The 72,089-nt window shown below is 36.9% G+C and overlaps 1 protein-coding gene across 1 annotated transcript; it reads right to left on the reverse strand.

Annotated features, from left to right (window-relative positions):
• Positions 1-24,156: 24,156 nt before the first annotated feature.
• LOC145979637 (uncharacterized) lies at positions 24,157-36,759 on the reverse strand. Its single transcript, XM_083112602.1, has 4 exons — positions 36,701-36,759; positions 34,542-34,738; positions 29,517-29,627; positions 24,157-24,327 (listed from the first exon to the last, which is right to left on the reverse strand). The coding sequence occupies exons 2-4, from the start codon at positions 34,620-34,622 to the stop codon at positions 24,157-24,159; spliced, it is 363 nt and encodes a 120-aa protein (XP_082968728.1). The 5' UTR covers positions 34,623-34,738; positions 36,701-36,759.
• Between the last annotated feature and the right edge of the window lie 35,330 nt (positions 36,760-72,089).

Here is a 72,089-nt window from a genome sequence, read left to right on the forward strand (position 1 = left end):
AACATTATATAGGTGCATCAATATATTTATATATCTTAGCGCGACTTGTTTATTGAAAAGGAAATTGTATTTGTTTTTGTCCAGTATGCATAATCGGTATTGTAAAGAATTCTTAAAACTAAAAGTATACATACAAGGCTTATGTCCTATTTTTTTTCAATCATTTTCGATTTCGAAGGAATCTCCATGTTGGTTTCATATTCTAATTAAAACACTTCAATTGCAGCAACCCTAATAATATTTTTAAAACTATTTTTCGATTGGTTTGCGTCATGTCGGCTTTTGCATGAACAAAGAAATTGAACCTTGATAATAACGTAACAAATAACAAGTTTGCAAATATTTTCTTATAATTTATGTATCATTGTATAATTTCAAATTTTCTTCACACGAAATAAAGTGTGTTGATTGATTACAATTATTTTTCTAGTAATTTAAAGTTGTTTTGCTATCTGTGCATTAATCGTGTCGATGGGGATGAGTGGAATATTAATGAGATGACAAACATAATCACTAAAATACCTGAGCCGTTGCCCTGATTCAAAGCAGAATACATAACTTTGTAAGAGACCTTGCTTCCAATATCAAGTTAGAGTGGCCCCATCTTCGCCCCATAAAGGTGGTGTTCATTTTGTTCATTGGGATGAACCATCAAAGATAAAGTTTTCCACCATTTATATTACTGTACGCAATTACTGTTAGTTCGAAAGGTAGGTGGACATGCAAAAAATACAACGTTTGTGTTATTGCTTTATATTGTCATCCTCGTGATTAGCCAAAAAAATGGTTCAAAATAGAATCTAAATAACAAAAATACAAATAAAAATGCATGTTAGTTAGATTGATTGATTGATTGATTGATTGATTTAGTTTATTTTACTTCGCGTTTTGTGCCTCTTGGCTAATTTGCGAAGATGGGGATGAGTGATGAAATGATGAAATGGATGAAAATGAACATTCACAAACAACCATACCCGACCGGGATTCGAACCCGGGAGCATGTTAGTTAGAAAATAAAACTTACTCAAGAATTCAGATTGCACTTTGGATAATCCATCAAGCCAAGAAAGGTTGGCAGAAATTGTCTCTCAAAGTATCACTGAACTGAAGAAGGTAATTTGACATTTTGTTATGCCTATGAACGAAGGTGTCATTTAAGGCTACCTATATTTCATAACAATAGTATTTTAATTTAGATATGTGTAATGAAAGATAACAATTTTAAAAAAGTAGAGATTGTTTTCCTTATGTAGTAGATTATGTTTTGTGTTTTAACGTGTTACTTTCCTTGCAGCTTTTTTTCCCCTTCTCCTGCTGTTGTTGGGAACATGAAGACTCCAAAGCCTACACTGAAACATCTAAGGAATAAATGTATACCCACTTATTAAATGTTATTGCAATATATATTTCATAAAAGGGTTCAATACATCAAGCAAGCAGGATCACAAGGACGGGTGCTTGGGTACTTTTGTGGTTTAGATATGGAATAAAGCTTATTATCCTTAGTTAGGGCTTTGGTAGTGTTGAGTAATCCCCAACACTCTGTCTAGTAACCCCAGACAATGTAAGGCTTCTGGCAATGCCACTGTTACAGTAATCCCTAATCCAAGACAGTGCCAGCATAGGTTAAGTATAGGCTAAATACCTCTCATCTCATCTGCAATCATGGCGATTTTCTTTACATATTAAAGTTTCGACAAGATTTGTTAATTCGGCCATTTATATTGTCTTCGCATTTTCTTCGTTGTCTTGGCACAGTTATTCATTTTGCACAACTGTCGTGCAAATTGAGCATATGTCATTGTATGCATGGGGTAGGATTTACGTATGTGTTGAACTAGGCTAGGTTGCTAGTAGACCTGATCTACTTTTTATCCTCCCTTTTTCTAAGATAGAGAGTTACCAAATTGATTAAAACTCAAGAAAATTGTAAATGTGGCAATAATAATCCTGATGCTCAACATTTAATTCTAGAATGTCCAATTTTTTCAGATCAACAAATCATACTTTACAAAGGTTAAAGTTTAAAAATTCCATTTCCAATATCACTCTCATCCATTTTAACAGATTTATTCCCTTCATTAATATGGTTGCTGTATGCATATTCTCGGAAATGTAAACTCGAAATATAAAGTGATTTTCATATATACATATATATATATATATATATATATATATATATATATATATATATATATTTAAAAAAGAAGAAGAAGAAACAGCAAAATGACAAAAAGGGAATTATTTATAATAATTGTTTTATATTTGTGATTATGATTAATTTGTGAGACTAACTATCAACTTTAGAAAAAACATTAAAACAAATACAAAACAATAACGATGTCTAAAGTCGACAAGATAATGAAGACAGGGACAAAAAAAGAAGAAGAAATAGATTGTTACCAGTAGCTCTCAAATTCATATTCATGCTCATCAGCCTCGAACACCTGCCTTTAGTTATTCATGACATTATCATAGTTCGTGTTAATACAATCAAATAATCTGAATATTTAATCTGAAGTTTGTTAAATTATTTAAAATGAATAGACATATCTTTCCACATCCAGAAAGTATTTATTTATTTATTTACATTTTACTTGGGATTACCGCTAAGCAGTTTTCCCCATATCTATATATGTACTGTACATAAACTTACATTTTTTAGAACATTATTATTAAAAGACACTATCAACAATTTTTCTCTACTAAATAGTTAAGCTACATTTTCTAAAAAAAGATAACAATATATATCCAACTGTAAGGTTAGGTTCACAAATCAAAGATTCCAAACACTGAGGAAAAGGAATTTCACAGTTTATAAAAGTTTTATAGAATGTCTCTCTTTCTTGTGTGTATCTATTACACTCAAATATGATATGTTGTATATCTTCCTTGTTGCCACATGTACAGTTTGAGTTTGTACAATCCGGATCTTTTGTGAATGACTTTTAGTAGTTGTATGTCCTGACCTAATACGATTTAGTAATACTATCACATTCCGTGAATCTTGAACTTTTGTAAACCAAGGCCTCATTCTATTGAAATTAGCTATCCTCTGATAAAAGCTGCCTGCATTTTGAAATTCACATTTGCACCATTCCTTCCAGTTTTCCTTCAACTTTTTCTTCTTTTTCAAGTTTTTACACAGTTTATAATGTATTTAAATAATAAATCATAATTGGACTGAATTGAATATAATACACTTTTGGAATCCGTTAATATTAATATTTTTTCTTGTAATTTATATGTATAAATTAGTGCTTGGTAAATTGCATAAGCTTCAGCTGTAAAAATGGAAAAATCTTACGGTAAATGTATCCTAATTGATTCCTTCTTCTGTACATCATAAACAGCACATCCTACATTTTGACTACTTTTTGAACCGTCTGTATATATAAAGTAATAATCTTTTAACCTTTCCATGTAATCATATTTTATATATTGTTCAGGAAAATAAATATCTCTATATTCACAAACGGGAAAATCTAGAGTATATATGGGTTTACTCCTTACTATCAATAATTTTTGATGATCCTCATAGTACTCATTATATAATTGCACCCATCCTATATCTTGGCAGTTATTAATTTTGCCTGTATCATATAATTCAACCAAGTCGAATAGAATGTCGTTAAACGGATGATTAACTTCTGACATTGTTTTAACAGATATTTAATAGCCATTTCTCTTTTCCTATAACTTAAGTTCCATTTGCATGCTTCCATGTATACAGCAACATTGGGAGTACTCTTCATCAGTCCTAGACACTTTCGAAGAACTTTCCTCTGCATTACTTCCAAAGGTCGAAATACACGTTCCGAAACTGTATTAAAGACTATAATCCCGTATTCTATTGTTGGTTTGTAATAGTTTTTATAAAAATTCATCATGGTACTAGGATTACTTCTCCATTTTGTTGTAGCCATAGAACGAAATACATTGTAAATTACTTCTGCCTTTTTCACTAACATTTTTACATGAGGTTTCCATGTTAATTTAGTATTAAATATAACTCCTAAATATTTTACTGAATTTTCTATGGGAATGTGCAACTTTTTTGTGTATTGATTCACATTTTTCGGAGCTCCTTTTTTACTAAATATAATCAACTTTGATTTTTCTGACGATATTTTCATAGACCTATTCTCAAGAAATTTCTTTATCTCTATTATTTTCGCTTCCATGTTGATGATTCCTTTATCTACTTGCTTGACACTCTCATATATACATAAATCATCTGCATATTGTATAAATCCAAATGGGCCAGGAGGACATATTCTTTGAACATCCATTAAATATATATTAAAAAGTAAAGGACTTAAAGGGCTTCCCTGTGGACGTCCCCTTGTTATCCATCTAGGACCCTCAACTTTATTGTGAAAGTAAAAATATAAAGAACGATTTTTTAATAGATTCCAAATAATTTTTAGATTCATATAAGGTATTTTCAGATTTTGTAGAATGTTTAATAATTTATTTATATTTACATTATCATATGCCCCTTTAATATCTAAGAAAGCAGCAATAAGACTACTTTTCCTTTTCATTGTATCATAAATTTTTGATGATAACATTGCCAAGGCATCTGTACACCCCATACCCTTCCTAAATCCTACTTGAAGCCTCGAAAATAATCCCTGTCCATCTATATGCCAACTTATTCTCTTCAGAATTTATTTTTCAAAAATTTTCCCCAGTACTGAAGACAAAGCTATCGGTCTATATGATTCTCCTTTATGTGGACTTTTACCAGGTTTCTATATTGGTAAAATCATTTGAGTGTACCACGATTGCGGTACATTTCCTGAATTCATTATATAATTGTAGATGTTACAAAGATATATTATACCACATTTCGGTAAATTTTGAATCATCGAGTTTGTTATTCCATCGTTTCCTGGAGTTGTGTCCTTGGCTCTAATTATTATGTCTCTTATTTCATCGATCATAATATTGGTATATAATCCTTGTGAATGTCTATCTTTAGGACTGAAAGAGAAAATTTTATCAGGGGCATCTGCAGGTTCGTGTTTATTATTACATGTTACCTTCATAATAAATTCATCTTTCCAGGTTTCTTTGAGTGGTATTAATGGAGGGGTACGTGGTTTACGGATTGATTTAAATTTAGCCCGCACGGTATTGATACTCTCTTTGTTATTTATGTCTTCACAATACTTTGCCCACGATTGTCTTCTTGCACTGATATAACATTTCTTGGCCTGAGCTATTGCTTTCTTATAATTAATCCAAGTTTCCTGATTTGGCATTGTTTTATAAACTTTAGTAGCTTCAATTCTCTGTATTTCAAAATTTGGCAATCTTTATTCCTCCAGTGTACTACTGGATACTTTTTTACAACTCCCTCTTTTGCCCTTGTACATGATCTGTCCATAACAATACTAACAGAATCTACAAAATAATCATATGTACTCTTATCAATATTATTTAAATCTGAATTTTTAAATAGGATTGTAAGTAACTTTGAATATTTATTCCAATCAGCTTCGTTAACTTTCCATTTTCTGAGCGGAATAGGGAAAGATCTCACTGAATTAGTACCAGTATAAAAAAACATGGATAATGGTCACTGGTTCTTTGATCACTGTCTTTTTCCCACTGAAATTGACCACATATATCATCTGACATTAACGTTAAATCTATAGCTGTTGGCCGAGTACCTAATCTTCCTATATACGTAGCAGACCCATCATTAATTACAGTAAAGTTATACAAATCCATACATTCTACTAACACTTTCCCCAACTTATCTTCATCCTGATCTCCCCATATTGTGTGATGGCAATTGAAATCCCCTGCTATAATAAAAGGCTTTTCTATGCATTGAAACATTTGCGATAATGTATTTGTCGTTAATTTCTGTGACTCTGCACCTGTAGGAATATATATAGATATAATGCTAACTTTTTGATTCCTAAAAGCAATTTTAATTCCTACGACTTCAATTTTGTATGTGTCGTATATAGACAATGTGCAATCAAAAGATATAGGTTCAAATGGAATACTTTCATGAATCATAATTGCAACTCCTTTACTATCATCTTTAATCTTTTCATAAATTATGTGATAATGATTTACTTTAAAATAATTTATGTTTGATGGGTTCACAGAGATTTCTGATAAACATAAAAGTTCAGGTCTATATTCATCTATTAATTTCACCAGATTCTGCTTTCTTGCTTTCAGTGGTCTTACATTCCAGTGTACCCCCACGAATGTTTTCCATTATTTTTTTTCCACACCCTATGGTGTCTCTCCAAAAATTTCCAAATCCTCAATAATTTTCTGCACCTGGCCATTTATTTGTGAGCATTCTGTTAGTATTTCTTTTATGCTTAATAAGTCAGAATTTTTAGTTACTGTCGCCATAAGTTTCGCCATTAATTGTAACAAATTATACATAAGATCCTTCTGAGATGTTATGTGAGGAAAGTACACGATTTTTTTTCTGTTCTTCATTGTTGAAGATTCCGATGTTCATCTCCTGCATGCTTCTATTTGTACTATCCACATCTTCCTCATTATTTCTTGTCTTAATTACAGTTCCTGTAGACTTTCCATTTAATTGTTTTTGATTACTTTGTAATTTCTTTAGAGAACCTTTACTTGATTCTCCTTGAGAATTTCCATTATAATTCTTTGTTTGTGAATAGGAATTTAGTCTGAATTTTTTTCCAAATTTATTTTCAAATTTTGAGTAGTCTCTATGATGTTCTGGAGGAACTCTTCTTTTCCATGAAACATTTTCCAAGTATGTATCTGATTTTCTTTCACCCCAATCACTTAAGGCTTCAAATCTGTTTTGTATTGTTATGCTATTTCCTACAACACCAGTCTTTCTTGTGTTAACTTCACTTACTTGACTTTTGTTTATATGTTTTTTTATTTGATCAGCATATGAGTTGCCTTGAACAACATAATTGCTTGGAACATTACCTGTTATTACTTTCTCTCTTGCTTCTTGCCGTTATAAATTATCATATGCCATAACTCTCATGATTTCTCTTTCCATATCCCATTTTACACATGACTTATCAGTAGCAACATGTTCTCCTCCGCAATTTAAACACTTCGGAGTTTCATTACAATTTTCATGTTCCTCTCTTCCACATCTAGAACACTTAGCTTTATCCTTGCATATGGCTGCTGAATGTGCGAACCTGTAACATTTCTTACATTGCATCACATTTCTAACTTTAGGAGTAACATCGAAAATGGGACTAACCACTATAATCTGTTAAGGCATTTCTTGAGATCTAAACGTGATTGATATTAGCTTAGTAGGAACAAAATAATATGAACCATCATCTCTTCGAATTCTCTTTTTCATTCTTTCCACTGATATTACTGTCGGGTCTTCAATACTTTCCTTAATTTCCTCCTCTTCAAATTCAGTGGGTACACCATATATCAATCCTTCCTTCACCAATAAGGATTCTGGAATGAACACATCAATATTATTTTCTTTATGAAAATGCATATTTTTCATGAAATTGTTAGCTTCATTCCTGGTGTAAAAATAAATCTTTGCTCTATATAAGCCACTTGGTTGGATATATCTGACCCTTATATCTTTCTTTCGCAATTCATTGCCTATTTTCATAGAGTTAAATTTCTTTTCTGCACCTTTTGTACTAGTCATTATTAATAAATATGGCCCATTATGTGTATCATAGTACATTTTACAGTTGTCTACATTATTTTCTCTTCGAACTTCTCCAAACGTGTTTACTTTATCTCTATTATCTAACCTGTCTATCCTTACCGCTTTTGCTGGAACTTGATCATCTTCAGGAGATCTGACTCTTTTAGCTTGTTTTCTAGATGTTTCTTCTATAATGTTATCTTCTATAACAATTTCATTGTCTTCTACCAAGTTCGTTATGATTTCTATTTGATTATTAAGTTCCATATAACCTATGGCATCCGCCATGACGTTAACAAGAACTGCCTTACGCAAATCACATTAATGAGTATATTTCCTTTTACCGTAGTTCTAAACTTCAACTTAAATAAGTATATGGGTTTAACTCAATTCCAGTCACAAATTTCTCTCTTTATCAACAGAACTCACTGAATTAACAACTATTAATATTACCACAATATTACACAAACAGCTCAGTTTCCCATCAACCACAGGCTATCCTCATTCTCTCATCCAGAAAGTAAAATGAAAAATTTTGATAATGCCTCCAGAATGTAAAATCACAGATTAATAAGATCGCTTACTTCCTATCTCTCCTTTGTAATCTGTGCGTATGCCAAACCGGGCATGTGGAGCCACCCTACGACTGTTTCGAAACGTAAAGCGTTGTCATAGCAACCTCTCCGCCAATCATATCTTACTCTTGACAGTGACAGTTGAATGCGTCTCAGCGCAATGATCCGCTCACCCCACCCTTTCATTCCTGCTTTTATTTTCTGCTAATAATTCGGGACATATCTCGTAAGGTCGAATTAATTATTTTATTTAAGTGCATAAAAATGTTCTGTAAGGATAAATACCATTGTTCAGTTAATGCATATTATGTATGAATGATTTCTACATCTAAGTTACGAGATATACAGAATTAGTAGCCCAGAAGCAGAACATAGGAAAATAATTTCAAGTTCCTGAAATTCCAGCACGTAAATCATTCTGTTGTGCATGAAAAATGGTCCGTGTATTATCTGTGGTAATAAGTATTTTTATTTCGTATTCTCCCTATTATGCGTTAATTTTCTGACATTTTGGGCAAATCGCGATTTTATCTACGGCGATTACTTTGTTCGTAGATTAATGCGTTTTACCCCTCCCTCGTCGTTGTTTATTTAGCGTCGCATTTTTCCAATTTTAGGCTAATCGCGACGATGATATGAAAAATTTATGACGCAAAGCAAGCTCTAACAGGGATTAGAAACCCAGGACCCCTGCATTAACTGAACAATGGTATTTATCCTTGTAGAACATTTATGTGCACTTAAATAAAATAAATACTACGACCTTACGAGATATGTCCGAATTATTAGCAGAAAATAAAAGCAGGAATGGAAGGGTGGGGTGAGCGGATCATTACTCTACACAAAGTGTTCTAAAGGGCGCTCGAGCCATGTTGCAACATTTCCCAAATTGTCTCTTTCTCTTCATAACAATTGCTGCACAGTTTAACGTGGGTGACAATCTGCAGGATACAGCACACTTAATATCAGTAACTGTTTCTGGTGCCGTCACTGTAATTTTCTCTCTTGTGTAGGCCTACCATATTCAATCGCAAGATGTAGACACTTCTGATTTACCAACGTAGAAAATTCCATTCATCTGTCTATGGCCTCATAAAACGAAAGACAAATGCATCCACTTTCTCTGCAATTGATATCAGTGGAGTACCCTGAGAGGGGGGAGATTTGATGCTGAAAATGCCAGGGATACAAAAGACAGGATTCGAAGGTTTTGTCTCAGGAAATAAGAATAAATCATAAAACGTATATTAAAAACTAGTGATGGAACATTAGCGCTATTCATCTAACGAAACCATTACAAATCGGCTGGCGGCTTGTAGGTATGAAATACTGGAATAAAAGATATATACATATAGTCAGTACTTGCTTTCCAAACTTAACCACCATCCTAAGAAAATTGGGGACCTACAAGTGAGTAGCGTAACCCAGTCTGGGAAATCTCCTATAACAGTTGAGGGTTCGATGTGCTGACCCCACGTCACCCCATTACTGGTTGAAGATCTCCACACCTCTAGGTAGGGTTGTGGGAAGCAGACTGGCAGTCAGTTGATAGGCCAAGGCCCTTCCAGGGCTGTAGAGCAGTGGATCTCAACCTTTTTCAGTCGGGGACCCACCTTGAAGGATATTACACTTCATGGGACCATAAGATGGGAACCAGCGGAATTACTTTGTAGGGGTATGCACCTTGTCTATAATCATATATTTTTGCTCTTTTACAACAACACGGCCTGAATTTAAATGGTTAAAACAATATATCTAAGTAATTTAAGGTAATAGGTTTTTAAGACCCAGTTAACAAAGTTTCGAGCCCAATTTCCCGACCCACCAAATGTACCCTCAGGACCCAGGAGTGGGTCGCACCCTATATGTTGAGAAACTATTCTGTAGAACCATGGGTTATGTTATGCTGTAGATGAAAGTAAATATTTTACACTACAGTTAATTTCTATCACAACTTACATTCAGTGTTCTGTAGATGAAATAATATTTTGGAAAATACAACATAGAAACTAGTTCAGTGCCATCTACCATGAGAGAATAGAATAAAATAATAGCTATGAGTGACACAGCTCATTGGGGAAGTTATCAAACAGAATAATTTCTGGAATAAAATTGTAATTGTTTTAATTCTATCAGTCTATTTCTGTGTAAAAACTACTATGATGATGATAATGAATAGTTATGGGAAAATAGAGTAAGAACATGTCACACCTTACACAAGTTAACCTAGAATGCCTATATAGCAACCACCTCAACTCGAAGTTGTACCTATATGGAGACACATAGTGGTTCGGATCCCACTTTAAACTGTAGGTCCAGTCCCAATTGGTCTTACTGTGAATAAAGTTGACATAAAACACCAAATCAATCAATCAATCGAAGTTGTATGAAATTTCACTTTTCTGGTTTGCATGAGAGTAATATCAACCCATTTCTAAAAACGTGTGGATGCTTGTAAGATATATTATTAACTAATCACTGCATGCTTATTCATTTTAGTATTTGTCAAACATCCCTAATTTTTAATCTAGAATGGGAGTAGGAATATGTCATGCAAGCGAGTTTTGTTCGAAGTTACTTACTGCATATTGACTACAATTTCATCATATGGCATTACATATTTCATAGTTACACAAAAAACTGGACTCGAAATATGAATGTCTTAGAATACAAAACAAAGCAGTCATGGAGTATGTATGATCAAGCTAGATAAGCACATTCCCAGCCCCCCACTCCTAAACACACACACAATGGAATTATAAATACACCACTGAAAGTTCTTATCCTGCACAAATATGTATTTTATATATTCATATACTTAATACAGTACTGAAGATGATACAATCCATGCATTCAGAATAAATATTCCACATGAATTTTAAAGTTAATTAAAAAACAAAGAAATGTGCAAATTTCCAGCTGATGACAAAGAAACCAACAGTATTTTTTGAAATTTAGAGAGATTTCACACCAAAGTGACATGTGACATATGTCACTTGTAAATGAACCAATGAACAGCAACGTTTCACCCATAGTGGATGCCATATTGACAAAATCCCTGCTACTCATTATCAGCTTCTAAATAATGTCACACATGTTTCTAGTCAGTCTAAGAGAAAGTGAACATAAAGAATTAATAAATAATCATTCTTTCAAGCTTCACACTATCAGGTCGATCATTGTTGCATTTCTCATACCATCCCTTTTAACATTTAACTTGGCCTCGTATTGAACATAGGTGTCTCACTCATGATGATTTGCTGCAAGGGCTAGACCATCCAATGTGTCATGTCTAAATGTTAAGTGATTGGCTTATTCCTACCTAATGTGTAGATTATACTTTCCTCAAACTTTTGATTTTGCCAATTATTGACCAGGTTGGGAGATAATGACAGCACTTTAATAAATGTCATTACCTTTTTGAGAAGAGCGGGGCTCTTATGCTGTCTCTGAGGAAGTTCGTAGTTTTGTGTATATCCTTTGCAAGTCTTTATAACATTTCACTTTCAACCTTTCTCAAGGGGCTCTTCACACCCATTTTTTAACTCAGGTATGGGTTCGATACCTGGTGGAGACCCATAGTGTTTCGGATTCCACTTTAAACTGTAGGCTCAACCCAATTAGCCTTTCTGTGCATAAAGTAGACCTAAAAGAACAGTTCAAACTCAAGTAAGGATATTAGATAAGATGATTATTCCATCATACATTGAATGGCCCAATATGGCCATTATGCCTACAAGTCCCAAAATCTATTTCAAGCATCTTACTTCCAATTACATATACAAATTATATTGTTAGCATTAAACATATGGAATATAGATGAAAAGACTATAAGAAATCCTTAAAACTATACATCAATTAATTTCCACTGTATTGAATATTATCATAATATTGTTAATGAAATTCCATTAGACAAACCATTGATAGTCATACTGATAGGTTTCTTGATCGGACACTGACTATGGTAACATGTTATACTTCACCAAGAATGAATTTACATGTTGAAATACTCCAGAAGAAGAGAATAGTTTCAGAGTAAGTACATTACTCTTAATGATTTAGTACTCATGTTGTGGAAATGTAAAACATTATATTCTATTGCTAATAACAAATGTAAGGGAAAATAAACACATTGTTATTCAGGTATATATATTTATTGAATCACTAGTAATTAATATATTTTGCATAAGGTATGATAATCTCTTTGAGGTCCTACAGACTTTCACTGGAATAAAAGTTACTGAAATTATTAAAGCATCATTAACACACTCAACAAACATTTCCATAGTAGGTTCACATATGTACAGTCTCAAACAGAAAAATGTGTGCATTTTATTTCCTTTAATCAAACTGTTCAAATATTTTACAGGACTGTTTAGCTGAAAATCATATCTTTTTTATCCACCCTGATTGGAATATTTAGTGAAACATTAAATACATTTGTTTCTAACATCCTCAAGCAATGTATTGTGTTGTTAGGTGTTATGTACTTTAAGCAAAATTTATCTCTAAAGCATATATTTCTTTTAATGCAGAAAAAGGAAAATACAATTTCTTATGCATGATATGCATGATAACTGATGACAATGTTATTCCATAAGAAATGTACTTACTTGGTTCTACATCTGGGTATGCATCATGCACTAACTTATTTCTATTACAATTCAGAAATATTTTCTCTGAAAAATTGTCTCCACAAACTCTGTAACTTTTGTATGTTTTGTGCCTCAAGTCCTTTCGCCATATTTTCTCCAACCATGTCTCAGCTCTACGAGAAAAATAAAAGATGAAAAATTATTTTAGAAACATATAACTATGCAAGACAAAGCATTCTGCATTTTATGTCACTCAAAAAAGATAAATTCCATGATGCAAGAGTTGTTTGTGAGCTAAGGTCAAAGCGTATCAACACCAGTGGCGAAGCTCCTATGAGGCTTAGCCTAAAATGTTGAAATTAAAATGTTCTTGTACCCTGTAACAATCAAAGTTCTTTAAAACGAATTAAACTATGTAATCCGAACGTTTGGTTCCGCCGATCCTTCCATATATATCTCGTCAGGCAGGCCAGAAAGAGAGAGCGCGTTCGGGGAGGGGAGGGTAAGGGGAGGGGACTGCCGATTCGCTGGGTAAAAGCGGCTAGCCTCAGAACCAAACCTGTTGTGCTTCTAGTCTTCTTGTGCAAAGTGCGTCGTTCACGCGCTGCATTGTTGAATGTTAATTTACTTCAAGTGCATCCGCGCGTGTGTTTGTGTGTGTGTCACATAGTGTATTTATGTTATAAAAATATAATACTGTGAAATTGTGTTGGAAACACTAAGATGATTTGCAGTAAAATAAATGTAAGTGAACAAGACTTCGTGGCTCTCAGATGCTTAACCTACGAAATCTTGGACACACTGACTGTACAACTGGAAATACGTTTTGGAGATCTTGAAAAGATAAAATTTGTTGAATTGGTAGACCAAAATAGCTTTGGGGAATATAAACTACATTTTCCTTTGATGAAATTAAGTAACCTTCTGTCCACATATCCATTTTTCAACAAAGAACGATTAAAAAATGATTTAAAGAATATCTATGCTGATGAAGAAAAGCATTTAGTTAGCAATGATCTTCAAACAATCTACAAAGAAGTAACACAACTTATCAAGTTGGTCTTGATATTCCCAGCTTCCTCCGAAAGAAGTATGAGCACCCTCAAGAGAGTAAAAAAAATTATCTCTACAATAGGCATTGGAAAAAAAACTGGTTAAAGAACTTTCTATTGATCAAGGCTTCAAGGAAAGATTAATTGATACTTTTGCGACCAACAAGAATCGACGCATGAACCTGCTGTATATAAAAAAAATATAAGCAGATTTTTCAGCCTACCCAGTATTTACGCCTTAGCTTCGCCACTGGTCAACACAAAGAAAAGTTACTGAAAATGAATATGCATTAGATCACTATCTGTATCTGTTGAATAAAGTAGTGTCAAATGTATAAGGGTCAATTCTATGATAGCTCCTTCAACTATTGCGGAAAATCTTATGAGCTTGTCGCCATTCAATTGATATATTTTTACTCAATTTTCACATTATTTCTCATCGTAACTACTTCTTATGGCACCATACAGTGTGTGGCAATGCAAATAAAAAAAATATTATAGATATTGCACTAAACTTCCTAACATATGAAGCAAAGTTTTACCACATTATCTTTTAGAAAGAGTCCCTGAAGCTTACTGCCTAACCTACAACTGGCTAACAACGCAATTTTTCTCATTGAATGGATCATGGAATCTACTCCCGGAAGTGCTTTCAAGAAAAATGTTATGACACAACATATTTCTGAAGAAGATACCAGGACAGGAAATATGTCAACAAATCACAATCACCCATACCATCTAGTAGATCAAAGCCCACGACCAGCAACAAGAGCTATTACAGCAATAATATTAACTACAGGTATAATTAGATGATTCAATCAACATAATATATCATTATATTATTATTAATAATAGGAGTAACATCCATAATTCTGTAGGGTTGGATTAAAGCACATAGATTAAAATGCGATTTGAAACACAAAATCTTCCTCCCGTGGCACCAGTGAGAAAGGATTGTTTTTACAGTAACACATGTGCAAATGTTTGCAAATATTTTGCATATATTGCACATGTAGGTTAGTTACACTCATTTCGTTTCCAAAACTAGTAATTACATATGATTTGGTTCAATGTATGCTTTCGTAGTTAGGTTAGGCAGGCCAGGTTTGGTTCTCTTAGCATTATAAATAAATTCCCTAAATTCATTTTACTAAAGTTCGAATTTACTTCTACATTAATTCCCACTAGTCTACGATACTTACAGTCCCTTGTCAATGGAAAATACATTGTCCTTGGGAAGCGTGAAAGCTTGCGTAAGGTAATTTTTAAGTTGTTTTTTCAACATAAATATTTTTTTTTAAAAAATAAATCCAAAGAGTGCTAATTACTTCAAGAAAGGGTAAATTTCGTGTGACAATGATTGCTAAAATTCTACGATAATTAGTCTTCCTGCTAAGAGATTTTTTTAAAAAAATCATAGAACGATAGGAACCTTAGGTTTCATCGCTTTAATATTTACATGCTTTTTTTCATCTCCTGTACATGTTGACAAAGTTTTATATGCTAGAAGAAATACACTTCATGCAGAAGCGAATAGGAGCGCGATAACTTGCAACTTTCTGCATTATAACATGCACAAATTAGCTTTTCTGAACTTCAAACAAACTTCAAGTCATTCCTACTATTCTCGTTGGCTTCCTATCCTCCTGTGTAACTTATAAATAGCATTAAGTTACAAAATCGAACCTTTACCCTTTCAGACATTTTTTTAACGCATGGCCTTTTACTTAAATGAAGGAAAATACAGAATACGAAGACATGCTAGGAATTATTCTCCGTGGAAACTAACTTTATAGAAATTATTTTTACATAAAGAGCGAACAGAATTCATAAATAACTAACCTTTCAGGATATGACGGAACACGAAAAAAAGACAGCTCTGGATTCCTCTTCTGACAGTTTTTACAATAAAAATCTGCACAATAAGCCATTGTTTTTATTTTTTGTTAGTTAGTGTACGTCCATGACAGATCATATGGAACGATGTTACGTCATGTAGAAGTTCTTCTTCTTCTTATTATTTTTTTTGTCCCTGTCAGCATTATCTTGTCGACTTTGGAAATCGTTATTGTTTTATTTTATTTCTTTTAATATTTTCTTCTAAAGTTGGCAGTTAGTCTCACAAATTAATCGGAATCACAAATATATAACAATTATTATAAATAATTCACTTTCCCTTGTCCATTTTGCTGTTTCTTAAAAATCACTTTATATTTCAAGTCTACATGTTCGAGAATATGCATACAGCATCCATATTAATGAAGGGGATAAATCTGTTAAAATGGATGATAGTGATATTGGAAATGGAATTTTTAAACGTTGAAAACCTTTGTAGAGTATGATTTGTTGATCTGAATAGATTGGACATTCTAGAATTAAATGTTGAGCATCAGGATTATTATTGCCACATTTACAATTTTCTTGAGTTTTAATTTTTATTTTTGCTAAATGTGCTGGTGTACGTACGTGTCCTGTTCTTAATCTATTAATAAAAACTATGACTTGCCGTGGGAGTGTGTATGAATTGAACCAAGGGACTTTAGATTTAAATTCTGCAATCCATCTATATGTGTTGCCCACAAACTTAAATTGATTCTTTCACCATTCATTCCATTGTTCCATAAGTTTGATTTTTACTCGTGGTAATAAATCAGTATACATTAACCTATTGAAACTTATGAGTTGTAAATCTCTGGCCTGTTTAGCATATATGTCCACTCTATCATTTCCTACATTAATATTATGTGCTTTGACATAACTGCATTGTATGTCAATGTTTCTTTTGCAAGCAAATTGAATTTGTTGAATAATTAAAATAATAAGATATGATTGGTGACATAATTGGGATAGGATGTAGATAATGCTTGAAGAACACTCAGAGAATCTGTAAGGAGAAGAATTTTTTTAAAGTCTTCCGCTATTCCATATTGTAAGGCTTTGTATAGGGCGTAACTTACCGCAGTAAAAATAGATGAATCTATAGGTAATCTAAATTGTTGATAAATGTTTTTCTCTGGGATGTAATAGGCACATCCTACACTATTGTTATTCTTAGAACCATCGGTGTAAATCATTACATGCCTTGGCCATTTTTCTCTGTACAATGCATGTAAACCTAGATCTCTGAAGTGGATTGAACATTGAGTATATAATGGAATATCTAGTTGATAAATCAAAGGATGTAAGAGAGTGAAAGTATTACATCGAAGTTCTGGAAATAAGTAATGACAGTATACAAGGAAATATGAGATGGTATGAGGATTTATTACATCGGCTTCAGCCCATTGTTTTTGTATTTCAAACAATTTATTAAATGGATGAGGATGATTTTCCCATGATTTAAGGAGGAATTTTATTGTTAATTGAATCCGCCTGTGACTCAAAGAAGTCTCCTTACTCTTCATATAAACACTTACACTGGGGCTTGATTGCATAAGACCTAGACAAATTCTCAATGCTTTTCTTTGTAATATATCTATTTTGTCGAGTAGATTGGATTTTGCTACCCCGTAGCTGAAAGCTGCATAGTCGAAAAATGAGCGAAAACAATTTTTATAAAAGAGAAGTAAAATTTTTGGGTGGCCTCCCCATTTTGTTGTTGTCATGCTACGAATTATGTTTGAAAACTTTTGACCTTTGTTTAATAAATATATATAAATATAAAATGTGTGTATTCATGTAGAAGTATTGTCTTTAAAAATACGATTTTCTTATACATGTTTAAGAAGGGAAAGGCATTTAATAAAATACAAAATCACGTACAAGTGATCATCATTGATTAATAGATACATAAACTAAATTTTTAATGAGAAAATTAGGATTTAACATCGATGGTGGTGTCGACTGGTAGCTGGTTAATTCATGCACGAACAAATGAATTCCGAAATTAACCTTGTTCGGATTTTTGCACCAGTGCGGGAGGCCTGGTAAAATTTTGATAATGCCGCCAGATGTTTGTTACATACAGGTTAGTACATTGAAGTGAATAATTTTACAATTGGCGAGTCAACGTTTACATCATTAAGTTATGTTCATCTGGCAATTTAATTTATAATGAAGCTTTATGAAATCTCCTCAATATCAAACCTTTTTTAAATTTAAGTTATACATTTTTATACTGAGCTTAAGTCCACCTTATGCACAAAAAGGCTAATTAGGACTGGAGCTACAGTGTAAAGTGTGATCCGAACCTCTGTGTAACTCAACCGGGTTCTAAACCCGTGACCTCTTGATTTCAAAGCCGATGACGTTAACCCAGCGCCAGGACATTTTAGAAACATTCTACAAATACAACGTCTGGGTTAGTTAACCCATGCAAATCTGACACGAAATTTAAAAAATAAAAATATTTAAAATACGTCCTTGAAAAATATAAACAAAAAGCAATCATTTTACACTGTTGCCCATTCTCTTCCCCACTGAAACGGCAGCTCCACATTTATATACTGCAAGGATAGGTTTGTCTCTTACTCAAATCATTATATCTTTGCCAAAACAAGATACTGACCTTCTTGTGGAAAGATTGAGATGGAACAGTTGTAGTTCTTCATATTTATTTTTTAATAATTACATATTTCTGTTTCGGTAATTCTGAATGTTATTGTAATTGCCTATTTTACTGATATTTTTTTTTAAATGCTACGTCCTTTAGGTTAATATCATTATTGAACTTATTACTACTCTAAGTTTCGTGCCAAGTCTGAACATATCAGTTTATTGCTTTGTAGTGGGTGGCAAAGATGAAATAAGTAATCACTTTGCATTTCCTTAAAGTATTGTGTTGTGTTGTTGACCCCAGTTAATGAGACCACTATGGCAGTTTGTGTGATTAATTGAAATTGCTAGAATTTGTGCTGAACCACGGCCAGCTATATTAAGACCGGAATCCTGAAATATGGCAACGCTGTCTCGCCTGCCTAAATATCCACCTACGTACAGTGGGATCCATGAGTATTACCGTGCAAATTGTCCATCACCGTGTTCGTGCACTTTATTTGATGCAATAAGAGCTTCAAGAATTAAAAGAAAACTCAAAACAAGCTGTTGACAACTTCTGCACCAGCATACATAAAAATCCATACATAGGATATAAGAGAAAAATTAATCAAAATAGTCATGGACAATTTGCAGGGCAATACTCATGGATCCCTCTGTACAGTAGGATCCATGAGTATTATCGTGCAAATTGTCCATCACCATGTTGGTGCACCTTATTTGATCCAATAAGAGGTTCAAGAATTAAGAGAAAACTCAATACAAACTGTTGACAATTCTGCACCAGCATACAGAAGAGTCCATCGCTTTAAAACACATAGGAGATGTAAGAGAAAAATTAATGAAAATAGTCATGGACAATTTGCAGGGTAATACTCATGGATCCCACTGTACATACTATGGGCGAGAATAGAAAAATTGATGTTGACTCTTAAAGAAACACGGGAATCTGTATAAAATGTTTTTCTTTTTCCAAATCTGGCCAGAATATTGATATTACGATGTAAGTAGAAAACATAGGTAGCAATATAAATATAAATTTGCCCTTAAATTACTGGAAATTAGCAGAAAATACAAGGCCAACTTTGCATTTCATTTCAACTTTGCCCGTATATTATTTGCTATCATTTCGGAATGACATTCGAATTTAACAACTAAATACTTTAAATGATGGAAGATCTAACACATGGCTTTAAAGTTCTAAAAGTAAGATGTCCAAAGTAGTTGTGGGTGTGATAAACATATAGCCCATGTATGTACAAACCTAAAAAAATGCCGAGTGCTGGAGACTATGTACTCCCTGCGAGAAAGTGGATAATTTTGCATGGCTAAGAAATTAGAAGATATTACATTTCTGTTGTTTTTCTCTTGCGGAGATATGTTACAGTGAAGGAATTATTGATTTTGAGTTCTACTGTTTTTGTTAGGTTATGCAGTTTTATGCTCTTGGAGGTTTGTTTGAGTTTGTATTGTCTCCCGAATTCTTGATTTAATATTGTAGGTTAACCCTTGTACTTAATACAAGTAAAAGCTTAGCATGAGCTGCCTACACAGCTCTTCTCAGCGTGGAATTTGCTTCTTGCGTAAACATGTTTTAAGCATCTATGTCATGGTTATAGCTCTTCGACGTCGCTAATTTATTTTTCACATGTTAATTTAGAATATTAATGACATCAATATTGGATATTTATTATATCCGATGATTCAGCACATGTAAAACGTACGGAATGCTCCGTGAAATGCTGGTATGCCGCTCAAGAAATGTAATGTATGTTTTTAACAACTTAATAACATACTGTTTTACTTAGGAAACATAACATTCAATACACTAGCGAATACAATTTGAGCGAATGAAGTGATTACGGGATGAATAGGCTACATAAAGTGATTACTTTTTATACATTTGGACGTTCATTCTCTAATTTTTCTTCCGAGTAACATCGGACGGCTGATGTCACGGTTTACAGGGTTGTCAAATGGAAGGTTCCATCGGATTACAGATGGCCGTGGTTAAACGTGTAAAGAAAATACTTCAGAGTTGCTGGTAAGGAATGTATAGACCTAAACAATTAGGTAATAAGGAGTAAGATCACAGATCAAATTTTCAACAATTGAGAAAGTTTTTCTCACATTCAATATACATATATTTATTTACAATTGTGACTACAAAAACAAACATAGAGCTAGAAAACTTTAAAGATAACGAAATTACTAAAAATAATAAACGAGAAGCAAATTATGAATACTCCAACACATGCAGCTATCGACATCCAATTTCATTAGTGCTTCTATCTGTTCTGGTAACCGTAACTCATCATCTCTGAAATAAAACACATTAAATGTAATATTATATATATATATATATATATATATATATATATATATATATAATGGATATAATCAAGGAATGCCAAGAAGGCTAAGTACAAATCAAAGAAAGTAAAATGAGACACTCACCGGACAGTAGAAAAGTTCAAAATTTTTGCTAACTTAGCGAAAATTTTTCTCCTGTATACACACACACACCGGGTGGGGCACCTAAAAGTACCACCGAAAAATATTTGGTGAACAGCAATAAATATTGAAAAACTGCTTTCGCAGATATATAGCGTATAATGACCAAATATTTTGGGGATCGTTGAAAGGGTATCATGAAATTAGTGGACACAATACATTCAACTACGTAAGGAAGTACGATTTTCAACACAAACTTAGTTGTTTTTATAGAAACCCCATTTTATTTTCAGCTCATTTGAAAGTACGTAAGATATGGTTAAGAATGGCATTTGTTGCATTGTAATACGTCAAGTACGTAGTTCTTAAGTATTTGTAACCAAAAGTTGACGCTTGAAACAAACATTCTCATTGATTCGTGTGTCGTAATATACATATCCCCTTTTGACGCCATTCGTGTATCGTAACAAACATGTTACTCTTCTGCATACTATGCGTTGTGCTTAGGAAAGTTGTTACTTTCCAACAACTGTGGGCTACAATAAAATGTGTAGTTTGTACATCAGTAAGCTTTGGCAAATTATCTAAAAGGTTCTGATACATCTTTCTGAGTTAACAAATAATTGTTAATTAAAAATTATATATTTTAAGCATTCCGTCATCAGTTACATACATAAATGTTAGTACATTAACATCTTTCTAATTTTTAATTGGCGTTCATGTTTTAAGGTCATAATTTTTAGTACATTTAGACAATCAACTCTTCTCGTTTGGTTATGACAAATGTTTAAGTATTCAACTTTCAAACTTTGCAGCTTATAAAATTTCTCCTTCAAATTGATTTACCAAATAAAGCAAGGGTGTAACAAAGTGCATTAATTAAGAAGACGTTTGTGGTAGTGTATGTACGTCAGAACTGTTGCTGAGAAAATAGTATTTTCAGACTCCGAAGAAACCGGAGTGATACTTATCTATGGCAAGTGTAGGAAAAATGCAGCGCATACGTGCAGGCTGTATGCGCTACGGCTTATGCGCTCGGCTCTGCCGACAGGCATAGTGAAGGATCCGCCTTCACGCTCAACTTCAGGTTACAATTACTTGAGAACTACTTGACGTATTACAATGCAACAAACGCCATTCTTAATGATCTTTCCGTACTTTCAAATAAATAAAATGGGGTTTCCATTTAAAAAACGAACTAAGTTTACGTTGAAAATCGTACTTCCTTACGTAGTTGAACGTATTGTATTCACTAATTTCATGAGCCCCTCTCATACCTATATATCTGCGGAAACAGTTTTTCAATATTTATTGTTGTTCACTAAGTATTTCCGGCGGTACTTTTAGGTATATATATATATATATATATATATATATATATATATATATAATTTGTATATCAAGATAAATACATGTATGTAAGTATAAAGTTAAATTTCCAAATAAATCTAGTTACTTAACAAAAAACAAATAATAACTTCCATATACTACATGTGTACTAATCAGAAACTGGCATATATTCGCATTCTCAATAATAAGGATTAACATGTGCCAGTTTGTGAGGACATTCAACTATATATATGTGCGGCGTCTGGAGGTAAGAATGGATAATTGCGCAGCCCATCTATTGATGTAAACATTCCTTTCTGCATCCACTGTTTTAATCTCATTAGTAATATTAGCAAAAGTAATATGTGGATATACAATATGAAATTTTGCGATAGTACATATTGAAATGAATTAATCTTCTGCAATTTCAGTGGCGATGGCCATGTCCAAAGTGCAATCCAGTAGCAATTACTCTCCATGTAACTATTATTTTTAATTACTATTAGTAAAACAATCTGTTTCAATGCAACAATGGGCAATGTTCTTAACTTTCCATACAATTAGTAGCTTGTATAAAGTATTTACGAAATTAACCATGCTTTTTTATTAATTTTGCTAATTTTCTATACTTCTCCTCCACAGTATTAGTAGATTGCATATTTGGTAAATGTTTACATTGTGCTAGGAAACTCAATAAAGGAAATTTAAGTGCTACTTTATTTGATATTAAATACATAAGATGAATATATAAATCACTGTGTTTCTCGCACCCATCATGGTAACCGCATCACATAGCGCGCCTTGATTCTACATTCTGGCACACTCAACCTACGTCAAAACGAAAATTTCGTACTCACGGTTTATGGTACGGATATGCAGAAAAGTTGCACTGTCTTACGAGAATACGAAGCTGGCCTCAGTGATGTGCTTCTACGCGTAGACAACGATAGTCTACATTCTACACGTAGAAGACAAAATCTATGTAAACAACATGGTGGAAGTTGATAACTTGGCAAAGGGCGTCGTGAAATAAAAAGAAAATTATACTGCGTATCAGTTGCTGATGTGTGAGGAGAACTTTTCATACTCTTTCTTCCAAATTCGAACAATTTCTCACCTAGGAAAAACCTAATATAGGAAATATTCTAGTGATTTATGGGAAAAAGACCACTTTTGCCTCACGACTGCAATCTGTTGTTGTTTTTTCCATACTATTTATCTTCTTCCATAGTTGATAATAGAAAAGTAGATCAATTTTGTTGTAAATAGGATTCTTTTCATTTCGTCAGAAACCAATATAGTTGAAAATGTCTTTTTCCTTTCATGAAACCCTTGCAAATTCGTTTTAACGCACTTTAGATTGTCTACGTAGTCTATGTAAACTACAACCTAATGTAATCTACGCGTAGATTACGTGTAGACAAGGCATATAGACGTAAGCTTATAGTCTACGGCACATCACTGGCTGGCCTTTAAATTAGCAATCTTCAAGTTGATGACATGCCTTTATTTTAATAACTTGTAAATTCAATGTATTTCTAACCATGAAGAATCGTTCATATTATATATTTAAAATATTTGGAAGAGCAACTGTTTCAAATGAAATCATACAGAGATTTTTTTAAGACGGAGCAAATTATTTTCAGGCACAGTCGTGATAACCGTTACTGGTGATTGTGGTTATATTTCCTTACACAGGGGGTGATTTCATGCGGTACATTTTCCCCAATATCCCTGCTTGAAGCAGCTCAGCGTGTAATAATTTCGAGGTGCTTATCAAATTCCCTAAGGTTTTGAATGTGTGGTTACATATCTCAAGGTACGTTGCAATGTACAGCAGGTATTACATACAGATGCCATTTCAGTAGCACATGGCACAGTGGTTCGGATCCAACTTTAAACTGTAGGTCCAGTCCCGATTAGCCTTTCTGTGCATAAAGTGGACGTAAAACCAAACTCAACCAACCAAGTTAAATAGAGCAATTGATGTGTCATAACGAAAGCTCCAACTTGCCTTCTAGCCTGTCCATTTTCTCCACCACAATGTCCTGTATGTCTGCATACGCGGAGGAGTCCTCCAGCTTCCCTCCCAAACCCACTGGGAGAATGTCCGGGTCGATGTGCTTGTGGAGAGACCCAATGTCATGATAATGGAAGAACATCTACGAAGAGAAATATTCAAGTAAGTGTGGACACGAAATATACTGATAACAATGACGTTACAAAATTTATCAACTGCCTTATAAAGGGTATGCTATACACCAATATGATCTTCCGAGAAGTACTCGGATATCTGCTTCGCGACAGTTGTTAAATAGACAATAAAGAAAATAACATTTTTGTTTAAAAGCAGGTAAATATCTGGACTATTTCAGGACAAAAATGCCCTGGCATTAATCCGGTACGCTCATAACTCCCATCCTCTGTTAGAGCGGCGAAAGGATGGGTACAGCATACATTAGGACACTGCCAAGTTATCAAAATCTTGAAATTCTAAAAACAATGTAGCTAGTCGTTACTAAGTGACAATTTAAATCATTTTTTATTCAAAGAATATACGAGTAGCTAATAGCAATAATCTAAATACACTCTGTAAAAAAAAATAGCATCACTGTATTCTTATTACGGATGTTGACAATTTTGAGTTTCACATGCATGCATCTTTCCTGCACAACTTGAAATCAATTGATTGAAGCATTGGTCTGGTATCACTGCGTAGTGTGGTGTTATTCTTTTGTTGATTTAGTGTTTGGAGTGTCCGCTAGAGGGTGTTGCAATCAGTTACTGCTGCAAGGTTTTGTAATCAATTGTCAGGAATCTGTAAAACGATTGTTAGTAGTGCAACTTGTGACGTGTTTTATGTTGCAAACTACATGTTCATTATTGACAGTTTGTATACGTTATCATATTTGTGAAGTGTTCTGGTGGTGTGTAGTGTATTTGAGCGTGTTTTCTCGAAAAAAATGGGCAGCAAGTGTGACATTTCACCACGTAAGCAAGGAATGGTTCTTTCTTTGCATATGGATGGTCATTCTCAGAGAGAAATTGGTCGACAACTTCAAATGCATCAATCCACAGTTGGCGCTGCCTGCAAAAGCAACAAGAACATGGAAAATCATCACTGAGAAGTCAGTGTGGCAGAAAGAAAAAGACATCACCTCGACTGGATCGTATGATAAAGGACATGGCACGGAAGGACAGAGGAATGAGTTCACGCCAAATTGCACATAAACTTCAAAATGAGGTGGGAGTTAATCTTACTCATGCTACTGTAGTATCCCGACTAAATAAACAGGGTGTTCCTAAACACGTCCCACGTAAAAAACCCAGACTAACTGACGCACATGCAAAACCTAGACGTGAGTTTGTCACACGTTATGGCGCATGCAATGATACAGATTGGGAACATGTGATATTTTCTGATGAAAAACGATTTAAATTGCTGGGGAATGACAGCTCAGTTAAACTGTGGATGCGGAAGGGAGAAGAACTTGAAAAATCTTGTATTTTAGAAACTCAAAAGTTTTGTGGCAGTGTTATGATTTGGGCATGTTTCTCTGCTAAAGGGATTGGCAGGATGCATATTTGCAGAGGGACCCTTAAGGCTGATCAATATCTGGAAATCTTGAATCGGAAAGTTCTACAAACTGCAGGAGATCATTTTTCTGGACAGAATTTGGACTTCTTTATTTTTCAAGACGATAATGCAACCTGTCACCGTGCTCAGATGGTGATTAACTGAATATTGAAAGACTTTGGTGGCCGCCTAACTCTCCAGACACGAATCCTATAGAAAACCTGTGGGCTATGATGTGCAAAAAACTTGGTAATCAGACGTACAGGTCAAGAGAGGAACTTATGGCAGCCATTGTACATGTTTGGAATGAAATTGAGGTCGAATATTGTCAAAATCTCATTCATAGCATGCCTCGAAGGTTGGAAGCACTTAGGAAGGCCAGAGGTGGCCACACTAAGTGCTAGTCAATGTATTTACTTACTATCATTACAAATTGACATATCATGATGCATTTAAATCCTTTGTTCAATCTTTATACTTGTAAAAATTGTCTTTGTGCGAAAACGTTCCACAAGCTATATTTGCAATAATTTTGTTATTAGTTCTGTAAAGTGCATTATGTACGTAACTATGACCAATAATAAAAATATACAGGGTGGCTCAATAAGTCACTTAACACCCTCAGTACAAGGCCACTGCGGCATGGAATTTGAAATTGGCGATGACCAATCGTTATCTGGCCAAGGGGGAACCACATTGACGCCACCAACACGGTCGGCGGCCATCTTGATGTCCGCCATCTTGAATTCAACTTCAGAATTTTAAATGGGAAGGGGGTCGTGCGACATATCAAAATGGGCTAGAATTTCACGAGAAATGCAATGGTGAAGGTTTTTCGACGTATCTTTAACCAGTAAAAAGTTATGACTGAATTCTTGTACCAATTTGCTCCTTTTCGAGGTGTTAGAAAAATGCCTTAAAATTTGTTTAGCGCTTCGGTAATGCATCGAGATCAAAGTGACGTCTATGGAGAGACGTTCGCATGCCATTGCACATTATTTTAATCGGACACATCCATGAAGAGCTGTGCATTATGAATGGTTGTCGCGAACAATTTACAGTGTGACGCTTCCATTGAATTAAAAGTCCTTCACAGTGACAAGGCTAATGTTTATGTTCATAAGGAAGTTCATAAACAGAATATTTGATGATTTTTATCTGATAACCCATTTTCGACAGATCAAAGCTGAATGGTTAGTGTTGGTAAGTTAATGGTGTGGCGTGCTGTGTGGAACACTATTGGTTAGTCAATTTTCCATCAACGGAACCTTAAATGCCTAGGGCTACTTGGATTTGTTAAATAAACAGTTTTTTTCATCCTTGCTTATGGAAGAAGGTACTTTTTACAGAGTTTTTTCAATAGGGAAGAACACCAGAACACTTATGGGAACGTTATGAACCAGTTTTTGTCCAAAGTTAGTTATCAGATGACAAGGGTCACATATTCTGTTTATGAACTTCCTTATGAACATAAGCATTAGCCTTGTCACTGTGAAGGACTTTTAATTCAATGGAAGCGTCACACTGTAAATTGTTCGCGACAACCATTCATAATGCACAGCTCTTCATGGATGTATCCGATTAAAATAATGTGCAATGGCATGCGAACGTCTCTCCATAGACATCACTTTGATCTCGATGCATTACCGAAGCGCTAAACAAATTTTAAGGCATTTTTCTAACACCTCGAAAAGGAGCAAATTGGTACAAGAATTCAGTCATAACTTTTTACTGGTTAAAGATACGTCGAAAAAACCTTCACCGTTGCATTTCTCGTGAAATTCTAGCCCATTGTGATATGTCGCACGACCCCCTTCCCATTTAAAATTCTGAAGTTGAATTCAAGATGGCGGACATCAAGATGGCCGCCGACCGTGTGGGTGGCGTCAATGTGGTTCCCCCTTGGCCAGATAACGATTGGTCATCGCCAATTTCAAATTCCATGCCGCAGTGGCCTTGTACTGAGGGTGTTAAGTGACTTATTGAGCCACCCTGTATTGTGTAAATATAGCGTTTTATATAATTGTTAGGAAAACAAATCGACAAGTCGAATTAAATCAATAAAACAACTGATAATTCACGAGCGAAATGCTGACGACCAAAAGTAATGAAGTGATGCTATTTTTTTTTTTACAGAGTTTATTTGGCATCTCCTAGATTTTACAACATATCCCGCTTTCAAATTTTAAACGTTAGTGGACCTGACCTGATATAAGTAAAAAAAATATTATACAAGTTTGTGAGAGATAACCAAGTGCCATTTTGGTTAATTTACGCCTAATTCGCCAACTGGTTAAGAAAAGCTGGCATACATGTTACTGAGAACTGCAATGTCCTAATTTGTGGCTTATTTCTACTTGAAAGAACAAGGAAATTATAATATGGGTGCATGGGCATTTGATTCTAGTTCAGCCCTAACTACCCGACCATATGCAAGAATAAGATAATCCACCACTTCTAAGCAACGTCTTCCCAATGATGTAGAGGAATTTTCGTGATTAAGATCCAGTTTCAAACAGTAGGCCCCTTCTCTATTAGCCTAAACGTGAACTTAAAACACATTTTGCCAGATTCTTTTCCATTTTTAGGTTCTTGTGGCTTGAAATGTGCTATATGTTCAAAAATGGGAGCATCAACCTTTACTTTACGAAACCATCCCGACCTAGGTGCCCAGACACTTGCCTTCTTTTCAGCGTTGGTTGCTCTGGACTTTCAAAGAGAAAGATGTGGCATCAGAGAGGCTAATTTGCAGTTCGATGTCAAGGACACTGGTTGTACTGAAGCCTGAGCAACATTTCAACATTACAATCAATCAAATCACAAAGCACCCTGTCTTGAAATTGAGTAGAGGATGAGAATGGTGCTCCCGTCCAGGAAATGGAAATATATATGTTGTCTGTGACAACACATTATTTGAAGTAATAAACATTTTAAAAATCTTAACTTCTTACAAATATAAAACCTTAAACTCTCAGGTTAGTTACACAGCTCATTAGACATTGGTAGCGAATAGCACTGTAGGTCCACTTTCGAAGTTCAATTCTGCTTGTGCATCAAGTGGAGTTCATTAAATTTTGCACTGCATTACTGACATAATTTCTCGTATTTGACCAAAGAAATACATTTCTAAGAGATGCCATTGCCTCAACACTCTCAAAATAAACTGTTGCAGCAGAGCGCGTGTGCGTAAAGCGTTGTTGCGCATTAGCACCCCCTTGCCTAAGAAAATCCTTTTCTTTTCTAATAAATAGTAATACTTTTTTTGTTGAAAATTTCACATTCCGTTTGGAATGTTTTTAGTCGTTACATATTCTATAAGCTTTCACAGCAGCACTTCTCTTCCCTTCCAAATAAAGTTATACTGAGGCTTCAGAGAGAGTCTAGAGTTACGATTGAAAGCCTCTCTTCTGGAATATGGATAAATGTTAGCTACCAAATAATTATCAACTTTAACACGAATCATCCACGGAGAACAAACACACACATACACACAGCAGTGATAACGTCATCGCCTGGTAATCAAGAGATATCGGGTTCGATACCTGGAGGAGCCATGTGGTGTTTCGGATCCCACTTTAAACTGTAGGTTCAGTCCCGGTTAGCCTGTCTGTGCATAAAGTGGACTTTAAACAAAAAATCCATTACAAAAAAAAACTCTCTCTTTCTCTCTCTCTCTCACACACACACACACAACCTGTGCATGTGCGGTAATGCGTGCACATAGATTAAGGACGGACAACACAGACTAACGTTTACCATGAGAAGGACGCTTACGTTGTTGGCTATTTCCAGATGACTCATAAGTGACCAACCATACGCAATAGGACCTCGTAAAAATGCTGGGGTGAATATACAGTGGCATTCGGTTTTCTGCAGTGGTACCAACTAAAACATAAAAGAAATGTACACACAATTTCTCACAGTAAAAAGTATGAAGAATTATATTTTTTAACTAAATAATGGTCAAATTAAAGATGTTTTACAGGAATACAATTTCTTGAAATTCGATTAAATTCAGCGTACTGCTTCCAAGATTCAGAAACTAAAACATTTTAAAGTGAAATTCTTTTGATGGCCATAGTGGTTAGTGGAAATTTATTGAACAAGGTATGTGAGCCAAAGGTGGCTATAGATTAACCTTTTAGAGCAATTTACAAATCTCCAATGAGAGATATTTTTTTATGAAATTTTAAGAAATAACTCTTATTAATTAACAACATGTACCATATAAATATTTTGTAGAATTGCATGTAACTCTATTTTAAAAAGTAATTACAAAACCGTTACATCTGTTACCAAAGGTGGCCCGCTGCATATAGTTTCGTAGAAAATTTTGCTTGTGCCCAAGAAAACATATTTATTCATGCTTATTCATTTCTTTATAATTTATTAGAGAAATTGTTAGTCTCAAACTTTTGATTAGTGACATGCATTATGTACAGTAACGACGCATAACTGACCTCCGTGGAGGAGTGGTTAGCGCGGTTCATGTGATGTAAGTGGTTCCAGGTTCAAATCCTGCATGGGTGTTCTATCTGACCGTCTCTTCATCAATTTCATCATATCACTCATCTTCAACTTCGCGAATACCCAAAAGTGAAATTCTTCTACTGCTCTTCGGAGTGATGGTCATCATTCCGAGCAGCGTCCATTGTTGTGGTGAGCTGACCTTTGACAATTCCAATCCAATCCTCCTTCCTTATTAGACATTGTAGGGGCTCTGTTGCTCTTGTCTTACATCCGGAACAACAATTACATTAATTTAGTAGGGTGGTATTCATTTGCTCCCAACATGAACGATAAGGTGTCGGGAAGGTAAAATGTTCATAAAAATGCTCCGAATAATGACTATGAGTGATATGGCCGTGTAGAATGAGAAGCTGACCTAGTATTATCCCTTCTCTGCGGGAGGAACAGTTTGAGGAACGCCATGCACCAATGATGGGCTCGACAGTATGAATCTTGTTCCCCGTTATCCCATCCTGCCAAATCTCAAGGAAGATAGAACGGAAATTTCACTGCACTATATGTTGTCCGGAAGAGAGTGGATCCAGACTCTGGAACACAGTGAAGGAATCCAAATAAATTAGAACCCTCGGCAGACCTTCATCAAAATACAGCGCCTTTAGATATGCATTAAGTTCTGCCATGTAGATGGAACAAGCAGAATGTTAAGCAAAACCTGCGACTGTGCGAGTTGACAATTAGGCACAAATCATTGAATCTGCCGATATGAACCCATCCGTACAAAATCCAATAAAACAGGGGTATCGTGATCGAAGCTTTAAAAAACATAGGTGTCCCTGCCTTAAGAGAGCAGTTTGAGATAGGTTAATGGAAGATGCAGGTAATTCTCAGGTGGAGAGAAACGGAAAGAGTGGAAGATAGCCAGGCAGATCGCTATCAACACCAAGGATAGTACTGAGGTTCTCGTCTGCACAACACAGATTGGCCTTGTAGCAAGAGAATGTAGGCTGTACACAGTCAACTTTCTCCCGTCATAGACTGAAGTAGGATTGATTAGATGGCATCGAACGCAGGTGGTGGCATTAATTAAGAATGTGTTGTCTTCGTAGAGATGACAAAGGCTACGAAACCTCCACAAACAAAATAAGGACTGGAGAGGTACGAAGTGCAACGGAAACTAGACGAATACCAGCACAAGGAACTGCGTTGAGGATGCTAGGTTCAGAAGGACAAGCAGAGGAATGCACAACACATGCACAATCGAGCTTCGACATAATGAGAGAACAATGAAGTCGAAAGTTAGTGTGACTTAACACGTAGAGAAGATTGACAACTTGTGGACAAGATTAACTAAGATTGCAGAGATGAGGTTGCCAGGAGCCAAAAACCACTGAAGTCTTGAATCCCAACAGTAGAGAAGTGTCTTCGAAATCATTGAAAAGTTCAGAAACAGTTGGAAGTGTTAAGCACGAAGGAGCAGAAGAATGGTTATTCACATCCATTACTGACGACAAGTCCACACCATTATTTTTAACATGGGTACCTGGGGGAAACCCTGGGGGGTAATGCTGATCACATCGCCCCCACTCACGACCGGATCAAGAAATCTCGGTACCTAATATACCGAGGGGTGGCCGCGGTGGCTCCGTCGGTAACGCGTCTGACTACAATGCTAAAGGTCCCGGGTTCGATCCCCGGCCGGTTCAATTCCGGGAACTCTTCTAACGTTGGAAGCGGCGCCGACCCAGCGTCGAATAACATGGGTACCTGGGGAAAACCCTGGGGGGTAAAGGCAGTCAGGGACGTGATGCTGATCACATCACCCCCACTCACGACCGGATCAAGAAAGTGTGGGGCGTTACCGCCACCCCCCCCATACGACTACATGGCGTCGTGCTAAGCACAGGGGAGCACTTTACCTTCTTTTTACCTAATATACAATTACGAATAATGCTAAAATATTTTTCAAAACTGCTAAAGAGATAAGTTTGGAAGTTAACAAAGATAAAACTAAATATATGCTTACAGGCCGAAACCAAGTGTTAGGTAATAATCAAACTCTAATTATTGATAACAACTCGTTTGAACCAGTTTCCAAATTCAAATACTTAGGAGTAATATTAACAAATGAAAATTATATTAAAGAGGAAATAAAAAGTAGGCTTAATTCAGGAAATGCATGTTACTTCTCTCTTCATAAACTTTTGTCTTCTCGTTTAATATCTAAGAAACTAAAAGTTAAAATATACAAAACAGTAATTTTGCCTGTAGTATTATATGGATGTGAAACTTGGTCCCTTAGATTGAAAGAGGAACATAAATTGAGAGTATTTGAAAATAAGATCCTCAGGAAAATCTTTGGACCTAAAAGGGATGAAGAGACAGGTGAGTGGAGAAGGTTACATAATTTAGAAGTACATAATTTGTATTCATGTCCAGATATTATTAGAATAATTAAATCAAGAAGACTTAGGTGGGCAGGCCATGTGGCACGAATGGGAGAGGAAAGAGGAGTTTACAGGATTCTTGTTGGGAAACCTGATGGTAAGAGACCTGTAGGAAGGCCAAGACGAAGATGGAGGGATAACGTTGAGATGGACCTCAAGGAAATCGGTAGGGATGGAAGAGAGTATATAGATCTTGCTCAAGATCGGGAAAGATGGAAGGCCTGTGTTGCTGCAGCCATGAACCTTCGGGTTTAAAAAGGCTAGAGAGTTATTTAGTTTGATATACAGGGTGGCTCAATAAGTCACTTAACACCCTCAGTACAAGGCCACTGCAGCGCACAACATGGAAATGATGATGACCAATCGTTATCACGCCAAGGGGGAACCACATTGACGCCACCAACACGGTCGGCGGCCATCTTGAGGTCCGCCATCTTGAAATCAACTTCAGAATTTTAAATGGGAAGGGGGTCGTGCGACATATCAAAATGGGCTAGAATTTCACGAGAAATGCAATGGTGAAGGTTTTTTCGACGTATCTTTAACCAGTAAAAAGTTATGACTGAATTCTTGTACGAATTTGCTCCTTTTCGAGGTGTTAGAAAAATGCCTTAAAATTTGTTTAGCGCTTCGGTAATGCATCGAGATCAAAGTGACATCTATGGAGAGACGTTCGCATGCCATTGCACATTATTTTAATCGGATACATCCATGAAGAGCTGTGCATTATGAATGGTTGTCGCGAACAATTTACAGTTTACAATTTCAAATTGCATGCCGCAGTGGCCTTGTACTGAGGGTGTTAAGTGACTTATTGAGCCACCCTGTATATATATATATATATATATATATATATATATATGTCTGTGTGTGTGTATGTATATGTACGTACCTAGGTATATATATTGATGCGTTCACCGGGCGTTGGTATACTGACAGGGATCGATGAGTGAACACTTGCTTGAAGTCAGACGATAGAGCTTTAGATGGTACATCGGTCCAACTACAATCTCCCTCGATAGCCCCGTGACAAGATGTGGAGGAAGCAAGGGATGTACATTCGAAAGACAACTCATCTCGATCACAGCAGTCTGAAGAGTCTGTCGGGGATGGACTAGCAGATTCGACCGGCTTCCTCAACAGATGGCGATGATCTTTCCGGCGAGGTGCTGTCGATCGGACATCGTAGGTCGTCTGGAGCGTCCGGACAATTGACTCCGGCCCGTCGGCTGGTGTTAAATTGAAAGGACTCGGCGTGATAAGCTGGTGTGATTCTCAGGCTACGATCGGGTCTTGAAGCTCCTGTAGAAATCGCAGCGTAAAGGATGATGAGCGAGCGTCGGTCCCGAGCGTGGGGGAAGGACACGGCAAGCAGTCGGGCCGAAAGGATGTAAGTAGAAGGCCTAGCAACTGTGCGGCGATGGTGATGTTCGGCGGTTGCCATGACTCTCCTACAACGCTCACTGTCTTGCTGTCGGGCCTCTCGTGGTTCTTGGATGATTCTTAGCAACTGTCCCTTTTTCGAAAATCATTTCGGTATTTATTCGCTTTGAGCGTATTGCTGATTTATCGTTCCAGGTTTACGGCTGTTTGTTTATTGCAGCCGTTGGACTCTTCAGTGAATTATAATGTTGTGCGTTTCCTAGGTCACTGCTGATCTTGCAGTGTAATGTTATTTGTTACGACTGACAGAGTTCCGATGGATGGCTTGGAAATTATGGTTTTCAATGTCTTCCTTGTTCTCTCCACAATATACATACATATGTACATATATCTATGAATGTGTGTATGTGCGCATATACTATATACACATAAATCTAGAGTCGCTCATGTATAAATGTGTATAAAGGGTATCGAATGACATTTTAATTCGCTAATAACTCACCTCGAACTTCTTTGTGTAGAATATAATATTTCTTGGAGCGAACCACTTGAGGATCTGCCACCTCACGCCGCTGCTGTCCATGATGACCACCCCTCCGCCCGTCCTGGCGCTCGCCTCGTCGTCCAGGAAGATGTGCAGGAAGATGTCCTCCAGCTGGCACACCTCCTCGAACGACAGCTGCGACGGGTCGGCGTTGGCTGCAACAGGAGAAGATAAAGGAGAACTACTCGTCAGCACCTTACAATGGTATTAGCATAATATATATCATCATTCTATGGTCATTGTTTCAATTTGTGTTTCCGTAGATGAGTTTGCGTCAGTGGAGAATGCTGAGATAAGTACCTGTGCTACACGTGCCAGGTGGCAAGTACAAACTCCTAGATTGCGGCGGATTGTCCTTTCATCTGATCGCTATTTATCCTCGTCGTCACGATCAGTTAAACGTAGAGCAAAAGTTACTGTAAATAAGAAAAATACAGAGAAGCAAAGGAGCGCGATCGTGTGTTGTTCTACAACTTTTATAACTGATTAAATACGGCGTAACTTTACAGAAATACGACAATCAGGGAAAGTATAATTTCATTTTGAAGTTAAAGTGAACCAGAGGTAAATCTTCTGTTATCTTGCTGAAAAGATGTATAAGTCTAGCTTCGTTCAAGAGCCACTAAATAGTAATATCATACAGGATACTTTAATTAGATATCTGCATTAGTGATGATAATTGCTTTAGAAGCAATGTTATATTAGTGCTACATGTAGAGTTTTCAAGTATTCCCGGTGGAGGCACATAATGGTTTGGATCCGACTTTAAGTTGCAGGTTCAGTCCTCATTAGTCTACTTGTGTATAAAAGTGCACTTAAAACACAAACTCAATAAATTAATATATAGAGAGTTTCTTGCAATCGGTTATTATTAATTAAGAAAGAAAATGTAATCTTTATGTTACAATATTCATCATATAATATATATTTGCCTTGCTTTTAACATCATAAGATTTTTTTAATTAGAAAACGTAAGTCGAACGAACACTCTAAGGAAATATATTGAAACACCCATACAGTCGACTGCTGTTTACGTTCCGGCTCATATGCATATATCCATGATTCGTCACCTGTTACAATCTTATATACGTCTTTTGAAGCACCACGATTGTATTTATTGAGCATTTGTTTGCACCAATTGACGCGAGCGTCTTTTTGAGTTTTTGTCAAATTGTGTGGGATCCAACGAGAACATACCTTTCTCGCAGCTAAATGATCATGTAATATTTTATATATGCTGGTGGAACTAATGCCTATGGTTGCCTCAATCTCACAGTATGTCACATGACGATCTTGCAGTATTAGGTTTTGCACAGCATCAATGTTTTCTTGAACAACAACTGATTTTTGACGACCTTCGCGAATCTCGTCGGTGAGCGAATGGCGGCCACGATTAAATTCGTTATACCAGCGTTTCACAGTGGCAAAGGATGGGGCTTCATCGCCAAATGTGGAAGTAAGTTGATCGATGCACTCTTGTCTTGATAATCCACGACGAAAATCGTAAAAAATCATCGCACGAAAATGTTCACGAGTTAATTTCATTTTATTGTTGTCGCGCAATCTCCAAGGCAACATAAACAACACAAATGAAGCTATTGACAAAACATTTGAAGTACGTTTTGGTCAATAATGCCAGACGATTCCGTGCAAACGTCAAATCGCGCCTAACTTCAATGAGTGTTGCCAAGGCTCAAAATATAAATAGTGACCCTCGTAGTTCATGAAGCGTTTACTGGGGAAAAAATTTCAATCATTATTATACAACCTTCCGCCAACTTACGAACACAGAGATTCACAACGCTCTACACACATCAATTAGGTGCGTGGGATAATTTTACTCATGTGTGCTAACTGAATCGGTCGTAGGAAAAGACGCGAGTTTCTCAGGGGTGCTTGAATAGGAGAAGATTACACCAAGTTTCTATATTCAAGTTTTTTTACGGGCATCCTGGATGGCGCAGTGTAATGTCGACACCTTGTAATCAAGGGGTCCCGGGTTCGATACCCGGTGGAAGCACAGTGGTTCGGATCCCAGTTTAAACTGTAGGTCCAGTTCCGATTAGCCTTACTGTGAGTCAACTTAAGACACCAAATACCAACCAACCTATACTTACGCACGTCTAGCAGGACTTCAATTCACTTCAGGTCTCGAAGAAGAGGAAGGACAGAGAACATCAAATGGCCACGTTCAGTTCGCTGCACTTGCGCGTTTGGTTACACGGTGCAACACCGACTAGTCTACTCCGTTGAGATGATGTCAGGCAATGGTGGCGATTAGGGGGGACGAGGAGGGAGAAGTTGCCCCCCTACACTTTTCGCCATTTTTGTCCCCGCACTATGCAAATCCTTATCTACAACGGGAAATATACCATCTTTGCCCACCCAGTTTTGACACCTTGCTCACGCGGTTTTGGAACCCAATCGCCGCCACTGATCTCAAGTAATGTATTCCGTGCCTGCAGCGTTTGCACTACTTTCTGGAGCGGTGTCATTTGTTGTGTATGGTCACGTGGTGATTGCTAAGCAATCAAATGAACGTTTAAAGCAGCAGACAAGCATTTGTTGTATCTTGTGAACTTGAACACCGATTATCGTGTACTTGGTAGAACAGCACTTCCTTGCACCTGGATACACCTTCACTACACCTACTGTCAGAAAGTGCAGCAAAGTAGACGGGGAGAAAATACTGCTTCCAGTGAGGTGCGTGCGGGAGTAGGGGATTTATTTTATTTGGAGAATCAATTGTCAGATACATGTCTCCGTTGACGTCAAGTGCTTTCCTAGAAAAAAAGATGGCATGGAAATCACGAGCACGTAGTTATGCTGTGTCTGCCTGCTGTGACGTAGCAAAAACGAGAAATTGTAGTCATTGCTCTTAGGCACTTCAAGAGTTGGAGGATCTGAGCAAACAATAACCCATAACGAATACGTCAATTCCACTTGGCTTTGCTGAGATGAAACTGCTATAAACTGGATAGCTATAGCATGCAAAGTGGTTTATAGTAGAACTATTTCTGTTTGAATTTTATGATATCGTAAGATTCGCACTTTCATAGTCTGCCCGGTGAAACCTGTCATGTTTAAGTAATTATATTTGACACCATTTCTGACGTCAACTTTAAGCATGATTCACGTCTACGCTCAAGTAACCCTCAGATCACCCTCCGCTCACAGTGCGGTCATATATTGTTGAATGATTTTTAAATAGAAGCATTCACACCTAGCGGTCCGGTCAAGGTTCGCTTCGATCACGCTCAGCTCGCACTTCGGTCACGATCAGGTGGAGACAATATTTGAATGGAGCGTGAGGGGGTGGAGCTTGACTTTGCCGAAGATACATCATTGATGTGAACGTCTGTATCGCTCAACAACGGTTCAGTAGCAGTCCAGCCCGTTACAGAGGATACGTAACCCAGTTTTGTGCGTAGAAGATGAGCGGCAGGGGAGTCGCCACTGGGTGGGCGAAGGTGGGCTAGACCAGTATGTTCACTAGGGTGTATCGAAAAAAACTTTTTTTCGAAATGTTAAGGTGGCTAGTGCGGAAAAGTGGCCATTTGTGATCAAAAACACGTCTGATTTTTTTCAGATTTTTTGGAGGTGGCGCGCATCGACCTTGAAGTTTTGATAGTGATTTGGTTATGCAACACGCACAACAATTTCACAGAAATGTCATTATTTGGCTATTTCAAGTGTTTTTTTCTGCATTATGGTCGTTTATTGTTTTGTTTATGGCAAATATGTTACATTCGTGCCTTAGGGGTGGTTTCCTATGCTGTTTACGTATGCTTTTGGTCAAAAATTGTCAATTTGAGGCTAAAAACTCCATATTTTTCTATTGATGGTTTCCAATTCGTTTCGACTGTGTTTTATTCGAAGGTTTTCCGATATAAAAGACTAAATAAAATATTTTGGCTTTCTAATTGCTAACAGTTCCTCAATTACTGTCCAGCGTTTCGCTTATTTTCATAGCTTATTATGCTTTGAAAATAACTCAGAGCTCACCACGAGGAGGTGGCTGGACTGCGAGCTCCACCCACCCAAATAATGTTGGCAAACATAATTTTACTAAGGGGCAGGCCAAGATTTTCTTCTAGTTTTCTCCTTTAACTTTATAGTCACTTTTTGTTCGAAATGTCGGCATATGTTCTCTGGATTCGAATTTCGCTTTGATGTAGCCATCACGTGCGCTGGCTCCGAAAACGGAAGAAGCAGCCTCTGTGATAATTTTCACAAGTCGCTCCACTCCTTGTGTGTGGCAGGGGAAGTCTTGAATTTCCGCTATATTTTTGTTTTTATTGTAGTCATCTACGTCTTCATTTGTAATATTATTGGCCAACGTAGGCTCGTGGAGGGAGCATGAAGCCCAATCGACCATGTCATAGTATTGGTCTGCATTAAAATTGATGGTTGGTAAAACAAAAGTGCGAATTCTTTTGCCTTTGTTTCAATCCTCTTGCTTTCTTAATTCTTTGCCAACCAAAACTTTTTATTTCTGGGATTTTGTCGGTTATTAAAGCCAGCAGGAGATTTTCAGGATGGGCCAAGAATGCGTTTTGTTGAATGACCCTATTAATCAGATCTCTCAAGTGGTGTGTGAGCAATCCAACCTAAGCAACCTGTGGTCCAAGTTAGGAAACAAGTTGCCTATAATGGACCAATGTCACGACTTTCGTTTATGTACCCTATTATATTGGTTCCTGCATTTTTTGTTGAAATACATATATGAAGTGAAAGCTAATAGTTTGTGCTTCTCATACCTACAATTTCATTCTTTTTCTGTGTCTTGTTTTTGATGCAGAATCAAAATAGTATGAACTGGTCCAATTTCGACAACTCTCCCCTATCAGTTGAAAATGTTTTTTTCCATCATTGCGTTGCTCGTTTACAAGCTTCACTTTTCTTGTAAAAAGTAAAAGCATAGAGAAACTTATCTTTAACTGATGAAAGCGTCATTCACATTATTTTTATAATATTTTTTTTTCCAAAATACAAGAAATTTATATGACAAATTTTTGAACTCTAATAAAAATTTCATGCCAACTATTTGTAATAATTGCATTATAGATAATGAATTTAAACCATGAACAAGAATGCTCCAGTACAGTACAACGTTGATTGGAGAGGAAGGAGGACACCCTCGTCAAACGTCATTCCACCTTCAAAACTTCCTAAGACCACCGAACCAGAGCCGACCTAAAAATATTTTATCTACACTTGAGCCCACCCTAAGAAAAATGTCTGGCGACGCCACTGATGAGCGGGCTGAAGTCAAAGACCTATTCAAACACAGAAAAAGGTGAGTATAGATAAAATTGATTTCCAAAAAAAAAAAAAAATCCCAAAATATTCAGTTCAATGAATTTGGGGTGGTTTCGCAGTAGATAGTGCCACACTAACCCGATTCTTCGCCTTTCATTTCTTATTACCATTTATCTTAATAGAAATATCCATAATTCATCTACTCTTTTTACATCAAACCGGATCTGATTCTGTTTGTAAACATCGATCATGAACCCGAGTAAATTAAATTTAAGAAAAAACTGACCGAAACAACCAAATTACAATTATAGCCAATTAAAAAGAATTCAGTAGGGTACTAATCAGAAATATTATGCAAAAGCACTAGTTGCAATGCCTTTTTTGCATGAATTAAAATTCTTAAATCAAGAAGCTAACCTGGGCTATTTCATCTCCAATCTAATAGGTAAGTAATAAATGTGTGACCTTCAAATTTCAAAATCAGCTGAGAAAAATATAAATGTTAAAGGCACACATGATGCATATCCAAAAATAAAATATATTTATTTTCTGTTGATTTGTAACAGTATTACAAGCTCACAAAGAAAGACACCATTTGATGAAAAAATTAAGTAAGGGAAATAATGCAATTTTCAAACCACTATAAGTCAAAAACCCAAAATGGTAAAGACTTCAGGTTTCTTTTATTTGAAAGCTTGTTCAAAGAACTTACAAAACCATATTAAGGAATACATTTACGAAACACTCTGCAACTCTAACATTAAAAATCATAGTAGTCAAATTGTTTTTTTTTTTCAAAGTTCAATTTTGTTTTGAAAAGTGAAGAACCACAGGACATGAGTTTTGCTGTGATAATATAATATGGGAACTGGGCCAACTATTTAGAATTCCATTTCTGCTCTAACGTCTAACGTTATGTAGAAAGTTCTTTGTAAAAAAATGAAAAAAATCCAATTTGACCCCTTTCAGATATCATTTTCCCAAAAGCACCCATCTCAAAATTTCTGAAAATTGTACAATATACTGTGATGAAACCAACAATAGACTCACGTTGATCGTACCTTGACCGGAGCGAAGCTTGACCGCAAGTGTCGATACCCCCTGACTGTGAGAGGAGCTTTGGGGGACAGTGACCTGAGTGTTGCTTGAGCGTAGATGTGAATCAAACCTTATGCTGCATTAAAGAAATACTTTCCACAAGATACAGGAAAATGCATTTTCACTTTAATCCAAAATTTTCTGGTATGTGCTAGTCAAGTGTTCTTCAACATATCTTGACAATTCCAAAGTCACCACGGGGTCATTTAAAGAATACGTCCTATTCAAGAAAGCCAAAACTTGAAAATATCTTTATTGGTTCGATACTGAACTTTAAATTAAACTTAGAAATCGGAATAAGGACCAGACTCATTTCTCTTTTACCACAGTTTTTTTACAGTTTGTGAGAAGGACCGACATTACAAATTTACCTTCCCACACGTAAATACCACACAGCACGGCTGCTTACAAGGCAGTTCTTGATTGAATGATTGATTTGGTTAACTTTACTTTTCTGCCAAGTTTTGGCTAATTACAAAGATGAGGATGAGTGACGATATGATGAAATTGATGCAGAGACACTGGAAAAGAGCAACCATGTGCAAGCCGGGATTCGAACCTGGGATTCCAAAATTCTTGATTAACCAAATTGAGCATTTGTTAAACGATTAACTGTATATCTGAAAATACCCAACTGGATGTAATTATATATTGACTTTTCGATGTTTTTCACTATATATACAACAATTATCTATTACTCAAATTATATAACCGTTTAAGTATTCACGAAATCTCCAAAACAGATAACAAGAAGTTGTTCTCTCGGGAGCTTCTTCTTAGCAAGCTCTATTTTCTGGTATACCTAAAATCAGCGACCTCTTCTTTTCCTGCTGTATCTTGAGGTATACCGTAATACCTTTCAGGTTCATGAAGAAACCGTATTTTCCTGCGGTCATGATTAGAAAATTTACAGTAAAAGCTCAAATTTCAGTGATTCCTATAAAATATCTTAGATTCCATAATAGAGTGGTTTGAAATGTACTACAATGACCTTATACTTTTAAGAAAAGCACTGCCTAGCCTAGCAGTCGAAGGTGGGGAAAACTGAAGTCCTTATCAATTAAATATGATTCTTTACTGTTGGATGGAGGCAAATACTGGTTTGGATCCCACTTTAAACTGTAGATCCAGTCCTGAATTAGTGCATAAAGTGGATATAAAACTCCAAATCAATCAATTTACTATTGGAGAAACTAAGAGTGTTTTGTTACGTGTTTTGGGGTATTGTAGTTCATCTGTTGCTCTGAATGGATTCGATTGGCATCGCTACCACACATATTCGTAACGAATACACAGAGCTGTAGTAAGTACTGATGACAATAAAGGAAAAAGAAATACACCAAATTTTCTTAGGAACTGTCCTATTTCACAATATCCATTTGTACCGCATTTACACTATTCCGTAAATTATAATACCGTGCGTCCAATTCCTTGCGAGGACGAGAGATCGGGAGAAGTGTTGCGGGCGGCGATAGCGGAGATGCCGACATTTTTTAACAGTAACGTCCCGCTTAAGTTTACCCTCGAAAGGGTTTTGCTCCGCTCGGAATCGTTTGGAGGTTTCGAATTTGCAACACTGTATCAAGATTACGTTGCAGACTAAACCGTTAAAAGTCAATGGGTTTCGTGAGCATTGTTTGCAATCTGAAAGCTCCGAGCTTGAATTGTTCTTCCCTTGAGACTACAGGTACCCTGGACAGAGCTGCGAATGGAGTGAGGAACAGACCTTGAATCAAGAGCGTGTTAATTTCGTACTGAGTGAAAGAGAGTGGTTTCTTGTTACTTGCCGTGCTACTTCATTGTGTGATTGCAGTGTGTGTGTGTGTTGTGTGTAAATGAGGCGATTGAAATCCCAGCCGCAAATTCACGTTAGAACAAAGAATCTTTATATATGACACTTACGCTAAAACAGACTCTTGTCGACACGTGTGCACGCAATTTGCACAGAAATTACCTGTCGTTTCACCTCCAGGTAGATAGACGGTTAGACGTATTGTCCTTACATTACGAGAAACTGGATCGCTAAATTTTAGAACCCCTAAGCAAAAACGAAGGATTCTAACCGAAGAAAAATTCGACGAAATTGGGGCAGCGTTAGAACGCTCTCGATAGGACCTCTACGCCGTGTTTCACAGAAGATGGGTGTGTCAAGTCATGAACTCGTACAGGCACTATGTTACTAAAACCAAAACCGTATAGGGAACCTTAAAAAAATAGAGTCTACCGAAATAACCCTGATAGTATCGACGAACTAAAATACAATATAAGGGCAGAATTTGCGCGAATTACGGAAGAAGAACTTTTGCGTGTGAATCAAAATTTCATCAAACAATGCCAGGAATGTATGAATGTAGGTGCACATCACTTTGAACAACTCTCATAACACAGGTTAGTGTTCATTTTGCAATATTAATATACATATCTGCATGCTAAATATATGTCCATAAAAATGAGTGGGAAGTATCTGATCAAAAATGTGGGCATATCTGCTAGCGCAGTCCGCCAAACTTCTCCCGATCTCTCGGCCTCGCAAGGAAATGTACGCACTGTATATACACATTCACAATACCTTCTAATCCACCGAAACCTTTTATACATAACGTACTTAATAATAACTCCAAATACATTGGAACTCCTAAGATTACAGAGTTAGCCGGTAGTGTTTATCTCTGATTTCATTTGTGTTATGTCTAAACGCTTGCTTAAATGTTTTTATCTATTATGAACTATACGAACTCATTCATCTCTTTTGAAATAAGATACGCCAAACGAGAAGCAGCTATTCTATTATTTTAAAGTTAAAGGTTAAATGAACTTTTACATAGCTAAGCATTTAAGTTGCTAGACAAACCTACCTTGACGCACCACTCCTATCAGCCGTCCATCTTTATCTCTGTTCTTAAGAATTCCATAAATATTGAGTTTGAAAAGTTCCAGGTAGTCAAGCGGTGATTTTTTGCAGAAGTATCGAGGGTACTGGTATCTACCGTGGTAGAATTTTGTTATCTAAAATGCAAATACAGTATTTTGTTAGTTATATTCCTTCAGTAAACCATATATGGAAACTAGATATTCGGAAAGTTGTGTTCACTTAATGTTATTCAGAGCACGAAGTGTCCACGAAGCCAAACAGGTTGATCCTCTGCCTTGTAATCGAAGGTTCTCGGATTTGATTAAGGATGGATCACACTTTATAGTGTAGTTTGTGGTGTTTGCTCTTTGTTACTATTTTTGAAAGCTCCACCACACCCTCCTCTTCAATATATTACGAGGTGGTTGTTGCGTCAGCGAGATTGTTTATATTGTATAATTCGCGACGCTCGGAAATAGCAATCTGGCAACGTGGTATCCTCTAGCGGGAGAAGCATGTACTATCGCTGAGAAGCCACGCCCCCTTGTTCCCGTAGCAAGCGAGACTGATTAGACAGACACAGTTGCAGTGGTATTTCAGATAACAAAAGATAGTTACGACCGTTGGCAGGTGATTGGAAACATACAAGATGCATTGAATTCGACTATAGCATTTTGACTCGCCGTTTAACTTGCATGGAATATTAATTGATACTTAATTTGATTTTATAGTTTGTTCTGGTAAGGCTTGGTTTACCTTACGTAAGTTTAATTATAATTTAAAATCAATTACTACTTTTTCGTTAATATATTCCATGTCATGTTGATTTCTGGCTTGAATTAAAGGTACTAGTTTACTATTGTTCGGACAGATTTCTTCATTTCTACAGAAGAAACTACTTACGAGTCATTCCATGCGAAATCAACACAGCCTTTGACCTGACCATCTCCGATTTTCATGAAATTTGGGGAATTGAAACTATGCATGGAACTTAGTAACTATGGAAATTTTTAGTCTCGTGCGTCTTGTAATTGTTAAATTATTCAAGGTCAAATTTAGCATAAATTGCCTTTTTTTGAGCCCGCTTAGCTATACTAAATCTCCTGTAACTCCGCCCCTATTTTGCCTAGGAAGCTCAAATAAAGCTTATTATACAGGGAATTGAACAAGCTTTCCAGTGATATATAACAAGCCTACCTTTGGATAAAAATATAATTTTGTCACGTGACCTTGACTTTTGACCTTGAATATCTCAAAACATTTCATCACCAAAAATCGTGAAAAAAATATATTTGGTCCCTCATACCATACTCTAAAACATATCAAAAAATCATTCTGGGACTGCAATGGGATCAGAAGATACAAAATAATATGTGTAACTATGTGACTGATAAAAGCCCCATTACATGAACTATGAAGAGTCAAATATCCCTTAACACCCCCTACAAAATGTGAAGGAGTTATCCTGGGTATAATTGGTCATGAAAGAAATAGGTTAGGCACAGGGAGATCCCTAGCCGTGTGTGTCAAGCGCAGATCCGGCATATTGTTGACCGCCATATTGAATTCAACGCAAAAATTTCAAAGGAAAGGGGGTGTTGTGATATATCAAATGAGGCTAGAATTTCACGAGAAATGAAGTGACGAAGGATTTTCCAACGTATCTTACGCCAGCAAAAAGTTATACACATATCTTTCACTTACGATATATGCACATTATAATGTTGTGAATGTTCCTGTGAGCACACTCGTTGACGTCTCTCACACTCGCATAGAACATTTGGTAATGTAGCATGTGCAACAACATCGCAAGCAGCAACTATGCCTTCTCTCAGATGGTCAATATCAGGGACTTTTAGTGCATGCACCATTCTCTTAAAATGTTTCTGAAGGTAAAAGTCCTCCTAAGATGTTAGATCTGGGGAATGTGCAGGCCTTTTAATAGATCCCCGTGTGCCCATCAATCTACCTAGATAATTACCATGAAGAAATTGCGAAAATGTCTACATAGTGTGGTCACACTCTGTCCTGTTTCAAAACTCTCGAAAAGTGCCATATCCCATAAGCAAGGGTGAAAAAACCTGTTCACTTAACAAATCCAAGAAGCCCTCACCATTTAAGGTTCCGTTGTTGAATATGGACCAACCATTTCCGTTCGCCATACATTATACCACATAATTAGCTTACCAGCAACAACCATTCGACTGAGCAAATCACAGGTATTGCATATTATTTTTATTAATTTAACGTGAACATAAAAATTTGCCTCGTCACTGAAGAATTTTTCATTTCAAAGGAAGTGTCACGTAATGTTTGAGATACTTTTCCCAATATTCTTCACTATTCAACTATTTGGTGAATGTAGCTGATTAAAATCATATGCAATGGTGCGTATACTTCTTTCTCTCAAAAAAGGTGTCAGCGGGATCTCGATGAGTTCCTAACACGTTAGGAGAATTCCAATGCTTTGTTTTTAACACCTCGAAAAGGAGAAAATGGTTACAAGCATGCAGTAATAAATTTTTGCTGGTTAAATATATGTTGGATAAACCTTCGTCACTTCATTTCTCCTGAAATTATAGCCTCATTTGATATATCACATCACCCCCTTTCCTTTGAAATGTTTGCGTTGAATTCAATATGGCGGTCAACAATATGCCGGATCTGCGCTTGACACACACGGCTAAGGATCTCCCTGTGCCTAACCTATTTCTTTCATGACCAATTACACCCAGGATAACTCCTTTACATTTTGTAGGGGGTGTTAAGGGACATTTGACTCGTCATAGTTCATATAATGGGTCACATAGTTACACATATTATTTTGTATCTTCTGATCCCATTGCAGTCCCAGAATGATTTTTTGATATGTTTTAGAGTATGGTATGAGGGACGAAATATATTTTTTTCACGATTTTTGGTGATGAAATGTTTTGAGATATTCAAGGTCAAAAGTCAAGGTCACGTGACAAAATTATATTTTTATCCAAAGGTAGGCTTGTTATATATCGCTGAAAAGCTTGTTCAATTCCCTGTACAATAAGCTTTATTTGAGCTTCCTAGGCAAGATAGGGGCGGAGTTACAGCACATTCAGTATAGCTAAGCGGGCTCAAAAAAGGCAATTTCTGCAAACTTTGACCTTGAATAATTTAACAATTACAAGACGCACGAGACTAAAAATTTTCATAGTTACTAAGTTCTATGCATAGTTTCAACTCCCCAAATTTCATGAAAATCGGAGATGGTCAGGTTAAAAATTGCACATATCTGTGTTGATTTGGCATGGAATGACTCTTACCGTAATACGTTCCTGTAGTATTGTCTAACATTGGGAAAGTGTTTTGTGTGATATGGGAATGTTTCATAGCGGAAATTCATGTTGTTTGTTGAAAATTAATTCTCCGACGGACAATAGCCTTTGGCGCGTGCACTTTCGTACATCATCTACATCGTGATTGTGTTTTGTTCATGTTCATTGGGTATCCAGTGTTTCGAACAGTCTGTGTTTGCAACGAAAGTTAGAAACATGACGTGTCGTGGATGCGTGGTGAAATTCGTACCGGGTGTGGAAGATCCAGTGGATTGTTTAAATTTAATTGAACACGGGATCGTGAAAAAAGGAAAGGAATGTCGAAAATGTGGCAGTGAATGTAAGCTACTCGTTAGAAGGAATGGGCTCTGGGTATATGCCTAATATGACGTGTCGTGGATGCGTGGTGAAATTTTCTGTATCCTGAAAACAGATTTCTTCAAATTTAAAAGTTTGGGGCTCATTTGGGGGCAGGTGACTCCGGCCAATTTCTAACATGCCTTTAACAGGGACTCTATAGAGAAAGCCGGGTAGCCGTAGCGGAGCGGAGGCGTGGCCGCTGTAGCGGTAGGCGGTGGTAGGTCAATTACCCCAGGGGACGGAGCCCGGAATCGGTGGGAAATTTGGACTCGAAAATTTCAAATGAAAATAATTTTTAGTTTAAATTTCTCACCGATTCCGGGACGGATCTCCCCCAAAAACCTTTCACGGATAGCGCCACGAAACGTTACAATTTTCTTCGTAAAACAATGCGAAAAAAGAATTATTAAAAAAAAAGGAGAAAAATTGATCAGATGAACTTTGTTCACTGGTATTTCTTGGGTTCCGAAGGTTGAAACACTGCATAACGAATGAAAATGGACAAAACACAAGCACAACGCGCGATTATGTAGGAAGGTGTACGCGCCATATTGTGTCTCAGGCAAGCGAAAAGACTACGAGAAAGAAGTACTCGTAATGTGAAAAATTGCAATTAAGGAATGTTCCGCGAAGCAGATAGCTAAGTACGAATGTCAAAAATTGGCGAAACGAAGAAGTTATAGGTGTACGAAGGATAGTAAATTTTTACCACTGTACATAAATTTGCAAATATGTGTCGAAAGGCATTTCATATTTTGAGGGTAAAAATATAAAGATTGTAAAATGAGAGTTACGGGATTTTCCCATGAATGTATATCGTAAAAAGGGATAAGGGATTTTTGTCAGATTGTATTTCACAATGTCTGCTTGTAATAAAACTATCACTGTTACAAATATCAACGGGGACTATTTTTGCGTTTGCCTGATAACAATGGTAAACTATCATGTGTGTTTGATATGAAGGTGCTTGAATATGAAAGTTTACGAGTTCCTATTGGATTACGTGTAAGAGACGGAACAAATCTTGGGGAAGGGGGGGGGGTAACTATTTCTGTATTTGCGGACCTGTGAAGGTTGTGACTAAACGATCACGTAATAACTGGATCAGATAGCCAATAATACAGAAAGGGGAGAGAGAACTGTAAAATTAGGAGATTGTTTTTTTATATAAAAGATCCACGTTAATTATGAGTAGTCGACATTGCGGGCTTAAACTATTAGTAGTTAAATGAAAAGGGAAGGGGAGCAGGTATTGAGTAGAATTTTTTTAAGGTTAAGATTTCAATCTGTTTTCCTCTGAATGCCCAATGTTGATGTGAGGTGGTCGTTAATGGTAATATTTTGGAAAATTTAATATAAATAATTGTTCTGAAAACATTTTTGTTTAAACCTAACGACCACGTCACAAGTTTCAGTCCGAATTAGTCTGCAAATATATTTGGACCCACTATGTCCAGTTAGAGCCAACGCGTCATATTTAGCGTAGCACGACTATGTGGTGCTTCATGTTTACAAAAAAAGAAGAGGAGGAGGAAGAAGAAGGTTTCTCAATGCAACTGGAACAAATCAACGAGACATGGAATTGTTTTTCTCGACATAACTAACTTATAGTGCAGAATTTTCCTGGTGTATAATTATTATACATGTCTATTTAAAGCAATTGTTATATCTTACGAACATAAGAAATATGTTGCTCTGAATTGCCAAGTTTTTGATAGATGTACAATGAGATGTGCAAGTATTGATCTAGACATTGCCCATGATTATTTTCAGCGAAATTGCTATATCTTAACGTGATCCGAGCATTTCTCCTCGCTTATTTTATTTTTGGTCCTAGCCATTTCAGTGAGTAGTTTGAGTTTTGTTTTCATACACTGTGACAAGATAGGCTAATTGGAACCGGACCTATAGTTTAAAGTTTGATCCGAACCACTATGTGCCTCGACCGGAAGTCGAACCGGAACCTCTTAATCACCAGGCGACGGAGATACCACTACGCTATCAGGGAGGCAATTCATTTAATAGTTGAAGGAGCGGTTTATTTATTATTTTTATTCCTTGAAATGATATGGTTAAGGGCGATACTATCAGTGAACATAATCTGCATTTGGAATGCATTCCAAAACGTTGTTCACAGATTTTAACCAAAGAGCATAATCTTTATCACTTTGTCCCAAGGTCAATTAACTAAGCGTTTATATAATAATGTACACAACAATGGAACACATTCATACTGAATGACAATAATGTTCAGGAGATGGTGTATATAGTTATCGTATTATACAAGTTGTATTAAATGCTATTGTAGTATTGTTTAATTAATTAGATTGTCAACTGTTGTGACTCACACAACCTTATATATCCCTACTCACCCTTCTGAAGGCTTGTTCTGCATCTAGGTCAGCTCCCCAAAGAAACTTCATCAAAAAATTATCGCTCGTTTCAATTTTCAAACGTTCCTCACCTAAAAAAAAATTAAAGGATTAAAAATATCAGGAAATTATAAAGAAGCTTATATTTTGGTTCTTTAACAATATTTATAATAATTTGTGAGAAACATTATTTCATCAATACATCTCATCTCGCACTGCAAGTGCAAAAAGGATCGTGTTGAATGAATCTACTTCGGTTGAAAGAAGTGTGGGAAACGTACAACAATTTTGTATAGGGGCTATCCACCGGAAGGAAGTGCCTTCGCGCGGACGCCATACTTGTAGCACAACAACTTCCGGTTCGTAGGCTCACAACATGCCGCTAAAGGGAGCTGAGATTGTGTCATGTATGAAAGGAACGAATGAGTGTGTACAAGGAGGATGTAAACTACGATCAGGGCTAAATAATCTTTCATGGATCTCTCTTCATCCATTTCCTCGAGATCTAGGCGCCAAATTATTACATTCAAGCTGTCAGGCGTGAAAATTGGAAGACCATTAGCAGGAGTAGACTGCGCAGTAATGACAACGGAACTAAAAAAAAACAAAACATTCCGATCCAGACTTCGGTAAAAATGATAGTTTAAAAGTAGTTTATTCCCTGCATTTTTTTTGTACTAAATGTCCGAAATTTATTGAAATTAGCAGTTTTTATTCCAGAAATGCAAAATAAATCATCACCCGAGGGTGAAATTGTGTGTATAATTATTTATTTTTTTAGTATCGGGTAATGTTGAATATTTTCTGCTCCTATAATCTCCCAATTTAGTCGGGAAATAACATTATTTTTCCCGTTTTGAACGTCAGGACTTTAAAAATGCCCCGTCCTGTTTCCTTCCCAACCAAAACTTTTGCGTCCCGCACCACTTGCACTTCATTAAAAGTAGAAGAGAAATCATTCAAATCTCGATTTTCTCTCTGTTTTAGTGATATGAGCAAAAATATTACTTTTCGTTTCAAAAGATGCTCGTTCATGGCCAGATAGGTTACACGTTAAGTTCTTGAAGTACACACGAACTGTATTAAATTTTTGTGTAACCAGATTTTTTTTTGTGTGTGTGTAACCAGAGGAAATATTTTTTTGTGTAGCCAGAAAATTAATTGCGGGTACTATTATTAATTTTCGTCTTTTGCAATGGAAATCTTTTCAACATTGATAGATAGAGTGCCTCCCCGATGGCGCAGTGATAGCCTCGTCGTCTTGTAATCAAGGGGTTCCGGGTTCGATTCCCGGTGGAGGCATATTGTGGTTCGGATCCCAATTTAAACTGTAGGTCCAGTCCCGATTAGCCTTACTGTGCACAAAGTGGACTTAAAACACCAACTCAATCAATCAAATCAACATTGATGGAGAAGAGGTCCTAGGTTTGAACACCATGGTGAGGCAATGGGATGTCATTGTGTTTGTCCCATCATTAATTTTTCCAGTTTATTATTCATCTTCATCGTCATGTTTAACACAAATAGCAGAAAATTGACTTAAAAAAACAATGAGCGTTTTGTATTTCTGCGTTCAAACGAGAACGAAACCAGCAAGTGTGCATTATCGCACGCCTCTGACTCGTCCTGACTGAAGAAAGAAGAAAAGAAGCTCCTTTTTCCGTTTTTTATATGTCCGTACATCTCGCACATTTTCACTTAAAACGTAAATGTATGCATTTAAGCGCTCTCGCTCTGTAGGAAAAATTACTTTCTATTTAATATGTAGGCTACAAATATCGCCAATGAAACGACGATCAGCAAATGGATCTCATCTTGGAATAATGCCGTATTACTTCCTAGTTGCTCATCCAATTGATATGCAAAGCCTCTACTTTGCCCTGATATCTCTTATTCTCCTCGTCGTCAAGTGCTTTTATATGATCCATTTCATCCGGTATACAAAACGAGAAGAAATGCCACAAGTACGCGCTTGAATTACCCGGCCGCCGTGAACCGGAAGTTGTTGTGCTACAGTTCGACAATCGATTGTGCCGTTCGATATGTTTTTGTTTACTCGTGGATAGCCTCTATACGTTAATAAATACTTTAAAATATGTTTATGCTTCATCTTAAAGGTTACATTTTTTCAGAAGATAACGCTTGTTGATTTCATAACTATTTACTATTTACCTGCAACTAGCTGCCTCAAAGTTTCTAATTTTTCCTGAACATCTTCCTCCGAACAAATCCTATTTTGTGAAGCAAGCAGCTGTCCACCTTCGGGTTCCTTTGTATGCATCCCCAAATTATTATTTCCACTAACTTGGTACATTTTATTCTGGAGTCCTGCAAAAATAATTATCTTGTAATAAGGATCATTATGGAACAAATTTTTACCTATTTTTTCTCACTATTTTATATTTATTTATATTATTCTTGTAACAAAACTACATCTCTAGGATCTTAAGTGTTTGTGTTTTCAAAGGAGATGAAATAAATTAACTGTCTGTATGGAGGTGTAGAAAATGCAAATATTTTTTCTGCGTAAGGTTGTCAGTAATGATATGGTAATTACAAATACAGGGAATAGCCTGTAAAATGTTTCGGGTGGGGTTTTCCCAGGGTAACAGCTTTGGTAAACGATGTGTATTCTGGAGCACCTCCCTCATATACATATATGGATTATATTCAAACCTTTTGAAATTAATATTTAGAAATTGTCACTCAGTACGGAAGAAATTTTCTTTCAAACATGCTATTTGTTTGTGTTGCAATATGCAGTTTAAAGAAGAAATTGATATTTATATATTCTGAACGTATACTGGATAAGATTGGACAGAAACTTAATTCGCAGTTTACTTAAATTACTTGGTGTAGAAAACAGTTTTCTACGTCTGCGTAAAAAAAAAATCTTAAATTTCTAAAGTGAAACTTTTATTCAAAACATTCCGATGAATTTAAATACATAATTCAGTGACTTCAATCCAAAGACTTTCTGACCTTAATACACACGTATATTGTTGCGTTACATGCATTATGTATGTGCTAAGTTCAATCGCTCAGTGTATTAATTCTTTTTCACAATCAAAAATGTCAATTTTTTTAGAATGAATAAATAAAGTTTCGTATTTTTTTCTGCATGTTCATGCCAATTTTGATAATATTTCTACGCGTAGCTTAATCCAGGGATACCTTACACAGTACATACATACTTCACTTTAGTCAACTGATAGATTGATTTGTTTTTGTTTTTTCATTTATTTTACTGGCATATGTGACGCATATATGGCGTTTTTTTACGTGTACTATCAGATTTTGGTATCCTCATCCCACATACTTTCGGACCACGAAATACATTATTTCTTGCATGCTATTTAAGGATGGATTCGTGTATATGGAAATGCCAAAAGACAAAAATAAATGTTTTTTAATTAAATGTGTCCTGAAATAGTTAATTTTCTTTTGGTTCTTAACAATAAGCACGGGAAAAAGTGAGGCACTTGCGTACGGAGGTGATGTGCATCAAAACTTCTCTAATTTTCAGGATATTCTCAATCTCCCAACCTGTAGGGTAGATGGGGGTTGCAATGTCGCGGAAACATCTTATTCTGGATGTCCATGAAAATACCTGAAAAAAATTAAAGTGAACCAAACTTTAATGATTGCATACATTTCACGCTCATATTTTCCAGCTGTGTAGCAGGTGGTTATAATTAATGTTCCCATTCTCAGAGCCCTCTGGAGTCCGTTCGAAGCATCAGGCCTGCAGCCAATCATCATGATGCGGTTTCCTAACAGTGGAAGGACGGACAATTTCTTATATTTGTCTATAAATTATATACTTTTTCGTCCGTTTATATTTACTATCTAAATTAACCTACCAGAACAAAGAAATTATCTTAATTGCAAAGAGCTTTTAAACAAATAGGGAATTGACTGATATGTTATTTATATGTTCATGTACTTTATGTCTTTATTCTTTTAAGTTACATTTTTTGCCGTACTATGCTAAACATCATCTACAAAGGGAAATATATTGTGTTTGCCCCCCGGTTTTGGAACCCAATCGCCGCCACTGATCGAAAGTAACGTTTTACGAAGTGAACCTGATAAACAAAATGATATTTGACTCGCGCTTGTGTGTCACTAGTGCATGTGTGTGGTAGGGGCAGAGTGGAGGGGTCAATTTACTGACTAATTAATACTTTGTTAATTTTACTCAAATATAATTTCATGAAGTATGAGTTTCAAAACTTGGAATATAAAATTTTGCATGCCGTGCTAGGTGTAATCCGATATCATGAAGTGGCATGTGATTCCTATTGGCTTGTACCTGAAGCTAAATTTAATTCATAGAATAAAGAAGAAATGAATCAGAAATGACTTTAGTTCGTTACATGTATCTATTCCATGGATAAGTGTTTACGCAGTGAATTTCAAGTTTCATTAAATAATACATATCGTTGGTATTTCATATTACGTTACAAGACGAAAAAATACTTACGCCTAATTCCTCTAGTTGATGGGAAATCAGCAATGAGTGCTTCTTTCGCTCTGAAGCACGATATAGAAACCTACATTCAGAGAGCTCGTTTTGTGAGCTACATTTATTTGAGGCCAATGACCCAAATGATAAACGAAGAAATATGTAGATTAATCTCGTACGTAAAGACTGACACCCGCGTATGTAAAGCAAAAACCAATAACTTCGTCCTATTTAATGTTATTGTTTTTAATGTTACTAGTCACGTGTAGTCTATCTATTTGAGAATAAGCTTCTATTTTTGTGTTGAAAATATAATTTAATTTTCAAACTACTCGCTACTTCTGTGTTCAAAACCATGGTTGAAACAAAATTCAGGTTAGGAATTTCTTTTAAATGCATTCATTGTCAAATTAGAAATATTTTTAATATATTTGTGAATATTTTCTTAATATCACTCATCAATATTATTATTTGACTTTACATAAGTACATATTCAACTTTATTCCAACAACAATCTTGTCTGTTGCAGAGGATGAATTTCAAAGTGAACTTATAAGACATTTCTCATTTGTACTATTATGTCAACTGTGAGGTGAAGAAAATTGACAACAAAGAAGTGCAACGAATTGCCCTATCTTTAAAAGTACCATCGCAGCAATAATTTAGTGACGTAGGAAAACGAAGAAAAATTCCACACCTTATGTTTTCCCGCTGAACGTGAACTTGCGATATCTGGAATTGACGGTAAGCCACTTTCCTTTTGCCTTTTAAATTGTTCCTAACTATTGTTATAAGTATTGGCGATACTACACAATTCTTGATTCAAATATGAGTTCAACTTCATTTCCTTTGTCAATGAAATAATTGTACTATAATGAAAAACATACCGTGCGTTGTGCTTCCTTAAGAACACAGCATGTTTCGCGTGATTCATTTCTGACAACCAAATGATTCATACTTCATTTGTATTCTCACAACTTAGCGATATATCTGTATGACAAAAATATTTAAAATATGGCAAAATATATTACTTCTGTAATATATACCTTAAATGTAATTTACATGTGAAGAAATGCACATGCTCAAAATATCCTACTAGTCATTTTTCTGCATAATAAATACATACATACATATATATATATATATATATATATATATATCTCTACGACGCTAGGGGTCCCGGGTTCGAATCCCTGCTTGGCCGTGGATGTGTGTGAGTATCCATTCATGGCGGATAGCACTAGACACGTCTGAAACTGACTCCTGCTACATCGCCCGTTTACACTAAAACAAAGCACTACCACGCGGATAAAGGATTCTCCTACACTCGCATACATTAGATACATTGCCTGCAAGACTATCAGGACACGAACATCAACGACAGGGTCAAATCTGAATCAAACAATACGTAACAGACACGCTCTAAGTAGACCCTCCGACAGTGCTACCAACACAGCGCGCGTGATCCCTCTACCTAAGAAAAAAGTAACATCGTCCTTAAACGATCTTCGTCCTATAAGTCTACTACCCACCCTTTCCAAGATCACCGAAAAAATTGTTTACAATCAAGTTAGAAATCATGTGAACAGCCTCAATCTCCTTCCGAAATGCCAATCGGGCTTCCGGGCTGCTCACAGCACGGCGACGGCGTTGCTAAAAGTCACCGATGATATATTTCGCTCAATGGACAAGGGTATGGCAGTTGATCTGGTTTCACTGGATCTGACAAAGGCTTTTGACAAGGTTCATCACGACCTACTCTTAAGCAAGTTGAAATATTATAATTTTTCACACCCCGCACTCAAATGGTTCAGATCGTACTTGACAAACAGGCAACAGAACGTGTTCCTAAAAACTGCCACGCCCTCTCTCTCGAACACGCTTCCGCTAGAAAGATTTGGCAGCCATCAATGCCTGGTGTAATGCAAATGGTCTGAAAATAAATCCACAAAAGTCTGTTTTCACCGCCATCGGTTCCAAGAATAGCCTCGCAATGATAAACCCGAATAATCCACGCGTCAAAATAGAGACATTCGAAATTCCACACTCAAAAAGTATAAAGAATTTAGGAGTTATGTTAGACGATCACTTGAACTGGGACCTTCATGTTCAAGAGCATACAAAGAAAGCCTACGCAGCACTAAGATCCCTCTATAAATTTAATGCATACTTAAATACAAATATTAAAATGAAACTTGTGCAAACACTGATTCTCCCTCTTCTAGACTACTGTGATATAGTATACGGTGCAAACTTGGCTCTTCGAAATAAAGTAAAAATTCGAAAAGCTCAAAATTCGTGTTTACGCTTCGTTTATAACATTAAAAAATTCGATCATATTCTTCCAACCCTGAACGAGAACAAAATGCTAAACATGAACAGACGTAACAGACTTCATTTCTGTTGCATTATACAGAATGTTTTGCATAAAAAAAATCCAGAAAATTTATTCGAGAAACTAAAAACCAGAAGGGAAATACACAACTACAAAACAAGAGGAACAGCGAAACTTGAACTCTTCAAACACTCGCTGGAAATTTTCAAATCGTCTTTTACACTTTCAGCGGCAAAAACATGGAATGAACTCCCGCCCTCCATTACCTCCCTCCCCAGTCCTAACAAATTTAAGAATAAACTAAAGAATTTTCTGTTAGATGAGCAATATCTCTGTTCAAGCTCCCACGAGTAACACTACACAATACAGTTTAGAATACATGAGAGCCTCGCCAATCCAATCCAATCCTTGACAAATCTACAACTATATTGTAATATTTACGTATGCGTTGTTCTATTATACCTCACAAAACTACCATAATCATGTACATCAATCTCAACATCCATGCGTGAATGTCCTGCTCAGAAATGTTTAGTATGTGTGTTTTAATGTGTATGTGTGTGCGTGAATGTGTTTTTTTCTCTCTTTCTTTTTTACGTGTTGTCTTGATTTTTTTTAAAAATCTTGTCTTTGTTCTTTCCTTGTAACCATTTTTTATTTTATTTTTTATTTTATTGTATTTTCTTCTCTTTTTTATGATTTTGTTTATGTACACTAGGTAAATGTCAAACGGGGTTAGGTGGGAGAACAGCCACAGGCTGAACCTCGCCCTTTAATAAAGAAAATTTGAATTTGAATTTGAATTTGAATCACTTTCATCATGTCATCACTCATCTCCATCTTCGCAAATTAGCCAAAGTGGCACAAAAAGGCAAGTAAAATATAGCAAAAATATATATATATATAATTGTTTATTGAATTTTCCAAAGATAAAATGACCTCCCCGATGGCGGAGTGGTAGCGTTGAGGCGTTGTAATCAAGTGGTCCCGGGTTCGATACCCGGTAGAGGCACATGGTGGTTCGGATCGCAGTTTAAACTGTAGGCCCAGTCCCGATTAGCCTTTCTGTGCAATCAAATCAAATCCAAAGATAAATATATTATTTACTGCAACATTATTCCTTAATATGTAGTTTTCGTTTTAAAATTATAACAATATACCATTTTCCTGCTGTACGCATGAAGTTGAAATGATGTGAAACCTAAAAAAAAAAAAATAAGTGAGATGCAGCCTGCGTAAATGACCTACAAAGATCGTACTACGCCAAGAGTAACTCCTAAAGATAACCTAATTCCTAAGGTCAATACTTCCAAGCGACCCAGTGAACTACATAAACCCATGCAACTGGTAACAGGGACATGTTACGAGAAGACACGTGGTAAAGGTCAAGCTCATTGTTTTGGAATTTTGATTGTTGCAACACATTCACTTCATGATAATTGAGTTTGAACCTCGGATAAGTCGTAGATCACCAATTTCGCGAATTCGTTGTTTATCGGTGTTGCTACAATTTACCTAAAGAAGCTGACGGACGTCAAATTGCTAAATTACATTAGATTACGTCTATTTCTATGCATGTATGCCTTTCTCATTACTTTCATTGCGTCTATGTTCCTTTACGTCCCTCTCTTACCCTTTGGGTCAATTGTGAGGATGAGGATGAATAAAGAAACGATGGATGATAGAACAAGCACAGTGACAATCCCATGCCGATTAGGGGGGCGTCGGGAGGCAGTTGCCTCCAACTATTTGTCACTTTTGCCCCCGCACTATCCTAAACCTTATCTTGCACGGGAAAGTAAACTGTACTTGCCCTTGTTTTGGAACCTTGCACCCCAGTTTTCGAACCCAATCGCCGCCACTGCCCCCATGCCTTTCACAGAGTTCGATCGTGTGATCTCTAGCATCATACCCTTACGCTGACCAACCACCCTCCCACTAAGGCTTGGGTTTCACTGCATGCCTACTCAACTTAATTGCGTTTGATGCTATGGAGACATGGAGTAAATCATTATTTGACAAATATCAATGAGTCTTAATCTAAGTATTATTCATAATTGATATCAAATTATGTTCATGGTCCAGGACAACTCAAAATTTCAGCAATGTTTTTTCACGAGGAGACCCAAACATGCGCACAGAAAATAAAAAAGCCGGACAACTACAAATTTTCTCTACCTTGAAGAGATGTCGGAACTGGTATTTCTTAACACATTCGGGTCTGTCCTTATAAGACATCATTTTTGCCTCTGGTCTGCGGTTTTTGGTTATTTTTCAAAAAATCATAGAAAAAAATATTTTTAATTTGTTTTTATTTGGCACATATTTCTTAAATCTACAAAACCTCCTCTTTTCAATGAACAAAAATTTGTTAAATTTTCTTTTCATTTTCAGACATTTTTTTCATCAATGTTTTGTGATGAAAAAAGTACAACATTGTAACAAATATTAATATAGAGATATTTCAAGTTCGTAATCTGGAAATCAATAATTATCTACATAAACTATCAATACATCTTTTGAATCTTGCATAAGAAGAATATTTCTTATGTGCACCTATTAAAAAATAAATACAAATTACAAGTAATTATCTTTTGTATGAAAAAGTGGCTGCACAGGACCAGACGATGTATCAGTTGGTTCTGCGTCATCTGTAAAAATTAAACAAATAAATAAATAAAATAAATTTTCATTTGACATACACTATACAAAATAATAAATGGAAAAACTAAAAATACATCAGTGCATGTAGGAGAATCAAGCAAGAGGCAAGATGAATAGACCCAAAAAAATTACCTCTTCTCAATTCATTCATTAAATACTAGAGTTTGCAACACTGTTTCTATTGTCGACAATAATTATTACGAATATAACCTACCTTCCAAATCTTCAAATTCATCTGCATCATCAAAATCGTCGCTAACTTCAAACTCTGAGTCGGAATCCTCTACGAAGTCTGGATCTAACGACGCCATTCTAAACAATGCACAGTACAACAACCCGACAACAAAAAGTGGCAGGTGCGAGATAAAAATAGCACATGAGTCACCTAGTGGTCGGAATTTCAACAGAGGGGCTTAAATGAACACGCGCATGAGACGAAGTGCGAGCATAGCCCGTCGTTCAATCGGCAAAGCGATTGCATACCGCAGGACGGGCTATGCCCGTCGTTCGTCCACATTGACTTTAAGTGCATTGCGGGCTACGCCCGTCGTGAGACCCCAAACACAAAACAATTCAAAGCCATAAAAATACTTGAAACGATACTCTACTACAAGCAAACAGTGACAATATGCATAGAACTGACCAGAAGTGGTTGCTTGACGACTTATTTTTTTTTAATTTCATTGTAAGGATACAAAGATAGTTCAAAACAGCCATTATTCTTTCTTTTATATGACCTCATCTAAAAACCAATGACCATTTATGTTCCATAGCTTCCGGCAGCTTTGGCCTTTGCAAACAGCTGCATTAATTTTAATAACTAACTCAGCTACGGAAAATGATAGAAATATAGGGTAAAAACGTTGTTTTAAATACATTTTATGTCCTATATGTATTTTTACATTCTCTAATGCAATTGGTTGAAATCTATGGATCAAACGAATAATCGCTTTTCAACCAAAAGCAAAGTTTATGATTTTCTTAGGAGGAAAGGACAGCAATATCAGAGCAATTTTTTTTAAAGATGAAAGACGTACATACGGCGTTTCAACGGAAAATATTTCAACTCTGTAAATAGTTTACTGCTTTAGAAATAGCCTGTTTTTCACTTTTTTTAAAAATTTAAGATCTAATATCTCTGGTGGGAACCTACTGAAAATTTATTATTTACAGCTTAAAGAGTACTCGGTGAGGAATAGGCTACCTGTTTAAAAAATGAGTTTGATATTCCATGGATAACAAAGTTACAAACTGGGGAATTTAGTCAAAAAGTCAAATTTACATTATTAGTCGCAAATAAATAATTACTTTTTAATGAACTACCATGTAAATAGAATTTCTTAATTATGTCATGAGGGTAGCATAAAAAGTCCTTTACTAACCATTATGAATGAAAAGTATCTCTAAGGTAAATGTTTCTTTATTTGTAACTACTAACGTAAATTTGGCTATTTTTGACCAAATTCACCTTGTTGTAACTTTGTTATCAATAGAATATTAGACGACTTTCTTACCAGCGCCTCTCACTGAGTACTCTTTATGCTGTAAATATCAAATTTTTATTAGGTAAACCACCAGAGATGAAGTGGAATTTTTTTGAAAAATAAGAAATAGAAGACGAACCTTTTCAAAGAGCCAGTAAGTAAACCAGTGTCACGGACGCACGCAATGGCAGCTGTGCCACTACTTGCCAAGGGACGACGTGACTTCCAGTCGGACGTAAAGTTGTATATCCAAATATACTGTGGACAAATGAGGCACAGGCGAAGAAAAACGTACAACCACTGATCGGTCGCACGGCAGCTGCTAAACTGGACGCGACGAACGTCTCGACGCTACTGTCAACTCAACCTCTTTCACAGCGAGCGCGGCTCTGCTCGTCTTACCTACCTGCGAGACTTACTATGGCCGTTACGCGCGCTTATTCACGCATGAGGGTTGACCTTAGCTTAATGTAAGACGCAATTCATCTGCGTAACATATATATATATATATATGTTCATATAACTATAATTGTGTGTTATTTCACTCTCCACTATAGATAACCTTTCAGTAACACACACACAGAGAGCTGCAAGTTATGGTAATCCTAGCCTGCCTCAATCTTCCAAATACCTTATGTTCTAATTTCACCTCGGCTGAAACTCAGACGGCTAAATGGGATACTCTGACCCCTCTCAGGTACGGGCTTGGTGAGTAAAGCATTGAGAACTTAAGGGTGTTGTTGGTGAATCATGAAATAAATGAACGACTATTCTCAAATTTTAAGATTGGCAACTGCATCTTCTGGGAGGTTACTTTGACCTTTCTTTTCATTCATTTTTATCCAGGAGATGGTTTATTTCCAATACATACGAAAGCTTACATTACACTCAAGTTACAATTTACAGTCCATGAATATCCTTAAATTTAAAATAAATACAGAATCCCCTGTTCGTTAATATTAGATTCGATGAATCCAGAATTCTAATTTGCTGCGTGTCTCCACGGGAAAAATCCAAATATGTATATGTGCAGGGAATAGTTACGTGTGCATGTGCGTCGCTAGGAGGAAGCCGTACCAGGGAAGAGAACCCTGTCGTTTTTGCAACCGTAGACGAAGCTTACGGCCTACCATTCAGTAGCAGACAAAAACTTTCGTACGTGCCCCTTCCTACAGTATTGCGACCAAAATGTGTCACGAGTATCGATGTTAATACAGGCAGGATTTAAGCAGAATAGAATCTACGGGCTCCACTGAGTACTTGGGATTGAGAAACGTTAGTAGGCAGAGCTTGCATCAAGATACACGCCAATGATGACATTTCCATTGAAAAACGAGACATATTGCATTACATGTCTAGTTTTGCTTCCTTGCCCAAATAAATCTACGTTGAAAAAAATTTGAAGGAAGCCAAAATAAAGTTCGAAGATCTGAAATTCTATCATTTATCCGTAAGAATGAGAATATATGGGTCAACAGTGACACATACATGTCCAATAGGCAGGCGTCATTAACCTCGAAGGATTTCGGCCGATCCTAACCTGTCGTCCCATAACATTATAAATTTCGAAGTATAAATTGTGCTTGGCGAAATACAGGTATCTTTATTCCCAAGTGTCATTAGATGTTTATATCGTAGAGCCGACGCTGATGGAATGCGTGCAAACTAAGCTCCGCATTTACTTATATACCTTTCCAATCGATGCTCACTTGTTAAGCATTACGTAATTTGCACAGCGCGACTTGCGACATTTCCAAAAACTAAATACTCATCAATATCTATATTCACAATCTCAATATCAAAGTTGAACTAATTTCCACGTTGCAGCAAAACCAAATAAAATTGTATAAGGGGAACGATTCATCTCTGTTAATAAGGACTAAACTCTAATCATTCCCCGTTGCAACTTGAACCTTATTGAATACATTAAACTTAAAAGAACAGATTCGATCTTCCCATTGTTGTTAAACGAAATCTATGTCAATCTAAATCATAAACATTTTTCTGCCGTGAAAGAACACAGATTTACATATCCAATATTAAAGATTCGGTCAGAAAATTAACATATAGATTATTACATTAGGCTGCGTTTACACTTATTGTTACAATAAAGAAAATATTAGTGGATTTTATAAGTCTAATAGTAATCTTTCTATTTATCAAAAATTATGAAATATGAAATATTAAATATCAAATAATATGAACTAACTAATATAAAATAACCCAGAATAATTAACGGCACATGGATATGAGCCGTGAGGTTCATATCACCAGTAACAGAACTCAAATATCTGCTCAAGATTTGTATGTATGCCTTTCTTCAAAAATAATTGGAGCTCTGATATTACGGTCCTTCACTGCTAATAAATCATAAACTTTGATTTTTCTTGAAAAGTGAATATTCGTTTTGGGCCTAAATTTCAGCTATTTGCCTTATAAATTGTACAAATACATGCAGGTCATGAAATGTACCTCGAAATGTATTGAAAACAACGCTTTTTACCCCATCTTTCTACCATTTTTCTTAGCTGACTTATTAAGTTTAACGCAACTGTCTGGAAATGTCAAAACTGCAAGAAGGTATGAAACAGAAATGGCAGTCATTTTAAACGAAGTCATATATAGAAAGGAAATAATGGCAGTTTTTAATTACCCTTGCATAGAGGTTACAACAACAAATTATTATTTTAAATGTCAGGCAACAATTCTTTATATATATGGATTGATCCATTTGTACGTGTGACTGTGAATGCTGATCTTCACGGATGAATGAATATAACACACGATGACGTACAATGAGGCGGCAGAACACCCTTTCTATCTATCCGTCTTACCCTTACAGACCCAAGCAAACAAGATGAACTTTTATAAATAAATACTCTTTTATAAGGTAGGTGAACAAGAGCTGGTCCTAGTTAAGCTTCTAGGGCAATTTACAAATCTCTGACGAAATATAAATTTCTGAAATTAAAGAAGTAACTCCTACAACCAATTAGCAATATGTAACAAATGGATATTTGTAACATTGCTCGTAACTTTAAAAGAAAAAATACAAAACCTTACATCTGTTTTCAAGGTAACCCATGGGTCCAAAGGTGGACTACCGATTATAGTTGGCTTAGAGAATGATGCTTGTGTTTATTCACCTTTCTATATCTTATTAGAGAAAATTGTTGGTGTCAAACGTTTGATTGTTGACATTCTATACAGAAACGACGAATAACCGACCTCCGAGGATTGGTCTGCCCAGTTCCTACGACGCAAGGGATTCCACAGTAACATAAATAAAATGTCTGCTCGCAGCCCGAGACAGTTCGTTTTCTGCATGGTGCTCTTGAGGGGGGCCTCCGTACATTAATATAGTGTCATTTGTTACCTGGGTTAAATACTAATATGATTTTTGTAATGTGGGCCACATTGGGAACAGGGGCTACCTTTGGCTCACCTACCTTACTAAATATGTATATTTTGTATAGTACTTTGTGATGTATTAAATGTGACCGCCTCACAAGTATACCGAATCTCCTCTACTTCACCACTTTTTGGAAGGATAGGGGGGAGCAACGCCACTGTGCTGTGGCCAAGAATGTTGTTTACTGTAATAGGACCATGAGGGTGATTGTTTTAGTGACTTTTTCTGTTTTGTGTCAACATTGATTGATCTGACAAATACTTCAAAAGAGGGTGATACCCTACTCCTTGGTCGACAAAGTGAGCACGCTTTAATTTTTCGCGTAGTAATAATTGTAAAGTAACATTACTGTTGCTAATCAAATCTAGCATGAGGGCTTCCCCAATGGCGTAGTGGTAACGTTGTCACCTTGTAATCAAGGTATCCCAGGTTCGATACCTGATGGAGGCACGTTGTATAGTTCTTTCGGATCCCACTTTAAACTGTAGATCCAGTTCCAATTAGCCTTTCTGTTCATAAAGTCTACTTCAAACAACAAATCAATCAATCAATGAAATCTACCATGGAAGAGATCAGTATGATCCATCGTATAGTGGTACAGAAACGGGGATAAAAGGGACATTGAAATTGTTTTCAAAATCTTATGTTGATAAGCATCAGAGTTCTCCAAAAGTCAGATATACCAGTTTTGCCAAACAGTCTGCGGACAAAGGAGAAAGTACAGGACTTCGAAAATAATCCCAACCGTGTGTACCAAAATGATAGACCAACTGGAGAGATCGTAGATGCAAAAGAAATAATTGCTACAGAAAACGGACATCTCATTTCAACTCATATACTGCCATGCATCACTGATATTTGTAATCTTTCTCTGCGCTCTGGTATTTTTTCACATATGTGGAAAATTGCACATGTTCTTCCTCTAGCCAAAACTGACCCCGCCTCTTCCATTGACAATTTCCGACCTATCAGTATTCTCCCCGCGCTATCGAAAGCATTAGACCAAATAAGCCGACATACAAATTAAGTTTTGGCTCCGTTTCAGTCGGAATTTAGATCTAATCACGGCACTAGCACGGTCTTGACTTACATAACCGACGACGTCAGACAAGCTATGGACTGCAGACAGACGACAGTTTTAGTTTTGTTGGACTACGCAAAAGCTTTCCAGTCACCTGACCACGATATTCTCATTTCCAAGCTAAAATCGTTTTTTTTTTAATTTCACCACCTCTGCAACCGACTAGGTCAAATCCTACTTAACTGGACGTAAACAAAGGGTGGTTTATGATGGCAAGTGCTCGGCGCTATCTGAGATCACTTGTGGCTTTCCGCAAGGAAGCGTACTCGGCCCTCTATTATTTTCTTTATATATTAATGACCTGCCAAATATCTTAAAACACTACCGTTACCACCTGTGCCGATGACCTCCAGTTATTGCACTCCCAGTAATGTTAAACAATGGAATTTCCAAGGTTAATGAAGATATAGAGAGGATTGTTAACTGGTCGCTAAACAATGGGATGTACATTAATCCTAACAAATCACAAGCTATTTTGATTGCTTCTGATAAACTGAACGTTACGTAGATCTTAACATTCAGCCTTCCATTCTTGTAGATTCGACTCACATTCCATTTAACCAAACCGTTAAAGATCTGGGAAATGTATTAGACGGAAATTTATCCTGGTCCCATCACACAAGTTCCGCGTGTAGAAAAGCCTTCGCATCTCTGTATTCTATAAGACGCATGGGTCTCCCCACCTCTATCAAAGTCCGTAGTTTTATGTCATTTAGATTATTGTTACGTAGCGTATTCCAGCTTAACAGGTGAGTCAGCTAGACGTCTGCAGAGTGTTCTAAATGCCTCCGTACGATACATTTTTAATTTAAAATTTGGGACCACTTGTCACCTTATTTTCTCAAATTGGGGTGGCTACGTATGCAAGAAAGACGAACGCTGCACACTCTGGTCTTACTTTACAAAGTTCTCAACCTCAAGTCACCTTCGTATCTCCTCTCTCGCTTCCAATTTCTTCACGAATTTCACGATCACGACACCAGATCACGCAGCTCCTCAGTTCTCTCTATCCCCGTCCACAGATCAAACTTCTTCTCCAACCCTTTCTTTCCGTGTCAACTGTAAGGCTGTGGAATCAATTGCCAGAAAGCACCAGAGCAGTAAGTTCCATCGCTTCCTTCAGCAGGCATGTTCGCCACTCTCTTCAGAGTACTCGTTAGATCTTACCCTGTCAAACAGACTGAAAGGCATATGCAAGTGAATGCATTCTTAAAATTCCTTCTAGTTACTCAAATACAATTTTAAATTTTGCATTTTATTTTTCGTATTTTGTATATTACTCCCTATATATTTTGTATTTTGTGTGTTATATTCAGCGCGTTAACACTTCTATGTTTCATTGATTGATTGATTGATTGATTTAGTTTATTTTACTTCGCGTTTTGTGCCTCTTGGCTAATTTGCGAAGATGGGGATAAATGATGAAATTGATGAATGGACATTCACAAACAACCAAGCTCGACCGGTATTCTAACCCGGGACCCTTGGCGTCTTCTATGTTTCAGTATAATGTGTGTGTGTGTGGATGTATGTGCAATTTGCAAATGTACTTTGTGTTTAATATAAACATGTATTATTGTATGGTTGAGTGGGAGAAAAGGTTTTGCACTGCCTTAACTCCGCTTATTAAAACAAGACGTTAATAAATAATAAATAAAGAAATAAAGAGGAGAATTAGAATCTCCATGTGTTCATTATTATTTATTTTCTCCTTGGTGACCATGCGCATTGGGTTCTCGAATCACAGTCTGGCCATTGTTTCATTTCTATTCCCAATGTTTTAATTTGTTGCTGATTTTGTGTGGATAATGTCCAAAAATTTTGATAAAGGATGTAACGACCCTGCGTGGTCATCACATTTAGCTATCCTGCGTGATAGCCATATTCTTTAATATATAATTATTAATGCTTGAGAAATGCCCTGCGAAGCTTACGCTTTTGATTTATCTTTTATCTAATTTTGAGTGCATTGTTGTTAAGCATGAAGCATATATTGTTATGGCACACACGTTTTGGTTAAAGAAAGCATGCTAAATACCCTGCGTGGTTTACGCATTCAGTTATCTTTTGTGCAGTAATTGTTGTTTAATTTGTAACTTGCATTGTTGAATCTCTTTATCTTGTAATTTCTTTAATGTAACGTGTTCAGTTTAGCACACAAGTGTTAAGTTTATATCGCCACATGCTAGTGGTTTTTACAATGCTAAACTTGATATTTTATAACGCACGAGTTGCATCTCGTGAATTGAAAGGAGTTTGCAACGCTGCAGCCGGCTTAGTTCCGATCTTCTCCACCCGCCTCAGTGCTGCCACCAAACAGTATATAAACAAAGCAGCGAGGCCCGGAGCTCAGTCGACTGCCAGATGCCGACTGCGAAAGACCTGGTTCCCAGATCTAGTCTGGAAGTTTCCCCTACCAGGATCCAATAGCTTCCTTGAGAAGGAAGGAGGAGAAAAGAAAAGCAGTTTTCCTACCTACCTGGTCTGCCCCATAAGAGCTTGATGTGCTACCCTTGGGTCGTGGCGGCCCAAGCCCAAGTCTCCTGGGTGTTTCCAGACCTACTCTTTGTACCTTGCCGTCTCTTGCTACTGACTGGACATGCCAAGGGACCGAAACGTTCCCTTGTCGTAGCTGGATTGACTTTGCGGCGTCCTTTCACACCAACACCTTTGTGAAACCGCGGGCCGCTTGGCCCGTCCCTCGCTATTGACGCTTTCGCATGTTGTCCCCAGACGGCGTTGCACGTGACGGCTACCCAGGTTCCTATTGGTTACCTGTACTAGTTGGTTCCCCCCTAAATTAGATAAGAATACTAATACTGCCCAGGTACCTCACTGAGGAGGATTTAAGAGCGTATGTGCTAAACTGGTTATTTACATGCGTGTATAAATATAAATAAATTTTTACAAGTTGACCTTTGACCTTTCCATACTAAACCCCGCAAGCCCTGAGATACTTTGAGTCCATGTCTTCGGCTGGCTACAAGCTAGCATATATGGGTACACTTTTGCACCGCTCCGGGGTGTAGTGTGCAGTGCTCCGGCGCCCGGACGTTGCAAAAGTTTTTGGCGCCCAACGTGGGGCCCGATTTGCAAAAAGACAGGGCTCGACTTGTAAAACGTGGGGTCAGATTAGTTACGTGGTGAAGCCGTATATGGACTAGAAGTGGCTCACTGGTTGTAGTGCAAGAGTTAGTGACAGTGTTCGTCCATTGAATTCACGAAGGTAGTGAAGTGTTTTCGGAGAAACCATACAGAATTCACGAAGGTAAAGTGTTGTGACATATACGATTGTGACAAAATGGAAAAAGAAACGTCCGGAATGAGTCTACGGAGCAGAGGGAGAAAAACCATGGAAGGTGAGACTGGGTTCGCATGCTGTGATGATTCTGGAGCCGAGATGGAGTCCTTCCAATGTTTCCAGTGTCTCAAGAATTTCCATTTGAGATGTGAGGGGCAAGAAGAGACCTCAGAGACTGATGCAGAGGCTAGGTGTAAAACATGCTTATCAGCACCCTTGGTAGCGTCCCTGCTTGAACCAAGTCTTCCAAGTAAGACCCAATCCGACCATTGGCTGCTGGAGTGGTTAATGAAAGATAAAGAGGAACGTAAGAAAGAAGAGGAAGAGCGTATACAGATTGATGAAAAGCAAAGGAAAAGGGAAACTGCTCAATTAGAGAAAACTCGTAAGAAAGAGTTGATAGAGCTGTGACAGGTGGTCGAATCCATGGAGGAGAGGAGACTCCTTGAGAAGGAAGAGGAGACAGCCCGTATTAAAGAGGAGAAAGCAGAAGAAGAAGCTAAAAGGGCAAGAGAGAAAGCAGAAGAAGAAGCTAAAAGGGCAAGAGAGAAAGCAGAAGAAGAAGCTAAAAGGGCAAGAGAGAAAGCAGAAGAAGAAGTTAAAAGGAAAGAAGAGGTACATCAGTTTTGGACACTGATAATGTATCTTGAAGAGAAAAGGGAGATGGAGAAGAGAGAAGCTGAAGAGAAAAGAGAAAGGGAGTTAGAAGTTCTCCGTGTCCTGGTGGAAAGTCAGGAAGAAAAGAGAAAGAAAGAAAAGGAAGAAGAGGAAGAAAAGAGAAACAAAGAAAAAGAGGCAGAGAATGAAAGAAGGCAGCTAGAAGCCGAGAAAAGTAGGGAGGAGTTGCGAACGTTTTTCTCTCAGCTTAAGGTTGACCAACGAGAAAGTGTTAGAGAAGAGTTGGAGAAAATCCGGATCTCTTGCCAACAGGAGGTAGTAAGGGTAGTAGAAGAACAACTAGAGCCCTTAGCTGAGTGGCGTGGAGAGATAGAAAGAGAGCATGAACAGATGAAGAGGAATCTAGATACCTGCTTAGAACTGGTCCAGTCTAGAGGGGAAGTTACTAGGAAAGAAACTGAAATTGACGATCCCGAGAGGGTTAAACAGATAGAGGTCTCTGTTGAAGCAATGAGTTCTGTGGTAAAAACCCTTGGTGAAAGGACCGAGCAGATGGAAAAAACTGTACGAGAGCAGAAGGAGGCTGCCGACGCATTGACGCGGAATCTCCGGGAAGAAGTTGTAACAACTGCTGGAGAAAAAGTGAGCTCTCTCCGTGAAGAGACCAAGAGACTGGAAGTGTCCCTTCGAAAAGAGATCCATGAACAAACTGGAACTATAATTAGAAGAGTAGGTGAGCTGCAGGATAAGTTTCAAAGACTGCAGTTGCAAACCGAAGCCACTTCAGATGTACTCCCGGATTCTATAGAACGGGGTGGAAGCTTAAACCCGGAAGCGGTCACCTTTGAACCTCCTAGAGTAGTGCAAAGTCCCTACTCCGTCGAAAGAACAGTTCGAACAGGTAGAGGCAAGCGGCCTAGAGAGGGAGACAGTTCTGATGGATCTCCTCCTCGACGTAGAGCCGATTTCAAGATGCCTAGGATGGCTGATATCGCCCACATACCAAAATTCAAAGGCGATATCGAGGCCCAATCGGCAGAGAAGTACCTTAGAGAGCTCAATGTCAGTTTCGAGCTTATGCAGATACCTGAGCATTATAGACTTGAGTTACTTCCTAGAGCATTTGCAGGCAAGGCGGGACATTGGCTGGCGGGAAACATAGATAGTTTTGTCAACTATGCCGACTTTTGCCTAAGATTTAAGGAGGAGTTTGCCTCTGAGAAAGCCAAACAGAGACAGTTAACTGCCGTAAGAAATCGACGATATTTTCGCCCAGTCCACGAGAATATGGAGAGCTTCGCTTGGAGCATCTACGCTGCCTATCGAAACTTGAGTGACAATTTCAGTGAAAGTGAAGTGCTGAATCTAATAATAGGACAGCTGCCGAATCGTATCCGGAACCTCTGCCTTGCGCATGCTCCAAGATCAGTTGATGAATTGACCAGTTTTCTCAAGGACTTCGACATCTATGACGATCCCGATGCCTGGAGAAATAAGGAAGACCCCAAGAGTAAAGAGTCTGGAATAAATAATAAGAGCTTCAAAGTCCGCAACATCGAGACCAGAACCAGCGGTAGAGAAAGGAATGCTGTGAGGACTCCAAAGTTTTATAGAAGACAAGGCTGGAGAGGAGCGGACCGCAGCCAACAGGATGGTCAGAGGAACTTTAATCGACCTTATCCAGAAAGAGGTCGAAGCTTCCCTGATATAAGGAATTATCAGGATGGGAGTTCCCCTAGACGATACTCACCTCGGGGTGCAGAACAGACTAGAAGGCAGTCACCAACCAGAGAAGACTTGACCTCTGAGCAAGAGGAAGCCCTAGAGACAACCCGGGACTTCCTGCATAACCAAAGGTCACAGTCTAGTCAAACAAACTAGAGCCTTGTCTAGGTGCTTCGTTCCCATTTAGGCAAGGGGCCTCGGAGGAGCGACCACTAAGATCTATCCAGGAACTAAAAGTAAATTTTCAATTGTCCGAAACAGAGGAAATAAATTTGCAAAGTGATCTGAAATCTGCACGAGCCTCTAAGACCAGTTACAAATCACCAGCAGTGTCTGCAAAATTAATGGAAATATCGATAAACTGTATAATTGATACCGGAAGCGAATGTTCAATTCTAAGTCATAATGTCTGGACTAAACTAAAGGATCAAATACCAGGCATTCAGGTACAAAAGGTTCCAGAAATAAGATTAGTTGATTTCTCTGGTACCCACAGAAAGCGAGTTTTTGGAAGTAGGCGAGTAGAGCTACAAATAGGTGGAATGACTTTCAGTACTGAAGTATTTATATTGAAGGGATTTAGTACGGATCTTCTTTTGGGCATGCCATTTTTGAGGCAGCACGAGGCAGAGATAAATTTCAGGAAAAACTCTGTAAAGTTGAATTTCGGGAAAACTCCTGAACATGAGGAAGGGAATCCACTGGATATTGAACTTGTGAGGTATATCCAAAATGTCCAAGAGAGAGACAAGAAATGGATGTATAAACCCGCGGACCTCAGGGAGAAGGTCGACACAGTTGATATTCTAAAAGATTCCCAGAAGCAGGAGTTGTTAAACGTGCTGATTCAATTTTTGGGAGTATTCTCAGAGAAGCCCGGAACAATGGAAAGTGCAGAGTGTGAAATCCTTCTGAAGAGTAATGAGCCAGTTCATCGTGCGCCGTATCCAGTACCGCTTTCAAAAAGGGTAGCTCTAGAGGAAGAGATCAGCTTATGGAAGACCTGGAACATTATTCAACCATCTGTATCACCATACCTGAATCCATTGCTAGTCGTGGACAAACCTGATGGAAGTGTGAGACCATGCCTGGATTTTAGACAATTGAATGCATTGATGATAGTTCCCAAAAGTTCGGTTCCACCCATTGATGAATCCTTACAGA

This window comes from Lepisma saccharinum, chromosome 26, assembly GCF_977018435.1.
Source record: "Lepisma saccharinum chromosome 26, izLepSacc3.1, whole genome shotgun sequence".
Classification (NCBI taxonomy): Eukaryota; Metazoa; Arthropoda; class Insecta; order Zygentoma; family Lepismatidae; genus Lepisma; species Lepisma saccharinum.

Excerpts from the sequence above, each read along its gene's own strand:
- LOC145979637 (XM_083112602.1), bottom strand. The coding sequence starts at position 34,622 with ATGGACAGCAGCGGCGTGAGGTGGCAGATCCTCAAGTGGTTCGCTCCA. Across the intron at positions 29,628-34,541 it reads TCTACACAAAGAAGTTCGAG|TTGGTACCACTGCAGAAAAC; the intron begins GTGAGTTATTAG and ends TTTATGTTTTAG. Across the intron at positions 24,328-29,516 it reads ATCTGGAAATAGCCAACAAC|ATGTTCTTCCATTATCATGA; the intron begins GTAAGCGTCCTT and ends TTCTCTTCGTAG.